Source organism: Babylonia areolata, chromosome 24 (assembly GCF_041734735.1).
Source record: "Babylonia areolata isolate BAREFJ2019XMU chromosome 24, ASM4173473v1, whole genome shotgun sequence".
NCBI lineage: Eukaryota > Metazoa > Mollusca > Gastropoda > Neogastropoda > Buccinidae > Babylonia > Babylonia areolata.
The window spans coordinates 25,006,549-25,078,637 of record NC_134899.1 but is presented as its reverse complement, the minus strand read 5'-3'; the positions used below and the strand labels follow the sequence as shown (position 1 = coordinate 25,078,637).

Here is a 72,089-nt window from a genome sequence, read left to right as displayed (position 1 = left end):
AAAAAAAGTGACCAAGTGGTACCAAAAATCACAAATCTGTGCACTCTTTGAACCAAGTGTGGCTGAAGATAACATTACCATTGTCAGCTCTCCGTTTGTGGACCAGAGTGATCAGGCCTGAGGCAATAAGCTTCTGGCTTAAAACTAAATGTCAGGTGAACACTGGTAAGTCAATCTATGATCAGTTCCCAGACCTTCTGTCTTAGACCCCCGGACTCAGAAATAATGACCCCAGCTTCAGTGGAGAGTCCATGCGTTGATGCACTGAACAAGAACATCCGTTGAAGAACTGTGTACTGTCTTCCTGACAGAATCCAGTGAAAACTGTGTGTGTGTCTCTTCTACCCCTTGATAGGAAGAGTCCAATTATTAGCTTTTCACACACACTTTTAGCTGTTACTGTTTACCTGTTGCTTGATGATGATGTTCATCCTTCAGATTCCAACATGACCATGGCTTCAAATATCAGATGGAAGATAAGTGGCTGTGGGTCCGAAAGTGACTTGCCCACATGTGGGACACAAGTGAGTGGGTGCTGTCGTGGCAGTGGATGCTGCTCGGGCCTTGTGCACAGTACGTTTTCATTGCGCCTCGGTGATGCACCTGGCTTCAGCTGCACAGGCTCTTGTGGAGATCTTGCTGCGCCAAGCTGAATGGTCAAGAGCAAGCATCTCTCATGTGCTGATGTTTCTGCCCTGTTGCTTACAATGTATAGGTGTAGACATGCAAGAGATGTTTGACCTTCCCCACTACTTCAAGGTGCAAACATACTTATGACAGTCTTCTTTGTCTTTTTCAGGTGTGCTGATGTGGGAGGTATTCACCTGTGGTCAGATGCCGTATCATAACAAACGTAATGTGGATGTGGTGGACTATGTGGTCACACAGAACCGAAGGTTGGAGAGGCCAACCAACACTCCAGGGGTTATCTATCAGATCATGTTGCGATGCTGGGATAAGGTACCTACTACTTCGTTTTGTTTATTGTGCATGTGCAATCTGTATGTGTGTGTGTGTTTGTGTGTGTCAGGGGGTGTAGGGAGGGGGTGTGGGGAGGGGGGGGGGGTGTTGGGGGGGAGGGGAGTGGATGGATGGATGGATGTTTATATGTTTGTGTAAAATGGTGTGCGACATTCTAATCCTCCATCCCTGAAATCACAACACAACTCAAACAGACGAACAGGAAATGTGTAAAAATACTGCAGCTGGATGTGAAGTCAAGTATAGCATAGCACTGTATTGTACTGTATTATTCTTTGTCACAACAGATTTCACTGTGACCATGTCACTCCAGTGCAGCACCACCCCCTTCATTTTTTTCTTCTTTTCTGCCTGCAAGTGTATTTGTTTTGCTGTCAGAGGATTTTTCTACATTGCCAGAGACAAACCTTTTGTTGCTGTGTGTTCTTTTACATGCACCAAGTGCATGCTACACACAGGAGCTCAGTTTATCATCTCATACAAATGACTAGCATCCAGACCACCACTCAAGGTCTAGTGGAGGAGGACAAAATACAGGTGAGGATGGGATTCAGTTCCATATGCTCATATTCTCTCGCTTCCTAGACAGACGCGTTAACACCAGGCCAACACTCCACCTTACGCACACAAGTGTGTAAAAAGGAGAACACACACTTGCCACAAAGACACTCCAAAGTTCACAGATGTGGACGAAAATTGTCCATCCTATTGGTGGATGAAGATAGGATGGTTAGCTGGATGGAAGGACTGATTGGATCAGCTGATTGATACACCTCAAAAAAAGAAACATGTCTGCCTGTATGGCCAGGTAAAACTGGTCATGCATGTAAAAGCTCACTGGTACTTGTGTACGAGTGAACGTGGTAGTCACAAAGAAGAAGAGATGGATTGATATTTCAGGGATTTATTTTTATTATATTTATTTATATATTTTGTTTACTTGATTGAGTGAGTATGAAAGAGTCAGTTTTGTGAGCAAGCAAATGAGCAAGTGACTGAGTGAGTGATCGACGGGCGCAATAGCCGAATGGTTAAAGCGTTGGATTTTCAGTCTGAGGGTCCCGGGTTCGAATCACGGTGACGGCGCTTGGTGGGTAAAGGGTGGGGATTTTTACGATCTCCCAGGTCAACATATGTGCAGACCTGCCAGTGCCTGAACCCCCTTTGTGTGTATATGCAAGCAGAAGATCAAATACACACATTAAAGATCCTGTAATCCATGTCAGCGTTCGGTGGGCTTATAGAAACAAGAACACACCCAGCATGCACACCCCGAAAGTGGAGTATGGCTGCCTACAAGGCGGGTTAAAAAAGTTCATACACATAAAAGCCCACTCGCGTATATACGAGTGAACGTGGGAGTTGCAGCCCACGAACGCAGAAGAAGAAGAAGAAGAAGAGTGAGTGATCAACTGAGTTCAGTTCCTTGTTTTTTCCCCACTCAGGAAGCGGACCTGAGGCCGAGTTTCAAGGACCTGTGTTCTCAACTCCTTGTCTTCAACCAGACTGGCAATTACAGCTAGGGATCACGGGCATCCCAGTTGTGACTCTTTTCCTCCCCTTGTCACCTGTCCGCCATGTCGTTACAGGTGTTGTGTTTGGCCAGAAGCACCTGTCTGTGCTAATTACCAAGGACATGATGTGAACGAACCAAATTGAGAGGGACGGTTTATCATTCTGACAGGCAAGTTCTTTACTACAATGAAGTTGACAACCATTGTGATGATTATTTTATCGTGCTGTATTACTCTTTCGTCACAACAGATTTCTTTTGTTTTCAGGCTGTTCTCCCCAAGGAGAGAGCATTGTTAAAGTGCAGGGCTAATCTTTTTTTCCCCTTTTTTGTTTGTTTTTTTGTTCTGCATCCAAGTATATATGTTATCAAAGCAGATTTTTTTCTACATAATTTTGCCAGGGACAACCATTATGTTGCCATGGGTCCTTTCATGTGCACAAAGTGCGTGCTACACGTGACCAGGTTTTTCATCTCATCCAAATGACTAGCGTCCAGACCACCACTCAAGATCTAGAGGAGGGGGAGAAAATTCTGAAGCATGTGGGATTCGATCCTATGTGCTTCAGATTCCCTTGCTTCCTGGGCAGGTATATTACCACTTGGCCACCACTGCATTATGACCATGAACAAACCGGTGTTGATAAAACTGGTATTGGTTTCATTTCTTTTTTTGTTTAATCTTTCTTGAATAGAATAGAATAGAACATGTCTTTATTACCAGGTGTATCGAGGTCACAAGGAATATTGAGGGATTAGTACATAAAAGGTACAAACATAAATTAAAAAATATACACAGACAATAGTTTGTTGTTTGATTTTGTCGTTCTTTTATTTGACTTGGTATGTTCTAACACAAGTTCATTTTTCATTGTCTGTGAGAATTGTTGAATTGTCTTTGGTATTTGTTTGTTTTAGGTTTTCTCCCCACTTCTTTTGGTCTGGGGAAAGAAATGCTTTAAAAAGAATGTAATATCATGTGTAACAATAATGACAACATACTTTTATTCAGTTTTTACATGTCTTTTTTTTTTTTTTTTTTTTCATCTTCGCATGTATGCATAGATGGGATTTTCACAAAGTAACTATACTTTAAGCTGGTTTTGGAATTGCAATAATAGTATTGTGTTAGCAATTTTTACCCGCAAAGCAACGTGCCCAGTACAGACATAAAGGAAATGCACTAAATATTCAACATGATTTCCATAACATTGTTTGCAGTATGGATTGGCCTTTATTTTGTTGTTGTTGTTGTTGTTGTTGTTGTTGTTGTGTGTGTGTAGAGGTAACACTTTCTTGCAAACCAGTGCAAAGATGTCACCATAGTTTGAATTAACAGATAATGAATTTTGAAATGTATTGAATGATGAATTGTTGTGGTCTTAAACTGGGTTCAAGATAAGAAAATAAATCCTTCTTTTTTTTTTCTCTCCTTTTCTTCATTTCTCAAAATACACTGCAATTTGCAGCCTATAAGAGACAGAACTTATTATTACCCAAACTTCAGTTGTGCGGGCAACTGACTGGAAGCAAAACATCCAAGTGTGAAAACGCAGTTGCAATTAACTATGTGATACCATGTCACTTGCTAATATGCCCAACATTTACTCTGTTCTGTAAAAATATAAATAAAACAAGAAAGGCAAGGCCTTCAAGACTCACTTGTGATATACACTGAAACAAAAAAGAAAAAAAAAAAAACTAAAAAGAATTAGTTTGTTGAAATGTGTTCTCTATTCATTATTATAATTATATAAAGCTTTGCGTTTAAAAAAGACAAAAAAACAACCAAACAAACAAAAAAACCAACAACTTCAAAGCAGATTTGAACCAAGGATGTTCTGGTCAAGAACGTGTGGTTTTATGCACTAATGCAGCATTCAATGAAATGTTCAAAAATTATTATTTAAGCATATTCGTTTAGCGGAATAAATCGAGAACGGTAATCAAAGTGAAAACGCCATTTAAATCATGTCCTTTTGGTATATTGGCCATTTAAGAATTTCTTTCAAGTCCGAGGTAAAGGAGATGTTCCCATGGCCTGAAACACACTGCAATGTGTGTCCGATATTTATATATCTGCAGAAATCCGTGTTTGACAAGCATCAAAAGTACAACACTGTCCATTCAATTTCTCTTTTCTTTTCATTCTAGTTAATTCAGTATCCACTTTAAAACATTCATATGCAGTAAAAATGTCAATGATTATTTAAGAAATCCTTTAAATTCGGCGATACGAGAGACAATGCCATCGCGTCGGGAGACGTACAACGCATTATTGGTATGACTGTGAAGATTATTTTTTCCTGCAATGTTTAAGCCAAATTTGGTATTGGCAGACAAAGTATTTCCAGAGAAAATGGCAATGTTAAAGTTTACCTCGGACACACACACACACACACACACACAAAGTGAGCCAAAAATTAAAAAAAAATTGTACAGCTTTATTTATTGTTCTATAACTGTGGTACATTTAGCCTGAGATTTGTGTGCAAACAATTCAACTTGTTCTATCGTTGTATTTATGAGGCACCGTGACGTGTTGACCCACTGTCCATTGTTTAGAGTTCGGCATGGTTTTGTGTCCTTGAGAAAGGTGCGCTACTCCATTTTTCAACACTCTATCTAGCTGCAAATATGTACATCAGTCAGAGAAGTTGTTCTACATGCAGCTGAGACACTTTTCCATGTTTTAAGGACAATCAAAGGTGTATCTTGTATCTTGTTGTATCTTGGAATCTTAGGACAGGGTGGGATTGTGCCATTCACACAGTGAGATAAACAGCCTTTTAAGGCTGTGGAACCTTCAACCAATTTTTTTCTTTTTTTGTGTGTCTTATCAGGCATTAGATGTAATTCTGCACCATGAAAACGTCTTTGTGTACTGAGATGTTGAAGCAGCTGCTGCTGAGTTTTTGTTGAAAAAGAGGAAACAGACACACACACACACTCACATACATACACACACACACACACATATATATATATATATATATATGCATGATATGAGCACACACACCCACCACCACCACATTTTTTGGAAAAAAAAATCATGCAGTTGCAATAGACTGCTGAAAAACCGTTATCACTGTAGATCATTTCAGGTCAGGGATGTGGGACTTTAACATGTGGCAAATTAGTATGTGATCAACTGTTAATGTTCTTTGAGCAACATGTGGCTGTGTGTGCAAAGGTTAGCGCATTGCTCTGGCTTCAAACTCTGGTTTGGACAGTTTAGCCTGAAATAAAGTGAATTGTAGCTCTGCTTTCCAGTCTTCCATTGTAAGCCTAAGTTACAATGAACTGTAGCATTGCTTCTTTGTCTTCCAATATAAACCAAAGATACAACTTTTAAAAGAAAATTTTTCACTTTACTTGTTTGATGGAAGAAAGGTCTTGCACTCACTTGTGTGGGACATTCTGCTCCTGGAGGGGAGATTCCCGCAATGAAACATGACAAAAGGGACTCGACCAACCTTTCAGTTTTTATGTTGCTAAAGTCTCCTGATGGCAAGCAAGTGGAATGACCAGGGTGGTACGGTTTTCTGTCCTGTCTTGTCAAGTGCACTGCACTAACCAGTGGTCTGACGGTTCGTTTCCCTGCTCCTGACATTCCGTCTTTTATCCACAGCTGATCATCGCTGAGGATGTGGAGTACTCCTTGTCCACACTGGGTTTCCCCTGTTACCCTCAGTAACGTTCAGTCAAGTGGATCAGAATAAACCGTTTATATGGTATCGCAAAAACAAAAACAAAACAAAAAATTCAGCTTTAGTGTTGTTCACTTGCAGTCTGAAAGAAATTTAAACACTAATTGTGTACGATTATGAAGAAAACCAACAACTAAGATTAGCGCAATACATCCGTGTGTTGTTGCTTTTCCTTTTAGGATGCTTGCTGTTTCCCTGTCCATACCCATTGCATTTTCTCGTGTCTGTCTGTCTCTCCCTCTTACTTTCTTTCATGCATCCATTGTTATTCAACCACTCTTTATTAGTGATTTTGTCTTCCACATTCCAGCTGAAAAGCTTTTGATTGTTTATACTGGTTAACTTCACATGAAGTATATACTGGTTAACCTTAAATGAATATATAATCTAAGAAAGCCATGCACATAAATATATATACATATACATACATTACATACATATATACATATGTATGTATGTGTGTGTGTGTGTGTGTGTGTGTTTATATGCTATGTAAGTGATTTGAGTGTGTGTGCACATTTGTGTGAAAGTGTGTGTGTTAATTTGTTTTTTAGTTGTTGTTGTTTTTGGGGTTTTTTTGTGCTGAAAGTGAAGCTAATAAAGATGTAAAAGAGAAGCAAGAAGAAGAAGAAAAAAACAAGAGAGAAAGAGTGCAGGGTTTACAGAATGATGAAAGAAGGAATAAAGAGAGAGGAATGAGACAGAAAAGTATGCAAAATGTGTCACCAATTTTATTACCAACATCAGTTATATAGGGAACAAGTCAAAGCTGTTTAATTTACAGCGCTTTTTTTTTCTGTCTGTTTTTTAAATGCTATTAAAAAAAAACAACACAACTTATAATACACGTTTTCAACAACTGTTCACACAAAAAAAGTTGCCAACTGCTTGTTTTATTTTATTTTATTTTATTATTTTATAATTTTGTTTACCAAGCACCAAAGGTTAACAATGAATGAGTACATTTCTTGGCTGCACAGTACATATTGTTATGGAAACGATTTGAAACTAAATTATATTTTTAGTGACAAATATCCAATTTGAGGCTTTTGAATGTATGGTAACAAGAAAAGCTGCTGAATTTTTTGTCTCATGGCTATTTTGCACGTTTCAGTTCAAATTGTGGAATTTATGGGATTATCACATTTGTAAGGGAAATGTTTATAGTCTATTTTTATCAATTAAAAAAAAGAAAGAAAGAAAGAAAATAAGGTGTGACACTTCTTATCGTTGGAAATGTAGATCTTTATAGATACAGTTGCTGTCATAAGGGTGCATGTTTTCTATTTGCTGTGAACATAAAAATGATTCTGTAAAGATAACTTTTGTTAAAATGAAATATTTGTTTCAAGCAGCCATTGACTTTTGTTTGTTTGTTGTCGTTTTGACTTCTATGTTGGATTTCATTGCAGATGTGTTTGTTTTGTGGAGGGGATGGGAGAGGGGGATTGTTATAGGGGACTTGTTATATATTATTATTTATTTATTTATTTATTTAAGCTTATCTATTATTTATTCACCTTTTTTTTTTCTCTCAAGGCCTGACTAAGCGTGTTGGGTTACGCTGCTGGTCAGGCATCTGCTTGGCAGATGTGGTTTGGCGTATATGGTTTTGTCCGAACGCAGCGATGCCTCCTTGAGCTACTGAAACTGAAACTGTTATATCTCATGTTGGATTTCACTACTAAACTACATTATGGCAATGGCATTTCTCTCAAATCAATTGATGGTTTTGGTGACATGAACTCATCACTGAAAAGAATGTGTGTGAAGCTCCTCTTGTCTTTTAATATATCTGAACTGAGCTTAGTTTACACACTGGTTCTTTTTCTTCTTGATGAAAATACATGTCAAACATTAAAAATGCCGGCAAGGAACATTTAGTATGATGTTTTCAGTCATATCAATGTAACATTTACAGGATCTTTGGAACTGTGAGATATAAAGCTGACGTTCTTAACAAACATTCACAGAGAAGCCATATCTTGCTCGATTGTGCTTTTGCACTGAAGTGTTTAATTTTGTGACATACTTACTGACAAAGCATTAATTTCCATTTTTGTTGAATATTCCATTTTGTTGTGTATTTTTTAGTTTTTCACAATAGATACATTTACATGTCTGGAAAATGCTTCTAATTGGTTACCTGATTCCTGCTTACCTTGACCCAATACATTCCTTTTTAAACTCAGCTTGTATTTCATTGTGAACAGAATATTGACTGCACTTCCCACTCAAAATGAGTATTAACAGAGAGTTAACGATTGTACTTGAACAAAAAGAGAAAGTGAACTTTAGCTGCTTTTTGTTTAATAGTTTTTTTGTTTTTTTTTAAACAATCACCTGTTGTTTATTCCACTAAAACAAAAATCTTAACTTTTATGTACCAATAATTATTTTGTAGTTTTGGATTGGTTAGTTTTTTTGTTTGTTTCTTTTTTCTTTCATTTTTTGCTGAACTGCAGTTTAGAGACAGGTATATTTTTACTTTTTCTTTTAGATTATACTTGTTTGTAACATGTGTGACTGAAATAAAATTTATGAAATATGTCAGCAAGTCTTTTTGTCTGTCTCTGTTCTTTGTGTCTGCAAACCACCTTCACTGTTATGCCCACACACCCTGTATCTCTCAGTCTTTCACTCTCTCCACCTTGTGGAGGTATCTTCAATTATAAATAGGAAGTTATGTGCCTAAATTTACTCTTTTCTATTACGTACATGCTAGTTTGCCATAAAATCAGTAAATCAAGATTGAGTATTACTAGGAAAACAAACATAATGTTTAAGCATATACCTTTATTCAGTATAAGCACACTATTCTCTATGTAATAAAACAACTGTTACAAAAACACAAAGTTTAAGTAAAAACCTTTGTAAACCTATAAAAATCAAACAAAGCAAATATATTCAACATTAACTGGGCTATAGTTCTGAATGTACAAGGTGCAACTTGTTTAAATGATGATGGATCAAACAGCTAAGGCATTAGAATCACCCATGAAAATGGAAAATATTTAAAAATAAGGGTCTCTCTGGGTTTTTTTTCTCTCCTGGAATGCCACAGTAGCATTTCATGTTCCTCCAGTAAATGGAATATTCACAAATGTTCCTCCAGTAAATGGAATATTCACAAATGGTCAAATGTTCATAACATGAAGACAGGGACTTATAATGTGCATTCCAAGAGAAGGCAACAAAGAAGATTTAATAAAAGCTGTCAGCTTATTACTTTATTGATAACATACATCATATAAAAAATCCTAAGCATGTATAGCACATTAATTACAATTTTTTGATTTGTTAGAATGGGTGATCCATGTTCACTTTGTACACATGTGCAGAAAATACTGGCATTTTAACAAGACACATCAAAACCATTAACTGCAGAAAATATTTGAAGCCCTTATATTGCAACACATGTTTAACTGTGAATCATTTCAAATTTATACAATGCTTGAACTATTTTTTCCACATTATTTGGTCTAAAAATGAATTAACACATGTCATAGGTGATTTGGACAGGGGATATGGAAGAATCAGATATATGTCAGAATTATCATTCTAGTGGAATCCAAGGGTTTTCACAGTGCTTGTCGTCAAGTTTTCAAAATATCTAGGTTGATGATAACATCAGCCTTAATCAGGAACGCTAAACATCAATTGTTTGCAAATATCCTGGTCAAAGAAGGAAACCCTTAGTAGAATTACAATCATCAAAACATTATCTCCAAACTACAATAAAGAGAAGTAACTCACTTCATCAAAAGGTAAGTTATTCCGTATCAAGAAAGCCCACAGCGTCTGCCTAGGAAGCGAGAGAATATAAGCGCATTGGTTCGAATCTCGGCACAGTCGCCAGTATTTTCTTCCCCTCCACTAGACCTTGAGTGGTGGTCTTGACTCTAGTCATTCGGATAAAACAATAAACTGAGGTCCCGTGTGCAGTATACATTTAGCACACGTAAAGAACCCGCGGCAACAAAAGGGTTGTCCCTGGCAACATTCTGTAGAAAAATCCACTTTGACAGGAAACAAAAGGAAGTGTCTGTGTATTTTTCCAATACACCTGTGTGCTTGCTGAATCAGTAGCATAAGCAACACTGACTTGAAGCTGTGTACCTTGTAAATGTAGAGTAGCTTCTCTTTATTGATGTCTGTTAGTGATTTAGCAGATCCACTGACATCCTTTGTAGGTTAGTTGAGTGTGTGAGGTTCTAATATTTGTTACATATTAATCTATTTGGGATGACGAAAATAGCAAATTGATGAAAGGTTAAGTTTGTGGTCATACAAAAGGGGTGGTCTCAAAATGATGAAAATAAACTCAATTCTGTTTGAAATGACAATCAACAATAACAGGCTAAAAAGGCTTTATATATATATATATATATGCACCTCAAAGTCGCTGCTGAAAATAATTATGTTATTTTCTCAAGTTTCAATAAGCTTGCGCTTTTAAACTTGAAGCAAAAATTCATGGGTAACTCTGCAAACTTTTCAGAATATGGTGAAATACTAGCAGCACCTAGAAATTACAAACCCAGGTCTTGGCAAAAATTCAATCAAAGAACTGGAACAACCAATGAATTCTTTAAAGTCTGGCTACTATCAAAACTGGGGGGAGGTGGAGGGGGTGGGGGGTGCCAGTCACAGCAAAGACACTCCATGCGCAAGGAAATGAGAGCAAACATACTCTGGTGTCTGTAAGGTCTGGAGGAACATATTTCTTTAACATTTTTTAATCAATTAATTGGCATGCCAAACACAGGTACTAAACATTAGAAACAATGGAATGTTAACATGACCAATAAAAAAAAGTCCAGAAGCAGTAAAAACAAAATGTAACATCTGCGTGGAAAAAGTGTAACAGTTAAGGCATCAAACATTAAAAACATAATTATGAATGTTGATATGCCCCATAACAAAGTCTAAGAAAGTCACAAATTGTAACACACACACACACACACACACACACACATATATATATATATATATATATATATATATATATACACACACACACACACACATATAGTGATGGCCTAGATGTAACGCATCTGCCTAGGAAGCAAGAGAATCTGAGCGTGCTGGTTTGAATCAAGGCTCAGCCGCCTATATTTTCTCCCCCTCCACTAGACCTTGAGTGATGGTCTGGATGCTAGTCATTCGGATGAGATGATAAACCGAGGTCCCGTGTGCAGTGTGCACTTTCTGCACATAAAAGAACCTATGGCAACAAAAGGGTTGTTCTTGGCAAAATTCTGTAGAAAAATCGATGGAAACAGTATAAAGGGTTGTTCTTGGCAAAATTCTGTAGAAAAATCGATGGAAACAGTATAAAAGGTAAGGCCCCAAACATCAAAACAAGGAATGTCACAAGCGTTGTCACCAGCAAAAGCAGGATCAGTGTATGTATTTCTCAGGACGACATCACATACATGTGTAACAGGAGATCAAGGAATGTATTCCTCAAGGACAGAGGGCTCAACATGTGGCTGGTTTTTCATCACTTTGCCATATACACAACCATACTTTGAAAATATTCCTCTTTTATCTTCCAGGCGAGTGAAGGCTGTTGTGCTGGGTGCTGCCTTGACCGTGTCCAGTTCTCACACACATCTTCATCACAGCAGGACAGTTCGAAAACAGACAGGTCCAGCAGCTCCCATCCCAGAAGTTAACAACAAGGTGAAGACAATACTGGCCGATGAAAACAAATTCTGAGACCAGAGTAGTAAAACCCTCTCGGAACAAAACCTCCAAACTCATAAGATCAATACTGACAGGATGAAATAACTCCCAACCAGGGAAAGATAACACCGATTAAGAAAAAAAACGAAACCACCCACACACACACAATTTTTGTTTTTGTGTGTGTGTATTTCATGGGTGGAAATGGTACTAAAATAGAAAATGTAATAGACACAACAACCATGTGCAATAATGCTGTTTCCTCCATTATCATAAACACTCACATACACCCCCCCCTCCCGCCCCACACACACACCCAGAATCACACAATATTACAACATAAAAACTCACTGTAAATAATATGTCAGCTTGAAGCTTTCATCTGGAAGCTTTCATCTGGAGGGTTGCATAGTAAATGAAAACCCAAAAATGAAGGTTTCAAGCTAAACAATTGGGTTTTCTCTATACCAACTACCTGACAATGTACTTTGTAATCATCACCAAGATAACCAGAATCATTTTAGTTGATCAACAACAATACTATTTAAGTTTTCTTGTGCATTATTGTAATAGCTATTGTTGATGTTGTGTGGAAAATCAAACAAAATTCTAGCCAACTCCCCTGTATTGTACACAGGGGCAGACATGTTGACATACTCAACAACTGTTCACTTTACAAAATGCCAAAAATGCATCAAAATCAAGTAAAAACCTGCAAAGATGTTGTTTTGAACACAGATCATGGCAATCCCCATTTGCAAAGGTAGTAAATGCACTCATGTGACCGGCTGGACTGTTGATAATGCAGCTATGCCTAAAGCGCAGATAAAATTATATCTGTGTTTGGAAGTGAAAGGCTTTACTGATGTCATTTTGCTTTTGTAGAGTACGGAAGATTTGCAAATGGGGGCCATGGAGGAGAAACAATGAGCTAGTTTTACAAAAGGGGTTTTGTAACAACCAATCAGTATGTACACAGAGACATGTTCATTCCTCTTTGCCAGTAAAGTTCAGACATGAAAACAATGCTGAAAAACAAACAGTCGCTGGGATATAACAGGATTGACAGTGTTCAGTTTTAAGAGTTCTCCAGTGAACAAGCCAAACAATGACAAAACATCACTAATCTTAGCAAAAATATAGATCTAACCCTTTGCTTGCCAACTAAAAGTAGGGCACAGTAATGCATTTTTCAGTTACAGGTAATAATTCAATAAAAAAAAAATCTAGTCCTGAAATTACTCACTGTAGATTTGTAAAACCTAAGAAATGTGAAGTAAACTGAATGGAGAATTCATATAAGATACTTCAAATGTGTGTGATCAATCTTTACACTCAAGTTGTGATGACAAAATGATGTAAACAAAAAAAACAAAACAAAAAAAACAAACAAACAAACCATCTTGGAAGCCATTTGTTATAAAATAATAGAGTATTTGACTTCTTTGAGCATAGGATTTATATATAGACTGAAAATAATGAAAGCACACAAATACTTTTGTCTTCTTTTGAATGTCTGTCAGTTTCATTCAGTTACTCAATATCTGCACACTATGTTAATATATACATCACTTACATGTACATCACACACTTAACACCAACTTTTACCAGTCAGCACTCAAAAGATCAAGATTAAATCCACAAAATTAATAGCAAACATTTTTTTAAATATTTTTTTCATATACAAAAGACAGTGCATTGATTATTGTGAATATTGTTGACAAATCATGATGCTGAAATAAATGTTTTCATATTGGAAATGTTAGTCAACAATAAACAAAACAAAACACTGACATTGCAGTAACACAGTGAAAACAGAAAAAAAAACCCAGCTCACAACTATGTGGGAGAATTGCAAATCAGTATACACATGCACAAAATTAGTACTTTGTTAGTGCAAGTTAATAAAGAGCAAAAGAAAATTCATTAACTTGTCTTTGAAGCTGCTGATGAAAGCACACACATGCATATATCAGAAGTACTCCAAGTTGTCAGTGATCCTTCAGGCAGTGGTAGCATTAACAACTGGATTCAAGGCACAGACCTGGATCTGACAGTGTTTACACCGGGAAAATGTGTTTCGCTGTCACTGTTTTCTCTCTTCCTTTCACCTGATAATTGTTCTGTAATGTCATTATCAACATGATCAACAGACCCACGTGTATCCTTACTGTCATAAGATTGATATTGCACAGCCTCCTGCGCCAATGGTTCTATCTCAGAACCACCTGTACGGTCAACATCAGATATATCTGACAATAAATCGTTGCCTGTCATTCACAACACAACTGCATCTTTATCAGCAACCATTTTCACTGCTTGTACAGTGACAAGTTTGTCTTAATTTTTCTTTCTTTTTTAGCACTAGACTGTGCTTCATCAATGAGCATCACCACAATGAATTGCCAGTTCTTTGTTTCATTGTCAGACTGGAGTGTTCCAGTAGTGCGACTTACACTGCAGTATTATTGTATTGATTCTCTTTCAATTCTTTAATTATTGCTATAATTCAGTATTTGCAGGATGTTGATAGCACTGTTCTTATCAAACAATATGTCACCTTTGTCAGTAAATGTGTCAAGATTTCTCTTTTAGAAAATAATTTCTCATTTAAAAACAATAAAGTATTCTTGTATCTGGTATTTTGTTCCTATGAAGAGCAAGAATATTTCTAGAACTGTGCAAATCAGTCTTTATTGACTGAATTGTGACTTACCAATGATGCAGGGTAGTTTCCTTGTCATAAAAGAAAGAACATACACATGGCTCCGATGAGTGATATTCATTGCGAATTTTGTTCCAGGCATGCATGATTCAAAAATATACAGCAGAAATACAGCAGACATCATATCACGCAAAAGAACAATGATCCAAACACTGCTCACTTGACATCACATGATGTCTTGTCAAAAGGCAAAGAGTTAAATTCCTTGAATATTCCACTTTGAATAACACTGCAGCTATACACAGATCTTCTCTGGGTAAGCAGCAAGCATGTGTGCATATACTGGTAAAATACTAAAGCAATCTGAGAGAATGCCAAAATGATCAATCAGATTTCTCAAAAGAACAAATAAGTATGTAAGCATGTCTACAAATATACTTGGTGTGCCAGAACAACTTGCTCTTCAATAAGCATATCATTACTATTCATGATTAAGAACAGAAAACAAACTTAAATAACTGAGCAACTGTCTGGGCAGGTCCAACATAGACATAACATCATCATCATTTAGTTTGTTGTCAAGAAATGGTTGTGAGGCGAATATATGAATCTGGATAAAGTAGCTGCACAGAAATATGAAACAGAACAAAGAAACCGATGTACAGAGCACTTTCCTTATCATGACACTCAATTCTTTCATGACATTTGAAGTTATCCACTTCATTAGTTCCCTCACTGTCCTACTAACCACTCGTCATGTTTCCATGCAAATGGTTTGTGCACGCACCAGGGTCAGTCACATATGCAGCACAATTTTTTTTTTTTAACTTAATTAAAAGCTATGGGGTGGTGGTCTTTCCAGTCAACATGGTTGAACTTGTGGTGGATTTGATACTGTTTGTGACATCAAATCAAATACTCACTCCAGCTCACTCACACAAACAATAAAAAAACAAAAACAATAATAATACTAAAAGAAAAAAACCCAACCAAGGTGAAATGGCCAAACAGCTGGGAGGAAACTGACCTGTGCATACAGCAACAGCAGCAGAAGATGCGTTCTACCATTAAACATTTTATTCAAAACATAGTCATTTTGGTCTTGGACTTGTGACACACAAACAAAATGTAGCTGTGTACCGACTGATTTTAAGGGTACGGACGGTACAAAAGAACTAACTAAATGATGATTTACTGAATAAAAGGATACACAAAAATTCCTGCGCACAGGCCAGGAACATATATAGGCCAGTCACAAATGGGTTTTTCCATTGTTTTATTTACAATAGTTATAAGAACATTAGAAAAGAAGATAAAAACTAAAGGAGAAGAACAGAAGATATAAAAAGAGAAGACTAAGAAGAGACATAAAAAGAGAATGTAAGAAGAGAAGACAGCGTCTGGAATGACACAAGCAAATGTCATTAGCACAACATGTCTGCACAAGTGAACAGTAAAGCACATGTATACATATTACATGGAAAGATTACCACTTGGTATTGCATATGTGTGAAGACCAAACACTGACATCAAATGACATTTCTAATACATTTAAATAGTGCAGTTAAAGTGATTGAAGCTATGCTGATTTAGTGAAAGTACACTGACAGTATAGATTAGGTAAAGCTTATACTGTGTCAAAGTGACTCAAATGAATCAGTTTATCATGTTGCACTATACTGGTGTAAGCCGTATAGGAGAGAGCATGATAACTAAATCACAATTAACAGACCGATACATACCAGGTGGTTTTAACCAGTAGCTGATATTAATCCAACACTATCTTGTAATCACAGCAGCAGAATACTACACACATCTTAGAGTACTGAGAATCAGTGAAACACTAACCTTCATCAGTGACAGCAAATGAGAAAGATCGCGTCATATGCACTCACTAGAATGTTCTGGAACAAACTATCTGTGTCCTGAGACGTCAATGACTGTGACGTTAAGAAGAATCAAATGGAACACTGCTCCAAGCATATGACGACATGATGTCAGCCGTCGTGAGAACACACACGACACACACTCACACTGCCCGCGTTCAGCAAGAGAGACAGAGAGAGAGAGAGAGAGAGCAGCTCTGGTCAGATGACTAACCAGGTATGAAATGACCACTCATCACTCACTGTGCCAATTTATGCAAGTTAAGCGGACTGCAAAGACAGTCACGTGTGCTGCGAGCAGATCGTCTCTAATCAGGCCAAATCTGACAACAACTGTGTTTGTGACAAGGTGTTCAGTGACAGATTTCTAAATGATTCCTGAACGTCGGATAAGCTGCAAAAGAGCTCAACACCTACTTTATAATGAGTATAAAATGAAGTGTTGATTATTTAAGATGAATTTATAATCTTAATTTAAGTCACCTGAACAGTGTCAGTTTTAACTAGCTCATTGCTGAAAATTACAAACTGCGTTAAATCAGTTTAACGTAGGCACACACAAATGGAATAGACTTAAAGATGGAATTCCGACGATTCTGCCCGTATAAAATACTTGTAGTTTACTGATCTGACAAAAGAGTTATTAATTAATTACGGTGGAACAGAAACACAAGTTTTCGCTCAGCCAAAGACGTACCGCGATGCGACACTGGTCGGGCCGTGAGTAGGTTGTCTGGCGAAGAGGAGAAAATGATGTAAGCGGAGTGACGTCACACATTCTGCGCGTGGGTTAGTTGCGAAAACTGTCGTCTGATGTAGCTCGTATGTGAGCAGTTTTGGAGCAAGCATAGCGCGCTTAGTCACAAAAACAAACATACATATTGTCTTCATGCCCCGCGTTATAAAACAAAATCTTAACAAAGCTTGGAGCAAACTCCTCCCCCCCAAAAAAGTAACAACAAAAAACAAAATAAAAAAACACACCGATGCTCCTAGTCTTGGTTAAGATTTCTTTTTATACCCAGCTTTGCTGAAGCATCTGCAATGCTTCAAATATTCTCTGGAAACAGCCTTTGCTAATAAACAAAACTTTTTTTATGGGATGGATGAATAAAAAATATAATGCTGAATCAATATGTGATAACATATGACAGCGACCTTTTACATCACATTTGGCCACAACTGTCATGTTCTTTCAGAAACAAAAATATATTTTGTTTCTAAATTTCAAGTAGCTTTATAAAGAAATATTACAACAAAACCACCACCACCACCAACAACAAAAAAAGAATAGTTTTAATAAAAATGCACATTTTATGCAATTACATCACAGCTGATTTTAAACTGTTGTAAGAAAACAGCTTGCTTCTGTCAGAATAAGCTGCCCACTTCACCATTATAATGGCCACAGTTCGCATTATGCCAAAGGTTCCCTGAAAACTGATGTTGACAGGTGCGCTGGTCTGACAGTACACCAGAAGGGGGAACGGAGCCAGCCAAGAGAGCATCACAACAACTGCTTGCAGGATCTCTAGCTGTAGATGTCCTTCAAGTCACCCGAGTTGTCACGCAGAACTTTGAGGTCTTGATACAGCTCTCGGAACTTTGGCCTCGTTTCAGGTTCCTTAGAGAGAACAAAGTCACCACCATGCTTCTTAACAACTTGACAATGTTCAAACGTAAAATCTTATCAACAGAATTTGTCTTATCAAGCCAACGACAACTACACTAAGGAAAATTTACACGGTGTGCACAAATAACTCTCACTGTAGTGTTTGTTTACTTGAACAGAAAAAAAGGGCAATTTTGCCAATCTTCGATGTTGATTAAAATTTTGCTTTCCAAACAATGCTCTGTTGTTTAGAGTTAAGATTTCAAGGAACACTGCAGCCACTTCGAGACCATGAGCCAGAAATCATGTAATTTTCTTCTGCTCCAATCAAAATGGCAGCAAGAGTTTAAGAAGTGCAACACTAACCAACAACAATAACAACAAAATAAGGTTCAAATGCAGTTTAATGAACCCAAATGCAATGCAACTTATTCCATTGGTTAAACTGTATGCTACTTAAACTGAATTTCTTTATTTGTGTGATTTCTTTATCTGCAGACACATCTTGAGGCTGCAGAAGTGCAAGCTGGTTGAGTCTAAGGACCTACTGGCAGATGCCTTAAAGTCAGGTTGTTCAGGGCGAAGGTCACGCCACATAAAAGGTGGTGTGGGTCAAGGGCCTGGGTTCTGCAGAGAGGCCCCTGTTGATGAGGTGTGGGGTTGACAATGAGGACTGTGTTGATGAGGTGCTGACACTGAGGAATGTGGCTATTGATGAGGTGTGGGGTTGACACTGAGGACTATGCATGCAGATGAGGTGTGAGGTTGAAAATGGCTACGGCTGTTGATGAGATGTGAGGTTGACAATGGCTATGACTGTTGGTGAGGTGTGGGGATGACAATGAGGACTATGGCTGTTGATGAGGTGTGGGGATGACAATGAGGACTATGACTGTTGATGAGGTGTGGGGTTGACAATGAGGACTATGACTGTTGATGAGGTGTGGGGATGACAATGAGGACTATGACTGTTGATGAGGTGTGGGGATGACAATGACTATGGCTGTTGATGAGGTGTGGGGATGACAATGACTATGGCTGTTGATGAGGTGTGGGGATGACAATGAGGACTATGGCTGTTGATCAGGTGTGGGGATGACAATGAGGACTATGACTGTTGATGAGGTGTGGGGTTGACAATGAGGACTATGACTGTTGATGAGGTGTGGGGATGACAATGAGGACTATGACTGTTGATGAGGTGTGGGGATGACAATGAGGACTATCGCTGTTGATCAGGTGTGGGGATGACAATGAGGACTATGGCTGTTGATGAGGTGTGGGGTTGACAATGAGGACTATGGGTGTTGGTGAGGTGTGGGGATGACAATGAGGACTATGGCTGTTGATGAGGTGTGGAGGTGACAATGAGGACTATGGCTGTTGATGAGGTGTGGGGGTGACAATGAGGACTATGGCTGTTGATGAGGTGTGGAGATGACAATGAGGACTATGGGTGTTGGTGAGGTGTGGGGATGACAATGAGGACTATGGGTGTTGGTGAGGTGTGGGGATGACAATGAGGACTATGGCTGTTGATGAGGTGTGGAGGTGACAATGAGGACTATGGCTGTTGATGAGGTGTGGAGGTGACAATGAAGACTATGGCTGTTGATGAGGTGTGGAGGTGACAATGAGGACTATGGCTGTTGATGAGGTGTGGAGGTGACAATGAGGACTATGGCTGTTGATGAGGTGTGGAGGTGACAATGAGGACTATGGCTGTTGATGAGGTGTGGAGGTGACAATGAGGACTATGGCTGTTGATGTGGTGTGGGGTTGACCATGAGGACTATGGCTGTTGATGAGGTGTGGAGGTGACAATGAGGACTATGGCTGTTGATGAGGTGTGGAGGTGACAATGAGGACTATGGCTGTTGATGAGGTGTGGAGGTGACAATGAGGACTATGGCTGTTGATGAGGTGTGGAGGTGACAATGAGGACTATGGCTGTTGATGAGGTGTGGGGTTGACAATGAGGACTATGGCTGTTGATGAGGTGTGGAGGTGACAATGAGGACTATGGCTGTTGATGAGGTGTGGAGGTGACAATGAGGACTATGGCTGTTGATGAGGTGTGGAGGTGACAATGAAGACTATGGCTGTTGATGAGGTGTGGAGATGACAATGAGGACTATGGGTGTTGGTGAGGTGTGGGGTTGACAATGAGGACTATGGCTGTTGATGTGGGGTGTGGATGACAATGAGGACTATGGCTGTTGATGAGGTGTGGAGGTGACAGTGAGGACTATGGCTGTTGATGTGGACTGGGGGCTAAACACGAGGATTGTAGGTAAGCATGGGGAAAAAGAAACACACCAAGCAAAGCCAGAAAAAAAAGGACAGATTAATAATGAATAAATAAGTAAATAAACCAAAGAAATAATGACAAACCAAAATACAAACTGAATACTACCTTGTGCCAACACTTCTTCATGATTGTGTACACATCGTCTGGTGCATTGGACGGCTGCTCCAGCCGACCGTCCAGATGGATCACGTAGTTCACCACCTCTTGATTGCGTTTCTTCCCATATGGCATCTGGCCGCAGGTGAAGATCTCCCACATCAGTATACCTGAACAACCCAATCAAGGCCAGGTGAGTTCGCTAGTTAGTTCAGTTACTCAAGGAGGCATCAGTGCTTTCGGGGCAAATCCATACACACTACACCACATCTGCTAAGCAGATGCCTGACCAGCAGCATAACCCGACATGCTTAGTCAGGCCTCGAGGAATAAAAATTGTCAGACCCCTGCCGGAGTCTGCACTAGTGGGTCACGGTTAAGTATGTGTAATTAAAAAGAAAAGAATAAAGTGCATGAACAAGTAAAAGGATACATCATTAAAATCAGTGACTAAATTAATCAATCAATAAATAAACAAACAAATGAATAAATAAATGAATAGCAAAAAAAAGGAAGCAGATAGATAATGAAATAAAACACAATCTGGGGGAAAAAAAAAAGAAAAAAAAAGAAGAAAGAAAATAAAAAGACAATACTGGTAATAAATAAACAAATAAGCCAGGTGAACATAACCAACATCTGGGTGGTCCTGCAACCCTGCAGTTCTCTCAACTTACAAAACCTGTTGATACTGATATCCCTAAAGCTCCCTCTCTGTAAGTGTGCGAGTGCATGCGGTCTGAGCATGTGCATGTTTGTGTGTGTGTGTGTGTGTGTGCATGCGTGCGTGCATGTGTGTGCGTGTGAGTGAGTCTGTTATTGCATGCATGAAAGAACACAAATGGTCATGTTCATAAAGATGTTTGATGCATATATAAATTTAATAACTTCTTCAATGCCATGTGACCATTCCAGCTTGGAAGTCTAGTTATATGATACAGAATTCATAACAGCTATAAGAAAGTTCAATTATATAATCAAATATGCATATAATTTACAATCAATGCAGATTCATTAATTGACTATCACTTTTATCATCATAGAAAAGTCTGCCTTTCATTTCATTAAGTCTATCACCATCATAATATTGACAGTAACAATGACAGTACATTTGTAATGCATTTTCATGCAACTCAAAATGCTTTACAATGCTATGTGAGTAAGACACTAACCACTCAAGAAAATGCACACACACACACACATGCATGCATGCACGTATATCCCCCACCCCTCCCATGCATGTGCACACGCTTCTAAGTGTGCTGACGCAAGGCACAGACACACACACACACTGACACACACACACGTTTCCTTATTTCTAAGCATCATGACACAAGGTACTGACCAACACACACACACACATAACACTTCCTTATTTCTAAGCATTCAGACACAAGGTACAGACTAACACACAACACACACTTCATTCTTTCAAAGCATGTTGACACAATGTACAGACCAATACACACACACACACACTTCATATTTCTGAGCATATTGACACAAGGTACAGACCGAAGGACCAGACGTCAGACTTGATGGAGAAGCGAAGCAGCTCAAACACTTCGGGTGGAGTCCATCTAACGGGAAACTTGGTGGACATAGAGCCCTGAATCGTCCCGGCTGACGCATGCCTGACATGACAGTACACAACGCACAGTGTACGACATGGAGTGCACAACACAGAGTATACGACAGAGTACACAACACAGAGTGTACGACACAGAGTATACAATACAGAGTGTACGACACAGAGTACACAAAACAGAGTGTACGACACACAGAGTGCAAAACACAGAGTGTACAACAGAGTACACAACACAGAGTGTATACAATACAGTGTGTACGACACAGAGTACACAACACAAAGTTCACAACACAATATAACACAACACAGACCTATATACACAAAGTGCATAACAAAGGGTGCATGACACAGATAACACGACACACTGTGTACAATACAGAGTATACAACACAGACTACAATACACAGAGTGTACAAAACAGGGTGCATGACACAGAGTATACAACACAGATAATGCAAAAGTTACTACAATACATAGAGTGTACAACACTGGGTGTACAACACAAAGTAGACAACACAATGTGTACGACACAGATTACACAACACAGGGTGTACAACACAGATTACACAACACAGGGTGTGCAACACAGATAACGCAATATAGGGTGTACAACACAGTACACAACACAGACTACAATACATTGTACAACACAGGGTATGCGACACAGAGTACACAACACAGGGTATGCGACACAGATAGCACAACAATTACTACAATACACAGAGTGCACAACACTGGGTGTACGGCACAAAGTAGACAACACAGTGTGTACAACACAGAGTACACAACACTGGGTGTACGACACAGTGTAGACAACACAATGTGTGCGACACAGAATGCACAACATAGGGTGTACAACACAGAGTACACAACACAGGGTGTATGACACAGAGTACACAAAAACAGGGTCTATGACACAGAACACAACACTACAATACAGTGTACAACACAGGGTGTGTGAGTACACAACATAGACTACAACACATAGTGTGCACAACACAGAGTACACATCATAAAAGAACTCAACACAGAATGTGCAACACAAAGCGTATGACACAGAGTGAACAACACAGAGTACACAACTGAGAGTATAAAATGGAATATACAACAGACTACATAACAGAAAATATCATGAAAGTATACCAGTGCTATCATAAACATAGTACAATTCTTTCGCTTAAATTATGGTTGGCGGATTGGACATATATTTTCCTACACAGGCCTACAGATCTAGATCAATGGCCTAATGCATGCAGAACAATTCCAATAGTGATAAACTTACTGGCAAGATGGCTGCCTTCAATGGTGCCTTTGACTACAAATTTCATTATGTCCATTCTAGTTAAAACAGTACCCTCTTTAAAATATCTTTATGCAGTAAACAAGTTATGGTGTAGTTTGTATCAATCTGTGCATTCTGTCAAGAATTTTTTTTCTTTTGTTTTAAGTGTGGATGAGTAGCAGAATGTCAGGTGATCTTTTAACCAAACATTCCAGCAATGAAACAGAAATGACCTTGTCACATCTTGTGGATATGGATGAGAAACAAAATAAACCACTGAAGACTAAACAAAATGAAACTTTCACAATCCGGAATACTGGATGATCTGGTACGAATTATAACCTAAAAGGTATGACTGAAAGAAATTCATTTCTTAGAATTTAATCCAAATTTGGTACTGACAGACAAAGCAATTCCAGAGAAAATGAATTTGTTAACGATTACCATGGACACACACATATTCACACACATGGACACACAGACAACAAAAACACCAGGTTATTACACAGACTCATGTTCACATTGTGTGTAAATACACACATGAGTTGAAAGTGAAGAAGCTGAGAGAAGTTAAAAATGCAAAAGAAAAAAAAGCACAAAAAAGCCACACACTCTCCCCCTTCTCTAGTCCCTCTCCCTGTCTCCCTCCCCCCAACCCCACTCTCTCTTTCAATTTCCCTCCTGTTAAAAATTCTGTCAAAGAGAAATACATATATATTGAATAATCATCTCTCTCAAAATCACCCACAATTCACTTTTGACTGAAATAACACGATGAATTACTACATGCATATAATCATTCACATGCACACAAATCCCTCTGGTCTGTATTCAGGCCATGCACTGGCTTCATCAATGAAGGTTCAGGCAGGTGGTTGTCACTGTCTGCTGCATGTTTGCTGCTGGCTGTTAAGTCTAATGCGGGACAGACTGGCCTGGCTTCAGGGGCTGTAAGGCCAAGTCAGTTCTGGGTTTGATGCTGCAGTGTCACAGTTCTTCCCCCTTCTCCTGGTGAAAGATGTGGGTACGCCCTTTGAATCTGCACACCGAAGTTTTCAGGTACGCTGCACTGTGCGCAGCACCAACTCCATCCTTCACACCAGGGGTTCATCCATCAGCAAGCTGGGACAGTGGCTATAAGATCCCTGGGTTGTCCATGTAACACTGGAGTTTCTTCTCCCAGATGATGTCCCAACAAGGCCAACATGCTCACTGTCTGGGTTTGTAGTCAGAGTTTTCCTCCTCTTTCGCTGGCTGCCACCCAAGGCTAACAAGCCCAACCTGCCTACACACATGCAAAAGACGCACACAGAGAGCTCACCTGGACAGTCCAAAGTCAGCCACCTTGACCAAATTGTTCTTTCCCAGCAGACAGTTGCGGGCGGCCAGATCACGGTGGATGAAGTTCCGGTTCTCCAAGTACAACATGCCCTGACACACCTGAAGGCAGAAGTCGATCAGGCGTGGTGTCTGATCTTTTAACAGTTCCGCATGGCGCTGCAGGTAGAGATTTAAGGCACCTGGACAAACAGGTCAAACAGACAGGTAGAGATTCAAGCCATTTGTACAAACAGGTCAAACAGACAGGTAGAGATTCAAGTCATTTGGACATTCAGGTCAAACAGACAGGTAGAGATTCAAGGCACCTGAACTAGGCTGCATAAGTGATCTTTGATTGAAGTTTGATTTGTGTTAAGAATTAGACTTTGGAAAATTCTCAACCATCAGGAACAGACCATAAAAGGTGGTACTTCACATATTCCTAACTGGAACACAGGAGTAAATAGGCAAATGCTTAATGCATTTTTTTCTTTGGCTATGCAGGTAAACATTACATTCTAACTCAATCCTCTCCGAAATAAGGCAAACACATCTGAACTCCTGATCAGCTGGATTCACAATACATACATCTGATGAGAATAGGATACTACAGTGTCAGCTGACAACATGTTTAATACTGAAAATCTCTGAAAAAGCCCATAACCCAAATAGAAAATAACTAACTGGGGCAAGCTGACAGCTGTGTCTGTATCTAATACTTGCCTAGTAATGAAGCATTATCAAAGGAGTGTGTTTATGTGTATGCATGTATGTGTGTGTGTGTGTGTGCATGAGCATGCGTGCGTGTATATGTGAGACTGCAAGTGTATGTGCATGTGCATGTGTGTGTGTGTATGTGCACGTGTATATGTGAGACTGCAGGTGTGTGCGTGTGTGTGTGTGTGTGTGTGCGTGCATGTGTATGTGTGTGTGTGTTTATGTGCACACACACATATTTGTGGAATGTAAGAGCATACACCTGCATGCACATGCTTCAGAGTTCAAGCTCTCTCACCATTTCTCATCAGCTCTGTAACAATGCGCATGGGACGCTCCTTTGTTACCACACCATACAGCTGCACCAGGTTTTTGTGACAGAATTGCCTGAACAAGGGCAGCAAAACAACAACAAAGAAATCAATTCACAAATAACGGATATAATTTTCTATATCACACACACATATGCAAGCACAAATACACACACACACAGATAAGGATATCATAATTTCAAAATCTGTTTTATCATGGCATCCTGTGATCTTGAACTCTGACCTCTAACCTCAACCCTCTGTGGAATATTTGTTCCATCCATGTACAACCAATGTACCACTTTCTGAGAAAGACTGGGTGCAAAATTTTCAGAGAGGCTGGATGCAAAAACTTCTCTTTCTTCACTCTTGCACCTACAAATTAAAAAAAAAAAAATCCCCACCCCCCATAAATATCCCCCCCCTCCCCCTATAAATATACCTTGCCCTGTGTCCCCTGACTGAATTTCAACACACATCATGCTGCAGCAATCAATGGCCAGTCTGACAAAAAAAAAAAGGACATGAAATACAAGCTCTATCAATGTTTTTTTCTGCCTAGCAAAGTGATGACCATGATGACAGAAAATGTCTGGCAGTGAACAGTACCTTGACCAAAAAACGGACTGGTCAGAATCTTTAAAAACCAAGTGCATGACTTTGACACAAAAGGGTCACTGTCTTTGAAGCCATACCACTGTGAACTGACTGGTGCTCTGGAAACAATGACCACAGCATTTTTCACATAGACTGTTTCTTGTGCTGACTGTAATATCAGTGCTTTCTTTAACAGGTCCTTAACTTCTTGTTAGTTGTGTACTTATATCAGTGACGCTGATCTTCATACTAATGGTTCTTAAAACATCACAAGAAAGAAATAAAGGAAAAAAAACAGTAAGAAAGAGGAAAAAAAGGGAAGAATACAGACCGGAAGAAAAAAAAAGAAAAATTCCAAGAAGGGGAAAAAAAGACAAGAAAGAAAGAAAAACTGCTAAAAGAAAGAAAGGACAATCTTCAGTACATTTTGAAAACCATTTCATATTATGCCAAATGTTTGTGAAAAGTCTAATTTCAGGTATCTGACAAGTTAGTTTCTAAGGAAAAAAAACCCCCCAAAAACAAGAACTTGGATTTCTACATTATCAACACACTATCTCAAAGAATCTTACGTCATGATCTTGGCTTCCTCAAGGAACTCTTTCTCTTCCATCGCATTTCCCTTTATCTGTTTGATAGCCACGCATGTCCCCCTGAAGGTTCCTGTGTGTACTGTCTGCAAACACACACACACACACAAACAGGAGTACAGGCCATGAACGCTGCTATGAACAATCGAAAACAGAGTATGACTGCCAACATGGCAGGGGTAAAAACAGTCAAACACATATAAACCCACTCATGTATATGAGTGAATGCAGGAGTCGCAGCCCACGAACGAACAGCCCACGTTGCCTCTCATTATTATCACTGTCGCTTATAGCCCAGGTGACAGTACAGGCCCAGATCTGGGCTGGAAAGGAAGAAGTCACATTCATGCACATAAATCTAAGACATGCCTCTGACACTGACCTTTCCATTCAGGACCTTTCCTCATTAGAGGATCATTAAAAAGAACCTGAACACTAAAACAATTTTTCATAATACACAAGAAACACACCAAAAAACAATACATACATATACATATATGTATACCTATATCTACATACATATATATGATATCTAAACAGGCATATTAAAAAAAGCCTGTGGGTAACTCACACTTACCAGGCACAAAAAAAAACCCACATAACGGTGCCCAATTACATACAAAAAAGACAAAAAAAACCCAAACCCAGTGGTGAATGGACCAGCAAGGCGTAAGTTAAGAAAGGAAATGATGACAAAAAGAAAATATAAAATGCCAGAAACAAAGACAGTGACAGAAAAGAAGTCAGCTCAGAATTTCCAGATGACAGGGACAATATTTTTAAATGGGAGAGCCCTTGGCATCTCCACAGGGAATGTTATCAATTCTAACAGGCTGAACTGAACCACTCAGCACAGTATCACCCTCTTTGTGGATGAAGGTTTTCCAGATAATGCACAAATTTCCTAACCAACATTGATTGTGTTGGTGAATTTCTCAGGCCATGTTAACACTGTGGTATATTATGAATGGAAGTGCTGAGTACAGCAGTGGTGTAGTCTAGTCTCAAACCTATATGCATCTCCAACCCACCAAGTTGTCAACTGTATCTGACCAGTGCAACAGCTGAGCGGTTAAAGCACTAGACTTTCAATCTGAGGGTCCAGGGTTTGAATCCAAGACAAGGCGCCTGGTGGGTAAAAGGTGGAGGTTTTTCCGATCTCCCAGGTCAACACATGTGCAGACCTGTTAGTCCCTGCACCTCCTTCGTGTGTATATGCATGCACAAGATCAAATAGGCATGTTAAAGATCCCATAATCCATGTCAGCATTTGGTGGGTTATGGAAACAAGAACATACCCAGCATGCACACCCCCAAAAACAGAGTATTGTTGCCTATACAGCGTAAAAACGGTCATACACATAAAAGCCCACTCGTGAATGTGGGAAACACAACCCCAAAACAAAAAATCCTTGTCAAATACAAACTCTTCTCTCTCTCTCAGCTGAATGTATGTGGTGGAGTACTTTAACTAGCAAACTAACATTTTATTTTACAAGAAACAATTTGTCAGTATAAAATTTACTTATAACAATGACTGTTCCAAGTATCTCTTACCGAATAAATTATTGTTTGGGGACAAAGGGTGGTAACTGTGAAAGAACAGAGATTGGTGAACATAATGCTAAGAAGTGAACACAAAAGCCAGTAACTGACTATGTCTGTCAGACACTATATCATTTCACTCACCCCAGAAGCACCTGAACCCAGCTCTTCACCAACTTCTAAAACCTCTGGATCTATTTCAAACAGACCTGTAAAAACAAACATTGCACATCAACAATAACAACACAAACAAACAAATACAATTCTCTTCATATTGAAATAGTTATATCTGGTTATTAGGTAGAAATATGAACTGGACATCTAAGAAGTGTCATGTTGAAAAGGAAAAATGAAAGGAAGAAAAAAAAGATTGCAAAAACAAATTTCATCGAGTAAAAAAAAAAAAAAAAAAAAAAGCTCCAAAAATTACTTTAAAAAAAAATTTTACCCTCAAACCAGAACAAACCACTTACTGACATCTATTTCTAAGCACTGGTAATTAAGTTAATGGTATCAGCCAACAACATACTAAGTACTGCAACATTCATACACATGTGGATACTCATTTTACTCTTACGCTCTTAACAGAACACCCATCAAATGGAAAGACTGCTCAACAGAACATAAAATCATAGGGAAAAAGACAATAATACAAAAGGGTTGTTCCTGGCAAAATTCTGTAGAAAAATCCACTTCGATAGGAAAAACAAATAAAACTGCATGCAGGAAAAATATCAAAAAAATGGGTGGCGCTGTAGTATAGCGACACACTCTCCCTGGGGAGAGCAGCCTGAATTTCACACAGAGAATTCTGTTGTGATAAAAAGAAATACAAAACACAAATAATACTTTTGTGTTTGTAGGCTGCAATGCTCATGTTCAATTCTATCTATGAGTGGAGCTTTTTACATGTATGAACATTTTTAACTCACTATGTAGGCAGCCATACTCTGTTTTCATATGTTTACATGCTGGGTACCTTTCTATTTCCACATCCCACCTAACGCTGACATGAATTACAGGATAAAAAATCCAGAAAGTGCATATTTGTCTGCATGTTTTGTCATGGGCGATCGGAAAATTCTCCACTACTAATCCACAGGTGCCAATAGTGGGATCAAATTCAGGATCCTCAGATTGATAATCCAATGCTCTAACCATCTGGCTACTGAGCCCATCATCACTAAAGCTAAACTGAATTATCTTCATGAAAGACAAAGAATTATGAGGTACTGCAGCATCAAAACGAGACAACCAACCATGAGGAAAATGTGGATACCAGATCATTTTAAAAAGCTGCTGGGTTAACTTAGTTTAACGCCAATGAAGAGGAAAATCTTTCATCATGCTCTTCATCTTCCTTTCCTGCTGAAGAGGAAACCTGGACTTGGTTGCATAAGTGATCTTTGCTCAGTATTTAGAATTTTCCCGAGTCTACTGAATTCCAGGCATTAAGGAAAATGCCTGACACTACGCAAATTTAGTGCCACCAAGATCCTTTATGGTACCAAAACCCATTTCACAGGGAGAAATTAGCCACTTACTGTGTCCAAATCCAGCTGTTGTGGGTTTGACGTTTCTGCTAGGAGCACAGGTTAACAAAGTCACCAAATCTGAAACAGGCATGTGTCTGTTTATATTCAAATGAAAATAAGAACTGAAATACTAAAAAGCTAAATATATAATGTTAACCATTAACCATTCAACCCTAAGAAGGTTGCGGCCTAACCAGGCTTCTGTATCATATTGATGAGGAAAAATGCAGAAAACATACTGAAATTTGCTGGGTTTTTTCCTCCAAACTGATATATGTGAACACAACCAGGAATACTGTATAGTTAGTTCCTTTTGCTTGCAGCAAATGCATATGGAAACTATTTTAATGAAACTAATTTAGAAACAATACTCGGGCAAACAGTCCCATGAGTTAAAATTTAAAAAATCAAACAATAAATTAAGCATCTGTTTCGAACAATCAAATTCAACTTAAAAAGCCTTATTCAAAGGAATGACATCATCAATGAAAGAGGTCAGAAAGAGAGCTCTTCTCATGCCATGCCACTTGTGCTCAAAATTCCCTCATCATTCTAGAGGACAACATCCTACATAGGGAGTACAGACATTCATCAGATGAACTGCTTATCCTTAACACTAACATGCACACTTGTGCATGCTGGAGTGCATATAATGAGGGATTACCAAATACTGTTATTTAATACAAAGCCATTTTTTCTTTTCCAAAAACCATATGCACATAAGAATAAGAATAAGAATAACTTAAGTATCTCCAACTGGAGAAATTTGGTCAGGTGCATTATCACAACATAGACAAGTAAACAACATGGGGACCATAACTGTAAAAGTCAACAACAGCTTTTACCAATATTACAAAGACAAAAATGTAAAAAATATCACATACAACGTTTCATACATACATCCACACATTGCAGGTAATAACTAGTATTCTTAATGTAAACTAGCATTCTTAATGTAAAAACAGAAAGAATTAAGAAACATTATTGTGAATATAATTATAAGCATAGCCTACTATATTGCACACTGATTATAATAGACAGATACGATAAGAATAAAGATAAATTGCGGAAAACCACAACCAGATAATCAGCACGCACCTACACCCACCCACCCCACACACGTGGATTACTTGATTAAACAGGAGTAATAAACATATGTTCTCAAATAAAAGCATTTCACATATTCGCTTTTAAAACATTGCAATTAATTATTACATCGTAATTATTAACAGAAATATATTTAGAATATGGACGTTAGCATTAGACACATTCCATTCTACATTCATCCTGCATATTGCACATTATTCATCCTACATACTGCACATTCATAATAACCAAATGTCATGTTTTTAAGGTCAGTAAACACACACACACACACACAACTAGAACAAGGTACAACCTATCATGCACAGACTTTCACACGTCTCACATGAGAGTGTGCGCGCATGGATCTTCTTTGTCTCTTTTTTCTTCATTTAGTTACCTAAATACTTTGAAACTAAACAAAAAACAACAACAACAACAAAATAAAAACTATGGGGAAAAAGGCAGAACAACTATATAAAATGCATGCAGGCAAGCATACAACTCATGTAAGTATGCACTCACACTCACACCACTTACCTTCATCATTGTTTTTATAATAGTTGATCATCTCAGGTATGTTGGGAAATTTACGTTCATGAATCTTCAACATGCCGTCCGTGTCAGTTAAGATGAGATAGCGCCACACATTATCATTCTCTGAGCTGTAAAATGCAAAACACACTGCATTTTTTCTGTCCCTGGCTTACCATCTAGACACAGCCTTCACCCAACGCATGTAGGACACTCATTCACAAAGTAGAAAAAAGTACCAAAAATGAATCAAATCTGGAGGTCTAAAAAAGATGTACCACTGACTGGTAATATCCATTGAAACCTTAAGACTGTGTATCCAATAGGCATGTGTTTTTTCTATTGGTCAATGTGTCAAAGATGGCGACAGTAACACAACAGAAAAACAGAATATACTGTACAGTTAAGACCGAAAGAAATCTCTGGCAAAGTCTGCTTCAGTAACCCTCCATCTCAGGGCTTCCGTTATCATACACATGCGCATCCCTGGATTTCTTAAACAAGACAGAATGTTTTTCAGTTTTGGTTCGAGTGCCAATGGGACACACTTTAAACTGGTGCCAATGGGACACACTTTAAACTGGTGCCAATGGGACACACTTTAAGCTGGTGTCAATGGACACATGAAAGAAATCAAACAAACAACTGTTTTATGTTTTTAATTATCATTCTCAACTGTTCTGTGTATCAATCTATTACACCTGACTGTTCTGTATTGTAATTTATCATATATAACTGTTCTTAGTTGTAATTTACTACATATACTTAACTATTATGTGTTGTAAATTATCATAAAATACTTATGCTTCTAATCTGTATATATTACAGACTTCATCTTGCTTAATTTCTCTAGCTGAGGTAATAAGGTCATTCTGATTCTAAGTTTTAGGTGATGCCAATCTAATCTCATGTGATCTCTATAGATATTCAAACAAGTATATGTCTTAAGCGTTAATAGATAGTGTTCTTAATACACAGACTTCACACACACACACACACACACCCCTTCTTTTTCAGCGTGAAAACAGACAAGGTGTATCGTGACTGGAATTTCTCAGATGGGCGCACCAGGAAACAGCCTTCCCTTTTGTTCTGCTTCAGCAAATCATCTGCCTGCTTCCGTGTCAAATCCTTGTAGTACCAGCTGTGACAAATGTTAAACAAATCAAACTAATTTTCAGCATGGACTTAACAACTTCAAATTATTATCCCCATAAAGTGCACAGTGTCCTGCACTGCACGAACTGAATTAGAATTTTTTTTGGGGTCACGGTTAAGTATGTTTAATTAAATTAGAATTAAGCCTTGTGACTGGGAAGGTAACCTGGTGTAAGTGGTAGTTTTACAAGGTGAGAGTATGGTTCAATAATCTGTTTTGCTTTTACTCACTCCCTGTTACATACCGCAATTCAAGTGCCAGGCTGCAGAACACTTTCCTACTATATACCACCTCAAGGTTATGACCTTAAAAAATGTCCACACCTTAAATAGATGGGAATGGACCATGCTGAATGAGTCTCCTGTCTTGCCTTATTAATACAGCTTAGCTTCAGACCACTAGTGTCAGCCAAACTTTCTTTATCACTGATGTTTCAAGCTATTTTTATACCAACATTGACTGACTGATTGCACTTGTGGCAATGGCATCTCAGACACAAACAGGTTATTCTTGAAAGAGAAGGGAAGTCATGTTTTCAGCCTATGTGATTCAAACGGATGGTTCTGACTTGGAAGGGGATATATGAGTATTATTTCAGTCATCAGTTGATGCGAATTGTGGGGGAAGGGAGAGGGGCAGTATGTGTGACAAGTGACAAAGGCAGTGGGAATGGAGAGTGACTCTGGTAAACATGCAAACAAATCACTGGCAGTTCAAATCAAGGAAGAGTCTGTTTGACTGAAGTTTCTTTTCTGACATTTCTACCATGCACAGAGCAAGACACACAAATAAAAGTTACAATGCGTGACAGACCACACCCACTTCAGTTGATGTAAGTTTACTTTTGGTTTGTAGAGGCTCCCGTTCATTTATCATTCACACTATAATGGGATTCTCAAAGGAATTTTTGTGGAAAACAATCTTTTTCATTAACATAGTAGATTTAATCTATTCATTTTATACCGCCTGATCTCTATACATTTTCTACATGTCATATCTTACTTCATGAAAATGTCTTTTTTTTCTTCTTTTTTTTTCTTTACTTCTTTCTGCAAAGAAAGTATTACAGATGTCAGAGCTTTGAAGGACTGTGCTGTGCCTACTCAGTGCCTGTTTTGTCCTTGTTATATCTTTTTAACCTATACAAATGCCCAGTTAACAGAAGAATGCATGTTTACAAACTGCGCAGAAGGGAGTGGGTTAAAACAGTTCTTTTAATATGACAATTATTCACCAGCATTGTAAAAGGGCAAACTGGAGTGAATGAGCGAGAACATATTTTTATTTTTTCCTTGAAAACTGAATAAACTTTCTTTTTGATTTCTAAATTTGACAGCTGCTTCACTTCTATTTTATTGTTTTTCTGTATGTACTTTTTTCTTCCTATCAAGTTTCATTTTAGGGGGATTAGGGGTGTGGGGGTGGGGGTGGGGGGTCAGGAAGTGTGTGTTTGTGTATGTGTGTGTTGTGTGAGTTGTGTGGTGTGGTGTGTGTGTGTGTACGTGTACACAGGGGTGGGGTGTGGGGGTGTGGGGGGCATTCTGGAGAGTGGAGGAAGGAGAGGAAAGGGGTGTTGCTGGCTAATGTTCCACACTGGCATTATTCTCATGCCTTTTTTCTGTATTTTCTATAAAAAGGATTTTGGATTTTGCCACTGTGCCCTTCTCCACAGTTCCTTTCATGATGTGTCTCAGTCTGGTCCGAGAGACAGAGACACCTGCAGTGTATGTCAGGAAATCTGACCAACACTCCTAGCGACTATCTGTAAAGTGGATGACTCTGCCATGTGGTCCGAGTCTTCCTGTTTGAGCCCACAGTCCAATCAACCCAGGGGAGGATCTGGCCACTGGCAAAAACATCCCACAATGATATGCTTTTGACAGGGTTCGAAACACACATTTTCCCATTTCTCAGTGTTTGCATGCTGCTAATCACTTCACCAAATCGGCAGGTACAACACATAAGTACCGTAAAGTTCGGTCTATAAGCCGCGACTTTTTACCCCAGCTTCAACCTCTGCGGCTTATACAATGATGCGGATTATTTGCGGATTTTAACAATCCCGGGAGCGTCACGTTCTCGTCTTTTCTTAGCTGCCCTTCAACTCACCAAAATCATGATTTCTGTCCATGAATTTTTGGATGAGCTTCACGATAGTGTACTAACTGTTCACGTTTTATAAATCAAATCCGCACACATTAAAGCCTTCAGATCAGCATTCAGTTCTACTCTGCTCAAGCATACACCCTCATCATGCCTATGATGCAGCCTTCAAATTGAAGGCAATCGACCTAGCAGACGACAGTGCAAGCGACGAACCAGCAGCGATCTCCACCTTCATGTTCATGAAGTGAAAGCGAGGCTGAAGTCAGTGACAAGATGGCGGAGGAAGCTGTGCTGGTTCGTTTCAACTCGGACACTGAAGACGATGATTTTAGTGCATTCAGTGAGCAGGATGACGTTGAATAAATGTGACTATCCCTAAATTATGGATCTTATTTTCGTTGTGTTTATTTATTATTTTTTTGCGGCACTAGCACTATTTTTGCTTGCTTTTCTTTGTGTTGTTCATGCTTGTGTTTATTTCATAACCTACATTATCAACAGCTTTTCTGTAGTATCAGTATGTGTTCCGCTACCAGAAATAAGTGCGGCTTATAAACCGGTGCGGCTTATGTATGTATAAAGTTCAATTTTTTACAAAATTTAGTGGGTGCGGCTTATATACCAGTGCGCTCAATAGACCGAACTTTATGGTAGTTCAGTCTTCAGGTGTCTGGGGAAGATAGGTAGGTTGGGAGGGGTGGGGGCAGAGATATGGGGGGAGGGGTTAGAAGGGGGGTGAAGAAAGGCGGACATAAAGGACTGGATTGGTACCTCCTCTTGAGGGACAGAGACAGAGAAATACAGGTAAAAAAGGTAAAAAAGAAGAAAAGAAAAAAATCTATTAAAAAAATCACACATTAAAAAACACTGTGCTATATTTCATGGAACAATGTTACATAGCACATCATCAAAAAAAAAAAAATTTAAATAAAAATACTCACTCATAAATTTCTAGATCAGACTTATTCTTCACATAGTTGGAAGGAATGTATCCCTGTTTCCTGCAAACAGAGAAGCACAATGTGACAATTGTGAACCAGCCTCCCACCTGAACATTCTTTATTCTGTCCAGAACCATGCTTTATCACCCCTCCTGTGTGTTAACACCCCCCCCCCCCGCCCCCTCCAGCCTCACCTTCCCTAACCCCACTCTCTCAAATAAAAAAAGAACTGTGATGGGTTCTGTACAGAAGGCCTAAAGTGATAAACAAGATAATAGTAGTTCGTTTTTTTCTCTCTCTGAAATCATCGATATGCACAAAAGGAAGAAAAGTGCCTTGATTCTGACAATCATACTAAAATGTTTAGCTGCATAATAGGAAGCTGTCCGTGTGTGTGTGTGTGTGTGTGTGTGTGTGTGTGTGTGTGTGTGTGTGTGTGTGTGTGTGTGTGTGACTGTGCACATGCTTGTGTCTGTTTCCATCTTAATAAGATCTTTTGAATCATGTGACAATGTATCCATTCATACCACAACAACAAACACTTACCCATTTTTATTTTTGGCCAGCCACCAATTTTCTTTTTTATAATCCAAAATCTCAAACTCTTCACCCTGAAAACATCACACACAATTCTGCTCTTACTACAAATCCTCATTTGCTGTCACAGAAAACAACACTCACCACACATTACACCTCAATTCAACCTTGCTGGGATGCATAAACCATGTAAGCAGTGATAAGTTCTCTTAGCATTAAGAATTTTCTCAAGCCATGGAATTAGCAAAGATAGTGCAGATTTAGGAAATCCTTAGTTAACACTGAACTAACTTAGCACCGCTGAGATCACTTATGCAACCCAGCCCCTGATTCTCAAGGTAATTCAACATGTCTGCAATCACTCGTTTTCAGAATACTGCGGTGGGGGGGTGGGGGGTGGGGGAATTGTTTTAGGTCTAATCTCTTGCTTGTCCTTCTTGGCTCATATATTGAATGAGTGAGACAGTCTGTCAGCTAAATGTTTCATTTGCAACAATACCTGTATAAATGTCAAGAAAATAATGAGCATCCTTTACATCTTTCTCCAATGGTATCACGCAGTACAGTTCATTCTGGATTCTTGAACATGAGGCAACCAGCCACGGAGATGCTCACTCCTGATTCAAAAGATATAATAATAATAATAATGGATACTTATATAGCACACAATCCAGAAATCTGCTCTAGGTGCTTTACAAAAACACTACATAACACATTACATCAATGTTACATACACACACCAAAATGTGACTAAACACACACACACACACACACTTTGCATACATACATTTTAACATACATGTGTACCTAACAGCTACCCTCAACACATACACACACATAGGCACGCGCAAACATACATAAATACATGTGCGCGCGTGAACACACACACACACACACACTACACATTCATATACATGCATGTAGTTATGCAAACATACATATGTATACACACATAGTCAAGCACAGCTAACGCAAAGGAAGTGGACCTGCCACAACTGAACTTACTGCTGAGGGAAAAGGTGAGTTTTGAGACGAGATTTAAAAGATGCAAGGGAATCAGAATGGCAGAGGTTATCAGGGAGCTTGTTCCATGTCTTTGGCAATTGAAAAGAAAATGATCTGTGTATATAGGTCTTACTTCTGACGCTAGGCATCCTGAGAAGTTGAGTATCAGAGGAAGAACGGAGCTGGTGAGACAGAGTATGGGTATGGAGGAGTTCAGAAAGATACTTATGGCAAGATCTGTTAACTGCAGAAAAGGTCAGAGCGGATAGCTTACAGTCTATTCGATCAGAAACAGGCAACCAGTGGAGAGACTGAAGGAAAGGAAAAACATGGTCAAATTAAGAAGCTATGCAAATGAGTCTGGCAGTGTTATTCTGATTTTGTTGGAGTCTGTCTAATGGATATTTGGGAAGGCTGGCCAAAAGAGAGTTGCAGTAATCCAATTCTGAGAGAACCAGAGAGCATACAAGTGTCTTGGTTGCATCGGTTGAGAGATCATGGCGGATAGAACTGATTCTATGCAGTTCCAAATAGGCAACCTTACAGATATTCGAAATGTGCTGTTGAAAGGAAAAAGACTGCGAACAGGAGGAGGAAGTGAAACAGGTGTGCTATTGATCAGAACAAAGTCAGGTAAGGAAGGATGCTGATAAAACTTCTTTGGACAAGCTATCATAAATTCAGTCTTATCATCATTTTGTGTGTGTGTGTGTGTGTGTGTGTGTGTGCGCACGCGTGCGCCTAGAGTTGACTTAATCAATATTTTGCGCCTCATAATTATTATTATTAGTAGTAGTATTTTTATGTATTTATCTATTTATCTATTTTATTTTACTTTTTATTTAATGTTATTTATTTATTTGTTTATTTATTCTAATTTTCTTTTTCTTTTTTTAAAATTTAATTTTATTTTAATTTATTAATTTTTTTCTTTTTTCTTTTTTTTCTCTCAAGGCCTGACGAAGCAAGTTGGGTTACACTGCTGGTCAGGCATCTGCTTGACAGATGTGGTGTAGTGTATATGGATTTGACTGAACGCAGTGATGCCTCCTTGAGCTACTGATACTGATACTGAGAGTCATCCAGTCCTTTAGGCCAGCAATGCACTCCCGTATGACAGATATGAGATAGAAAAGGAACTTCCTGGTGACAGAAACTCTCTTAGATGGGGGCAACAGCTGAATGGCTAAAGTGTTGTAATTTTAAATCTGAGAGTACTGAGTTCACTGCTGGTATTGGTGACTGGTGGATTACAGGTGGGGATCATTCACATCTTCAATGTCAACACTGTGCAGAACTGTTCTTTAAAATACTGTGTGTGCATATTCATGCAAAAAAATGATAAAACACGCACGTTAAAGATCCCATAATCCAGGTAAGTGGTCAGTGAGTTATGGAAACAAGTATATACCAAGCATGCACATCCCTGATAAAACAGAATAGGGCTGCCTACATGGCAGGGTAAAAGCACCTCATAAATCTATGTGTTTGAACACGGGCGTTGCAGTGTATAAATGCAGATGGAAAAGAAACTCCCTGTAGCTACACGGGCTCCAGTTCCAGATCACGCTGATGAAGACTGAAAACGGAGTTCTGCATCAGAGCACTGACAGGCACCAAAGAACACCGGACGTATTGGCTCCTATGCAAGTATGCTCATATACATGTATTCTCTCATACATGTATGCTCATATAGTAGTATAACCAACAGCACCAATATACCAGTTCTTTCTTTCTCTTGTCTGTGGCTGGATTTATTCTTGTCCCCCACCCCCATCACCTACCCCCACTTCTGTATAGGATAAAATCAAATTAAATCAAATCAAGTGCAGATGCGTGTGAGACTGAACTTTCATTACATGCTGAAGACTATATTTGCAGTTAAACCTTAGCATGTATTTATATAACATAGTTTCCAGCATATCAGGCAATACAACACACAATGCACAACCCCTGAAATAAAATAAAAGTTATTTTGAATGCATGTAAGGCACACACATTCATGCGGTGAGTCTTGGGCAGAAAAGCATGGCGGAGCCCATCCCTCTCCATGCTAGACTGGTCTAGAAAGAATAATGACTGACGCACTGGAAGAGCATGTAGGAACAGTCAGCATAGGCGGCAGAACAATCACAAACCTACGTTTTGCCGACGACATTGATGGACTGGCTGGAAAAGAAGAAGAACTGGCAAGCCTGGTCAAACATCTAGACAAAGCCTCCACATCGTATGGAATGCAAATCAGTGCGGAGAGAACCAAACTGATGACTAACAACACCAACGGCATCAGCATTGACATCAAAGTCAACGACGAAAAGCTTAAAACAGTCCACAGCTTCAAATATCTGGGAGCAATCGTGTCAGATGAAGGATCTAAACCAGAAGTACTCTCGAGAATTGCCCAAACAACAATGGCACTCAACAAAGCTGAACACCATCTGGAACAACAAAAACATCGCTCTCAGCTCAAAAATCAGACTGATGCATTCCCTGGTTATATCAATATTGCTCTACGCCTGCGAGACTTGGACCCTGACTGCAGACATCGAGAGAAGAATCCAAGCTGTCGAGATGAGATGCTTTCGTAGACTACTTGGCATCTCCTACAGAGACCACATCACTAACACGGAAGTGAAGAACAGAATCAAGCAAAGTATTGGACCCTACGAAGACCTTCTGTCCATAGTGAAAAAACGCAAACTTAGGTGGTATGGACACATCTCCCGATCATCTGGTCTTGCCAAAACGTTCCTGCAAGGCACCGTACAAGGAGGCAGAAGGAGAGCACGGCAGAAGAAGAGATGGGAAGACAACATCCGGGGGTGGACAGGCTTGACGCTCGGTGACGCCCTGAGGAAATCAGAAAACCGTGAAGAGTGGAGAGGGGTGGTGGCCAGGTCAGCAGCGGTGCCCCAACGGTCTGAACCCAGACTACGGGAGAGGTGAAGGTGAAGGTGAAGGCACACACATCCAATGAGCCAAAAAGTGAAAGACCTATACATTGTCTGGTGCAGAATGGCTCTGTTGACCCCTAATGCTATTTTGGGTAGTGACGTCATCTTCAGAAACTAGACTGGAACACAACATGTTTTTTGTCTGCTTGTTGACATGGCTTGATTACTCCATTCGTCTGCTCTGTTATCAACCTTTCTTTGATTTCAATATTTTCACTTCTGAAGCCTCTAGTTCAATGTACACTGTTCTCAAGCCTCTGTTCATTGACTTTGTCCACTGAAATCCAGTTTGCTAGCCCTGCTTTCTGTCCCACCCCCACATTTTGCTTTGCATGTTGGAAAAGACTGGAAGGTGATCAGTTCACTTTTCTGATTTCTCTATTTTCATATCATAAATTTATACCCAACTCTGATACTGATCTTTTTTTTTTTCATGCCCAAAATGTGAACTGCAATCATCTTCACTTTACAGGTCACACAAACAAGTACCAACAGTCCTACCTTGCAAAGCTGAAGGTCGCCTTCCTCAGCTGGCTCAAAATCGTACACAGCCACATAAAGGAGCTTCTCTTGTTCCTTAACAGGGTCCCGTACTGGCACTGGTGGAGGCGGGGGTGGAGGTGGGTGTGATAATGAAGGTACAGATGGGAGTCGGGGCGGACGTGCTGATTGGGGTCGGGGTGGTCGTGTTGACGGGGGTGGAGGTGGATGTAATGACTTGGGGCGGGATGGCATAGGTATAGGGGTTTCATCTGCTTCTTCATATATTTCATCTGCGGTTTCATACATATCAAGATCCTCGTAACATGCACTCTCCACACGTTCAGTCTTCTCAGTCGTCAGCCTTACTGACTGCTGAAAGTGCTCTGGAAGAAAAGAAGACCCAGACAAATCAACTTCATCTCCCACAATCTACAGACAGGAATTTAAATAAATCATTTGGAAAAAAAAAAAAAAAAAAAAAAAAACAGAAACAAAAAAAAAATCATTAAAAATCTATGAACATCACAATTACCACATGCACGATACTGAGATCCATATGCACACTCAGACATACAAAAATATACATACACATATATACCAACAAACACACACACTTTATCTAATTTTCTGATAAAAGTATCATCACAGAACGTTAAAAATGTTAGCTCTCTTTCCCTCTTTCTGTATGTGTGTGGGTTCACTGGAAGTCTTGGCCACAAACCTGCACACAGGCAGTTCAGGTCATAGTCGTTCTTCGTTGAAAGAAGTGGCAGTTGAATTTGGCAGTCCTGAAGAGGATTACACTGCTTACCTCCCTGGCATGAGGAAGGGGCTGTACAAGAAACTGTGCCAAGTGAGGACCTTGACCATTAACCTTTCACCCTACATCATCGTAAAGTGGATGACCTACAAGGTCTTGTTCAGAACTACTGTTTAGTTTTCTATATCACTTTAACTTGCTGAAAAGAAAAAAAAAAATCAACATTAGAGTTTACCATGAAATTACAAACAACACACCCACATTCACAAACACCCACACCCACAGATAAACACACACACACACACACACAAGGCAGAGTGGTCAATTTGACTAATTTTTCTCCTGCAAAAGAACTCAAAAACATTTAAACAAGACAAGAAAGAACTTACCCACAAAGTCGCCCAAGGCGCTCTGTCTTTCCGTGGTGCAGAAAACACAACCCCCATCAGGGCTAGGGTCCTCCTGCTTACAGCAGGTGAAGTGACCAAGCGCCTTGGTCCACACACCACGATGGTACTTGGCAAAGAAGAGAGCTTCTTGCTGCATTGCCTCTGACCACCACAGAACAGAAACAGCATACACTGATCATCGCCATGGCAAACGGAAAATTACTATTTCAGTTATAAAGCGAACACTTATCATCGCCATGGCAAACGGAAAATTACTATTTCAGTTATGAGTAGCAACACTCTTCAATATATATATATATATTTTTTTTTTTGAAGTGTTAATATAATATATATATATATATATATTGTGTTATACATGTAAATTTGTTGCAGACCTTGCAGGTTTTATCTTTCATGCCAGTTCTGATCGCAGTACTCAGAACACCATTTCCGACATTCATTTACAAATCAGAATGCACTCTGTCTTTTTCCTATATTTTCACCGACAGAAAACTCACTTCATTTTGCTTTTTTTGTAGATGTGTTTGTGTGCGTGTATGTGTCTGTTATTGTTTTTTTTAATGCTTTGTGTGTGTGTGTCTGAGTTGTTGTTTTTTACAGTGTAAACACTGTATATATATATATATATATATATTCTGTTTTTACTGATTATTCAAATTAAATTAATCAGTTATCTATTCATTATTTCAATGACATACACTTATTTGTTTAGGTATCTTATTTTACTATGTATCATTTTTTTTCATTATTAAAAAAAAACAACAAAAAAACAAAAAAACAAACAAACAAACAAACCAAAAAAAAAACCAACAACAAAACCTCAAGGCCTAAGTTCATTGGGTTAGGGTGCCAGTCAGACATCTGCTTAGCAGATGTGGTGTAGCACATAAGGATTTGTCCATGGTAGCGTATATGGATTTGTCAAATCCTCAGAATTCACAATGAACATCAAGTGACCAACAAAAGGGGATGGAGGGGTTGGCAGGAGAGTTATGTGCACAGGCAAGCATTACTGAGCGTGTACACAAGTGATTTTTTTTTCCTTTCTAAGTGGGATGGGGGATTCTTTTTTTTCTCTTTTAACATTTTAAAGATTACATGAATATAATTAATTTACTGGGGTGATGTGTGTGTAATGTGTGTGTGTGTGTGTGTGTGTGTGTGTGTGTGTGTGTGTGTGTGTGTGTGTGTGTGTGCGTGTGTGTATTACTGATATATATGGATTTAGTTGTTGATGTTTTTGTTTGTACAATTTGATATTCAACAATTTATTGTCATAACTTTCTTTCCATTGTGCACATACGGTTTCATCATGCCCTCTATAAATTGCAATACCAAAACTGAGTTTGAAAACTGGAAAACATTTATCACATAATCACTAATCCAGCAACAACCTGACACTTTTGAAAACCAGATTTCCAGGATATTAAGACAACTGCAGTAAGCTTAGTGATCAAATATCACAGGGAATGACACTTCAGAGAATGGAGAATGACAACCCTTTGGAAGTACATTTTGTTTGGCTGAAGTTACATATGTCAACCCTGACTGACCGTTTCGAATGGCTCTCACCCACTGGACTCGCTCTGTGGAACTGGAGGCCACCAAATAAAGAGTAAAGAATTCAGACCCTTCCACGTATGCCACCTGTTTCAAGACACAAACACACATTTCATTACATGAAATTTCACGCAAGAGTTAACCCATTCACTGCCAGGAAAATAAGATTTAAGTGAAATCTGTTTGCCAGGGTTTTTTTCACCAAAAATGGGTATAAATTTTCAAAAAATTCTGTCCACTTTGTTATTGGAGAAAGACCCATAAAAGTATATATTTTCTGAAAGGTAAATGAATAAAGAATACAAAACACATGCTGTTTTCCCATTTTATATATTTTTAGTGACATGCTGTTGCTTTGAAATCAGTGTTTTCTTTTTTGTCACATTTTCAACTTGTTCATTACAAACATTAGTCAGGTAATTTGCACTAAAATAGCATATTTTCTGGACAAATGGATATCTGCAAACACAAAATCATACTAGAACAACCACAATAACTTTTTTTTTTAAGAGATAGATACACAATGCATTGTGACTTCTCCAAGTGATAATATAGATGTGAGGCCACACCCCTCAGTCTCCAACCACCTCCTCTTCACCCCTCTCACACGGTCACTTTATCCAGTTCTCATCAGACCACGCTGGCTGAGTGCCAAGAATATTGCTCACACTGTGTCCTGCTAATAATTCGGTCACGTTCTGTCATCTGTTAACATCTGTACAGCCAGCATCACTCAATGATAGTCATATCTTGGCCACTCTCTTGATTGCTCCCTTTATTTTCTATCAAATTGTCCAATAAATGTTTATCACTGTCTTCTCCTTTGAATTTATGCTTCAATTCTTTCTGAGCATCAGCTAAAGAAAGTAATCTTGGTTGATTTAGTTCATCACAATCGTATGTCTTGAGCATGGCGTCAGTCCGACATTTTGTTGAGCAAGTGAGGAGAGGAGCCAGGCAAACACTGGGACAGTAACCCAACCAAAACATTCAAATAAAGGACTGCCTCATGACATAGATGGTGTTTCTAGCTATGAATAGAATCTAGAAAGATTCCCCAGGCTAAAGCTATCACTATTTTTGTCAACGAACTGAATGCAAACCAGGGAAAAGTCAGAATATTTCGATGACAAGGTATCTTGTCATTGTGGCAGCAAAGCGTACATGCTTGCGATAACAAGTTATCTCGTCATGTAGGCAGCCTAGGGGTTAAAATTGTGTGTGTGTGTGTGTGTGTGTGTGTGTGTGTGTGTGTGTGTGTGTGTGATGTGTATGAATATATATATATATATATATATATATATATATATATATATATATATATATATATTTCACACAGACAGAGAAAAAACTAGGGCATGTGTGCAAGCGTACCCATGAAAGCAAATGCATTTGCTTACCACAACCTAAATACCCCAGGTTTTTTGGGTTTTTCTTTTCTCTCTATTGAGCTTTACCCATAATGTCTGTTCAACTGTTTGAATGTATATCATGATTTTTTAAGTTATTACAAGAAAACCTCATTTTAAGCACACATTTAAAAGACTACAAGAATTTTGCCCAAGAGTTTAAATTGCTCTGCATGTGTGTGAATGTGTATGTGCGTGTGTGTGCCTGTGTGTGATGTACATGGATACATGTAATCTTATTTAGACTGAGAAAAAGCTGAAAGGTGTGTGTATCTATGCATGCATGAAATGTGCTTACAAGTACATAATCTGAATCTACAAGTACTGAGATTTCCACATTAAGTCTGTTCACATGTTTGAATGCGTGATTAAAAAATAAAAACAAACTTATAACAAAGCCATAAAAGTATGTGGGAGCATGCACACACACATACACCCACACTTAGCCATTTTCTCCATCTGTCCTAGAGATGTATCCATGCATATAACTATGCGCATGTGGCTGGCTTTAAGTTTAATGTGAGCACAGGTACTTGCAGGTGTTTGACTGCATGTTTAAAAAAAAAAAAGAGTTTTTGAAATCATCATCATGAATATCACAGAATTTACGTCACTAGCAGTAGAGAAGCACACACAGATGCACTCACACAGAGTTGACTATCGATGAGATAAGAAAAAATGACAAACCTGAAAAGCATTGATTTTACCATCCAGCGAACCATCTTCCACATTTTCCACTGCTTTAATCATTCGTAATGGAATCTCTCCTCTTTTTTTGCCAGGTTTCTGCAACCAAGTGAGTAACAAATATTGCAAAAATGTAACAACTGAATGAAGCTCAATTAAAAAGTTTGATCCATGTATATAAAACCTTTCACTTCTGACCACGGATATATCAGTGTTTTAGGTGTAACTGCATTATCAACAGTCCAGCCAATCATTTGAATACGCTTACTTCCTGGCAAATGGCAACTGTCTTGATGCATGTTCAAAGCAATATCTGCGAGTTTTGACTCGATTTTGGTGTGGTATTTTGCATTTTGTAATGCAAGAAGTTGTTGAGTGTGTCAACATGGCTGCCATGATTTTCGGTACAAATGAGCTGGTTAAAATTTTGTTTAATTTTCCGCACAATCTCAACAGCAGCAATGAAAATGTAATAGAAAATGAAAGTACTGTTGCTGTTGATCAACTGAAATGATTCTGGTTAGTCTGAAGATGATTACATGCTACAAGGTGCATCAACAGAAAGGGGGCAGGGTTGTGTAAGAAGTGGGTATAGAAAAAATCAAATATTTTAGCTTGACGCCCTCCATTGGGGGTTTTCATTTAACTTTGAAACTATCTAGAAGAAAGCTTCAAGCCAAAATATTGTTTACAGTGAGCTTTTGTGTTGACATATAGTGTGATTATTTTTGTGGGTGTTTGGGTGGGAAGGTGTGTGTGGGGTGTGTAAGTATTTTTGTATAGTGTTTATATTTAAAACAACATGTTAGTGGATGAAACCAATATTATAGAAAATGGTTGTTGTGTCTAACACACTTGCTAATATTTCTGCACCATTTCTACCCATATAATTTTTTTTCTTTTTTTTTTTCAAAATGTTTTGTTTTCTAAAAATCTGAGTTATCTTCCCGATATTGGGGGTTATCTCATCCTGTCAACACTGAACTTTTTATAATAATATTCTACATTCATTTCCCTAAAGAAAACATATTTTTACACATTTTTGAGCATACTGTAATTTTTGTTTGAAAGGTTGGTGATTCTTTTGCAAAATCACAAATAGTTCCTTGAATAAAAGGGTTCAGATCTTCTTCTTCTGGTTGTCTTTTCAATATTTCAAAGGCACTTTTATAAACACACACACAGACACCCGCACACGCGCGCACGTGCGCAATACACCATGACCTTTCAATCTTCAGAAGTGCAAACAAAAAGCAGGGCTGCTGTTCACAGTGCATACCCTCGCAGCAGTTCACTTTTGCTTTATCAGGAGTAAAGTACAAAGTGAGTAGATGGCACACTGTGGATCTGATTTTAATTTGCTAGTTAAAAACTATGCTATCACTTTGACATACGCTTTCTGATTCATACAGCGATTAGCTACACCGATTAGCTACACTGTCATTCAACCAATATTAAACTTTCTGAACCCCCCCCCCCCCCCTTTTCTTCTTATTTTGTTCTAAATCAATGGTCACGCTCATCAAAACACCTCACACACACACCGTCACACTCACCAACAGCAACCCACTTTCACACCCTCCCAACTCCACCCACCATTCACAGTAACACTACCACAAACATCCCCAAATACACTCACATTCAAATGACCATTCACACACATACACACACCTTCCACATTGACTCAACCAACCACCCTCATCCATCAACACACACCACCACACAGTCACAACCACTCAACCACACACACACACACAGAGTTCAGGGTTCTTCCAGGTTTTTAATTTGAAATAAAAAATAAAAAAATTGAAAAAGCTTCAAACCACCAATGGCAAAAAAACCCACCAAAAACAAAAAACCAAAAAACCCCCAAAACAAAAAAACTACTGCATAGGGAGCCAATATGAAATACATAGTACTTTGAGTGCCCACATTTGCTCCTTGTATGAATCATCATTTGCTATATATTTGAGAACAGCTATTCCTGCCTGGAAAAATCCTTTCGGGTTCAAGTATTCATATATAATTATATGTGTATATTTTGTATTTGTATTTCTTTTCATCACAACAGATTTCTCTGTGTGAAATTCGGGCTGCTCTCCTCTGGGAGAGCGCTTCACTACACTACAGCGCCACCCTTTTTTTTTCGTATTTTTTCCTGCATGCAGTTTTATTTGTTTTTCCTATCAATGTGTATTTTTCTACAGAATTTTGCCAGGAACAACCCTTTTGTTGCCGTGGGTTCTTTTACATGTGCTAAGTGCATGCTGCACACGGGACCTCGGTTTATCGTCTCATCCGAATGACTAGCGTCCAGACCACCACTCAAGGTCTAGTGCAGGTGGAGAAAATATCGGCGGCTGAACTGTGATTCGAACCAGCGCGCTCAGATTCTCTCACTTCCTAGGCGGACGCATTACCTCTAGGCCATCACTCCATATATCTTCTTTTACTTTTAATTCGGGCAGAACATTTCGCTGCTGGGCATTTTCACTGACTGAAACACTGTATAATAATTTTTTGAAACATAAGAGAGCCAAATATTAAAATCTTTGAGTATTTTTAAAGACTTTTTTTTTCTGCCTCATCATCTGCACCATTTCTGGAGCATCACTCCATTGCCGCTCCTTCCACTCCACCCCACCCCCCTCACCCCCAACCCCTCCACAGCCACACCCGGGGGTTCATCTGTTGTAGTCCCAGTATCAGCAGTCCACAGGAACCATCAATTAGGTCACCAGGAGGCCACACAAAAGAGGAGACCTTACACTGCAGCTGAGTCACTTCAGTGTTTAGTTGTGCCTGTTCTGATTTTACATATCCAGGACACCACCTTTACATCTTAGTTGTGGAGCCAGACTAAGTGAGCATTCCCTCCAGAGGGGAGACTTTTCTTTTCTTTTAAAGACTTAACCAAAAAACCAAATACACATACCCTCCATCCCCCCTTCATACCCACCCCACATGCATTCTCCCAACAACACACTCACATTCCTCTCACCCCCACATAAATGCACTCACACCACACTTCTCATTCTTTCATTAATTTATATTCCATCCCCTGCATCACATTATATTCAATGACACCTACACAATGTATATGCATGAGGCTGGTTTCATAGTATTTGGATCAGAGATAACTCTTGATTTATGCAGCATTAATTTTGTGAGTTTCTGTCAAATTTACGTTTATTTTGCAATTTATATCTAAAAATGTGAATAAATAGACAGAAATTTCTTCCAGGTATAGTGTTTTATTTGTGTGTGATGCGATGGTGTGTATCTGGTCACGAGAACAGAGAAGGACATTTCCCTGTACAAACTCAAGCATAAAACTGAAGTCAAATGATTTCTTGCATTTATGCCACACACACATTTTGATAAAAACACACATTTCTTGATAGAATAAACATTTTGTCCTGCACCCTCTGCTCCAAACTGTATGTGGGGGAGACCTACCATTCTTTGGGCGAGCGCTTCTCCGAACGAACACCTGAGGTCGATGAAGCTAGGCTACAACAATGCTGTTGGCCAGCATTTTGCTGGCCCATACCACAGCTTCACCCATGCAAGAATCTCAGCTGTGTGGCAGAACCCCAGTGACAGCACATACAGAAAGTACATGGAGAGCCGCATCATTGACCGCTTGGGGACCACACAGCCAAATGGATTGAACGTCAGAGTCACTGACGTCTAGCGCCTGGGCCCTTCTGCCTTGATCTCTCTGTCCTTATTTTTTCTTTACCTCCTATCCCTCTTTTCAGAAGCAATATATATGTGTATGCATTTGTGTGTATATGTATATGCATGTGTATATATATGTATGTATATGTGTGTGTATGCATATGTATGCGTGAGTGGTATGTGCATGTATGTGTGTATGTATATGTGTATGTATATAAATATATATGTGTGTGTGCGAGTGTGTGTGTGTATGTGTATGGATGTATGTATATGTGTGTATATACATGTGTATGTATATGGATAGGTATATATATGTATATATATATATATTTATATATATGTATATGTACATATGTATATGTATATATATATATATATATATATTTGTGTGTGTGTGTGTGTGTGTGTGTGAGTGTGAGTATGTATTGCACTGAATGGTGATCAGCAAGTGTTTTAGTGTGCATGGCCCATCAAAACAGAAAGTAGTGAGCTGTCATCACCCTTTCCTCACATAGGCTTTCCTATTCACACTGTCCTCTTCTCATCAATTGACAATGGGCCTGTGGTTTGAAATGTCGTATCTCACTAAGCACAGAGGATTCATCCACCACCAAAAAGGTTTTCATAAACTTTAGTTTTTTGTCTAATTTTTTAACATCATTAAATTTTGTAGACCTAGGTTAGCAGTGTGTGTAACTGTAAGACAGTTTCCTCTCGCATGAACATGCTTGGTTCAAACCTGCTTTATGGTTGTTTTTTTAACCCGAAGCTTTGTAATATCAAATAAAGAACACATTATAACGATTACAACAACAACAAAAAAATCCACTCCATATTTTTCATTCATCTTTTACTTTTTAAACTTGTGTGTATCACAAGCGAGTCTTGAAGGCCTTGTCTCTCTTGTTCAATAATGAAGTGTCTGCTATCCCTTGCAATACTCTAATCATATCATTATCATATTCATATATATCCAAGATAAGAATAAAGTCCAAGAAAAGCGCGGTTCCAGCATTTATTTTTTGTGATAAGGCAGTCTGAATATGCACTCACGCACACACACACACACAGAAAAAGAGAGACAGAGAGAGAGAGAATACATGTATACAAACATTTATGTGTACATACAATATGTGCCCACCTTTGCTGAACCATCAAAGTACATCAGACTGGCTTTAGTAAGAATGAAGAATCGTTCCCGGTAGGTTTCTGAGCTAAAAAATCCTTTGTTCTGTGGTTTCTTCAACAAGCAGCCAGACAAGACGATGAAATCTGGATTCGCCATAATTCAGGTCGTCTGTTTGCTAATGCTTCTGTATCCTGTCACCATACAAATGAAAAAAAAGAAAAAGAAAAAAAAGGAATAACTGTAATAATAAAAAACAACATGAACATTACAATGACAAAACTTTAAATCATTAATACACATTGACTATTAAGCTAAAATCAAACTGACAATGATCTTCATCATAAATGATCATGTGAACTGATAATTCTGATTATGATTTCTTTATTTCTCTGTGTATGCATGTGTGAGACCATGCAAGCACATATGTATATGTATGAATGTGTTCATATACATAAATCATTTAACGGTAAGTGTACATATAATGATATATCATTACATACATATACATGTATACATATGTATCTATGTATGTATGCATATATCATACACACACACACATATATATATATATATATATTAATGGTTTCTCCATTGCAATTGGAAATCATTTACAATTTTGTCTTTTGTGAAATACAATGACTCTCAAACTAGGTGGCAAAATAGCACTGGCTCTAAGTGTTGCAGCCTTGGGGAACAGTTGGCCTTTGGGAACCATCCCAATGCCGACTGTCCAAAAACACTCTTGGCCAAGCGAGTGGTGATGTAACTTCAGCAAGACACTCTCAACTAAAATAAAATTCTAGCCCAGATAGTTGGGACAGCAGTTAGACAAATATATATAATTCATATATATCATATTATATATATATATATATGTGTGTGTGTGTGTGTGTGTGTGTGTGTGTGTGTGTGTGTGTGTGCATGCATGAGCATTCATGAATGTGTATGTATAGGAATGTGTGTATTTGAGCAAATCAAATAGGAATGTGTGTATTTATTTGCGCAAATCAAATAGGAATGTGTGTATTTGAGCAAATCAACTTTACAGATAAATATACTATGTGTACAGACAGACAGATATGCTTGTATAATGTGTGTATACATACTGCATACATGTGTGTGTGAGCTTGCACACCACATACCACTTTCCCAGACCCTGCATTCAGGTCTACCATGGTAAGCGAACAAATCAAATTCATAACAAAATCTATCTTCTGCCTGCACTTACAGCTGGCAAAGGCCATAAACAATACATACATGTAAAAAACATACTTAAAATCTCCACTTTGCATGCTCAAGATGCCTTCGTAATACCATGAATTGCATACCTTTTTAGTGACATCATTAATGACATTTGTAATCATGTGTGGTAGGGCAAAATGGATATTTTAAGGAGACGTTGGGAAATGCCCAAAAGTTTTTATCTGCAAGAAGAGGGGCAAGAGGCTTATGTCAAAGTTTCCTGCCCTTACTGGTTCCGAAGACAGTATTACCCCCAACCTCCCCCCTCCACCAAAAGTTGCGCCACAAGTACTTCCTCATCGCATGTTTTATCCAAAACCTATCATTCACTGGAAGAATCTGTATCTCACACTCTAAAATGCCTGACGAAAACGTAACCGAATACTTTTTTGACTGTGACCGATATGGCAATCTAGCCATTTACGAGATTTAGGTCAAACTTCAAACTTACAGCAACTCAAAAAGAAACCCTCCCAACTTACCACACCACTGGTTTATCGTCGGGTTATTGTCGAGTCTGAAGTTTCCGAGTCAAGCTGACACTTCGGATACTGGTTTTCAAAGTCGTTCGACTTTCATCTTCACTTTAATGCTTCGCATACTTCTGTCGTACTTTCATCTCGTTCCAGACTGGTGGATAAGCTTCATGTTCTCTCGTGGCAACCGACAAGGACAGCCATCTTGAAATAAGCGCAGGCGCACTTGTATCCGTGAGGCGCACTGCTGGCTGTGACATTTGCTGACATGGATTTCCCGAAAATTCCGGCGGGATGTGGGTGCGGGAACATTTAGGGTAGGTTGCGAACGATTCTGTCAAAGCGACCGGCGCATTTCAGTTCAGTTACTCAAGGAGGCGTCACTGCGTTCGGATAAATCCATATACGCTACACCACATCTTCCTAGAAGATGCCTGACCAGCAGCGTAACCCAACACGCTCAGTCAGGCCTTGAGGCAAAAAATAGGTAAGCAGATAGATAATGAAATAAAATACAATGCGGAAAAAAACAAAAACAGATAAATAAGTAAATAAATATAAGAAAAAGAAGATATAATGATAATGATAATAATGACAATTCACACACCCACACACACACTTTGACACACACACACACACACACACGTCCATAACCCCCCCCCCCCACACCAACCCTCCCTCCCCTCTGTTACCCCCTCCTTGCTCCCCTCCACACACACACACAAACACACACACACAGATATGCATGTAAGCCTATACACACATGCATATTCCAATATTCTGTAACTCCCACAAAACAGACATGTACACACACCCCATCCTCTACACACACACACACACAGAAATGTTGTAACCCCCATGACGCAACCCCCACCCCACCTCCACCCTACCCCCTGACACATGCACACACATATGCAAATACACACATGCCATGTATGCGCTAGTCAGGCTCACACATGCACAGAGTTCTCCTCACACATTCGTACATTACACACACACTCGTGCACGCACACACACACACACTATGACTAACGCTAACACTAGCACATATCTAAACATACACACACACACACACACACACACACACACAGAAGAAGGGTATTGTCCATAGAGAGACAGAGAGAGAGAGAGGGAGGGGGATAAGTAGAAAGACAACAGACAGAAGATGGGTGTAATTCACAGAGAGAGAGAGACAGAGACAGACAGAAACCTGATTGAATAACACAGGAAACAAAATAATGATGTGTGCCCAATGGCAGCTATTAGTCAGATCTACCCATTGTAGAAGGCAGCCTGTTGTGCAAATGACTGTGTTTGCAAAGTGCCCAGAGCTTGGTCTCTGAACAAGGATAGGAGTTATACAAGTATCCACATCATCATCGTCATCTGCGTTTTGTCATCGGCAGAAAGTAATAACTGGTATCATTCACAGACTTGGGAGAGGACTTTTAATTACCTGTAGTGCCACCATTATGGGCAGCACGGAAGCTGTTTGTTGGTGTTGCTGTGACAGTTGTCTCTTTGTTCTATTCTACCATTGTACGTGGGGAGAATGAGAACTTGGACAGTTGGACTCCTCTGTGAAACTTTGGCTGTTGTTTCTTGGCATAATTGTCACACGATATTGCGGATAGTTGTGTCTATGACCATCTGGACTGTAGAGGATGCAACTGCTGTCCCCAGTTTTCTGGATTGGAATCTGCTTACAGTGGAGTGTGTATTGCCCAATCACACCCCCCCACTCTCTTGGCAAAGAGTTTTAGGACAGTGGGCGTCAGGATTGTTCCCAAAGGGCTAAAAGCCTCCAGGGCTGCAGTGCTAAGAGGCAGTCTTGCCTTTCTAAGCCTCCTGGTTTGAGAGTCATAATCCTGCGCAAAAGACTATGCTGTAAATGAGTTTCCATTGCAGCGGACAAACAATTGATTGTATGGTTCTCACTTTACTGTTGGCTCAGCTGTAAGCTTTTGTCAGTCTTTGACATGAGCAGTGTTGATACCAGTTGTAGAGATTTCTGCTGGGGTTTGATTCGCCTCTTTTGAGTTGTTGGCTGTCAGAGAAAATGACCTGGCAATATTGCTGGATGTGTTCTCTCTCTTTTGTTCTCATTTCAAATGCTGCTGCACCCACCTTTTCTGCTGTGATGGAAATCATGTTGGTGACACATCATGAGGAACATCCTTTGTTACTCTGGTTGATAAAGCAAGTCATCCACCACTGTATCTAGCTTATCAACATCTGCTGGTAGGGATCCCACATGACTTCATTGTACTGGCAATGAGATATATGTACAAATATACTTTCTGGTGGATGGCAGTGCAGCTTGTAGTGCAAGAAGTCGATGGCGGAGCTAGTTTTCTTTGTGATGTTCTTCGTGTGTGCTGCCCACTATAGCTCTTCTGAAAGGACCATCTGATAGGCTGTTACTGCCGGCAAATCCTGTCATGGGTTTGGTGGTGGTGGTGGTAGAGAAGAGCAGAGACAAAAGAGAAGGTAAAGTGACAGAAAAAAACAATAAAAATTACCTCCCTCATCCCCCCAAAAACAAACCCAGTTTGGTATATTGAGAGAGACAGGGAGGGAAGGGGGTGTGGCTGGGGGTTGAGGGGTGGGGAGAGAGAGCATGCAGAAAGACAGTCACAGAAATGATGTGTCCTCTTATCACCTGGGTTTTGGTCTGTGTGCAAGCCAGACTGAAGAGCTTCCCATCTCACCTGGTGTACAAGTACATGTCTGAGAACTGAAAGCATACTTCAGAAGGGAAAGGATCCTAGAGGTGGTGCCTGAACACAGCCTTGTCCGATGCCCAAGGTAATGGAGGACTCTGTCCCCTCTCCTGTGCAACTGTGCCTTTCGTGTTCTCATAGGTCTTCATAATTTAGTTTCAGAGGGCAACCAATCTTCAAAGTAAGTCAGAGAAGTCAGTCAAAGGTTTTAGCCGGTCAATGACAGCCAGGCACAGAGGTCCTCATGATTTCTGCACTTCTGCTGAAGCTGTCATACTCAGAACATCCTCTTCAAAGTTGATCTATTCTTTTTGAAGCTGTGCAGGGACAAAGGGCAAACTCATGCAGATGTTTGGAGTCTGGTGAGCATGGTCCTAGTATGCACAGACGCATGGATGTACCCATGGATACAAACACATGCACACACACAAACACACATACACCCATGCAAATGCACAAACATAAAGCGCTTTTTTTCACCTCATGTTTTTTTGTTTTTTTTCTCCTTCTTAAAAAAAGCACGTCACAACAGTTTCACTGCATGTTTGGGGATCCAGGACCCTAGGAAAATGGAAAATGAAACTACTACAATGATTGCAAAAGTGATTTGTTAGATTCAGCAAAAAACAATCCTTTTATAGCATTCATCATGCCTGCCATTGACATTTCAGAACATATTTCAAACTGTTCTATTGACATCCAGATTCTTTTCATCGACTGCTTTTGCTTATTCCTTTTTTCTTTTTCTTTGTGTGTGTGTGTGTGTGTGTGTGTGTGTGTGTGTGTCCCCATGTTGTATATTGTGATTATCTGCAACGATAAATAGAAAGCAATACCTCTTTAAACTTTCCTTCCTCCATGTTTTTGTTGTTGGATGTGTGTGTGTGTGTGTGTGTGTGTGTGTGTGTGGTTTAATATTCTATTAGCCAATGCTAACTTTTCATCAACAACTTATGAGATTTAAATAAACAAAAATCAAAATAATCCTTTAGGACAACAGTTTTCCACATACAACAGTCATCAACCTCACATACATCCCAGTCATTATTAATTACAGACATTCAGTTAACATGTGTACGAGCATACAACAACATCTTTAGCTCCAATGCCCATATTGCCTCATTATACACGCACACTCAGATTCTCCCATGTTCACATAAGCAATTCCAGTCTGTCACCTATTAGGGTAGCAAACAGACATCCTCACTGCCACATGTGCAGAAAGAATCACATCAGAAAGGTAGCGAAAACAATGGGGTTCTCTCAAACTATCAAACCAACCAATCATATGAAGGCAATGGGACAGACAATGCATGACAAGACATTCACAATACATAGTGATGGGACACTGCTTATTCACCGTATCTGTAATATAAAATACACAGAAATCTGATCATTTTGCATCAACTGTGATTGCTCAACAACAAGAAAATGCAACTTGCCAGTGTATGCGAGTGCAAATGTGTACCACACTGCTTCCAGGGTCCTTGAACACAAAACCCTTCAGTAAATGAAAGGATAGCTGGCAGAATGAGGGGAGGGGGAAGGGCTGGAGAGAGGGTGGTAGGGAAGAGGATTTAGCTGGCTATGTGGAGAGGGAGTATTGGGAGCTGGGGTGGGAAAGGGGAGGAGGTGAGACTGAAAGGGGCAGCCAGGTAGGAGAGGGGAGAGGGGCATTGTGTGAAAGTGTGGGCAAGGGCAGGTTGGAAAGCACACACATTCAGTCCGACAGATGGACTAAAGCACAAAGAAATGAGTAAAATAAAAGATCAAAACGAAATATTTCTTGATAAATGATGATGTACAAATGTTTTTCCCTCCTACAATCCAGGTATTCCTGCACAGTCAAAAATCACCTGAACTCAATAAACACATCTACTGACACACCTCCACTTCACTTTTTTGTTGTTGTCATAACATAATTTTAAAAATTTAAATCCAGCTTCTTCAGTTCCTCTCTATTTTCACTTTGTCAGTCACATTAAAAAGAAATCATGATCTCACATCTGCTTCACATTTTAGTCAGCACACTTGAGCAGAAGTGGGATCAATGAAAATGTTCAATCACCCAACGAAACCAACAGATCAAAATTACAACACAACCAGTCAAACAAGAAAGGCAAGGCAGTCAAACCTCACTTGTGATATACACTTGATCCAACAAAGGAATCATGTGAAAAAACATCAAAACAACACTGCAAAATAGGTAATCTGACATAGTCACACACACTGATGTGAACTTGACCTCTAAATTCAAACAAATCACTGACGCTCTGGCCCGAACGAATCTCTACCTTGTATTCCATGTTTAATGAAAACTGGATGAAAAACCCAAGTTCTATCATGCTTTTACATTTTCCCAATATGCCATGTTATGACCTTGATCTTTGACTTCTCACCTTGTTTCTTTACACAGCTGTTTTATTCTTTTGTTTGGCTTTGTTGTCTTAGTATCTTATTATAATAATAACATCAGCACACACTCCTTCACACTTCAATACAAAAGACATAGAAGGCTACAACAAATCTTTGTTTTGAAAGGAACCCCCCCCCCCCAATCCTAGGCAGACACAGTCAAAAGCTCAGATAATGAAAAGACCCAACTTAACAGAACAAACATATTATGCTAAAAAGCAACAACATCAGTCATCTCTCATGCTTCTGGCAAAACTATGTTCATTGAAAATCTAAGTAAAGTCAAGATCACCCAATCTTCAGATTTCACTTCCGAAATCAACTGAAATATGATTTACAAGTAACAAAGATAAACTTGTCCCCAAACGCACATACACAAACACCAGCGAACTAAGCGCCCAATACTGTTGCATATCTTCAAACAGGGATGCATACACTGAAGTTGGACAGTACAGCACACTTAACTGCTGTCTGTATACTGTTGTCCAGTGAGTATGTTTTTTGTTGTTTTTCCAGTGCAGTTAAGTTTTTGTTATCTTGGACCTTCTGTGTCTGAATCAGAGACATTCATCTTGTGGTGTCAATTATTAAACTGAAATGAGTGATTTCGCACACTTCTGCCAGCTGTGCACATCGCCAGCAATCAGTTTCGGTTCTGACTTAGTGTTAAGATGACAACCTGACTGTGTACATCTTCTGCCCTGAAACACTGCATTCCTTCCCTTCACTGTCTGGAACTTGGTAATTTTCTGAATCCCCCATTTGATCAATGAGAGAAAAAAATGAAAAAAGTGAGAAAAAAAGATTTAAACATTTACTTGCTTCACTTTTACATTCAGGACAGTGGTTAAAAACGAGAAGAGCGATGCACCATGGGTCGAGGCTTCAAGTGGGCAATAGCACACAGTGCTGGTTTCTTTAGATCTAGTCAGTCTGTGTATAATTCTGTTGAAAGGAATTTTTAGCACACAGTGCTCGTTTCTTTAGATCTAGTCAGTCTGTGTATAATTCTGTTGAAAGGAAATTTTTTTTTGCTAAAATTACGTTTATCTAACATACTTACGGGGACCCACTAGTGCAGACTCCGGCAAGAAGTCTGATTCCTGTCCTGTGCAAACTACTATCTGCCTATGCGGAGAAAACGAAAGTAGTTATGGCTGATAACCTCCCGGAAGTAGGTTACCTCCCCTCTGTATCCCTGACTAGCTTCCTCTTTTTCCAGCAGCCATCTTGACTCCTGATCCTGTGCTCTTCATACGGCTAAGTTTTTTCGTATTTCTGTCTGTCTGTCGATTCTTTGACACTTGTGTTTTGTGTCTGACGAAGATTTGTAACAGGTCACAAACTTACTTTGTGGGCAATCAAGCTAAAATTATGGTGCAATTGCAATCATAAGGGCCCTCTACCTCGGGTTCTCTCAACAACAGGTATAGTATTTGGGGCAGAAATTAAACCTTGCGGCCTTTCCACGCCTCCTCCACTCCCTCCGGTTGACCCCAGACCGCTACCACCTCCTACACCTCCTTTGGTGTCATCTCTGGGTTTGTTTACCTACACAAAGGTCAAGATAAAATCCAAACCTCAGTCTGCATCCACTGTGGTGGGGACACTCACTTAGTCTGGCTTTGCGAATAATTGATTATTGTTGTCAGTACGGGGAAAAGAAGGTGGTGTCCTGTATATGTTGAATCAAGACAGACGCTCGTAAATACCACCAAAGTGACTTTGCAGTGGTGCAGGGGTGTGGCCTCCGAGTAGTTTTACATTAATAGTTCCCTGTGGACTGCTGGTGATGGAACTGCAGCAGACGAACCCAGGTATGGCTATGTATGGGGGAATTAGAATGAGAGGCATGGGAGTAATGCGTCTGAAAGCATACAGATGACAGAGCATAAAAAAAACCCAAACAAACCCATAACCCATAAACAACAACAAAAACAACAACAACACAACACTGTTACTGAAATCCTGAGCCACAGTCAGGAAACAGTGGTGGCCTGCAGAACTGGATGCACAGAAGCATGGGTTTATCAGACTGGGACTGAGGAGCACACACGCAAAAAAAAAAAAAGCTACCCCCCCCCCACCCCCCAAAAAAGTGATGACCAAAAAATTTAGCTATCAACTGGTTATGCACAGGTGTGAATTCTGGATTAAATGATACAGTACCACCACAACGCCACTGCACATAGTAACATAGTAACTAATCTGACTCACTTGTAAAAATTTGCAAACAACAAAATAAGTTAATCTAACTTTAAACGTTTTACTGATAATATATTTTTGTAACTGATCTTCTGCAATCTAGACACATGTACATCTACATGACATACCAAAATCAAGGACAATCAGCCAATGCCTCCGAGTACTTAGGTGCAATAGCTGAATGGTTAGAACCCCAGATTCTCATGTGCGTTTACTGAGTTTGATCTCCAGCGTACCTGGTGGGTTAAGGGCAGAGATTTTTCCCTGTTTCCCAGGTGAACATACATACAGACCTGGTAGTGCCTGAACCCTCTTCATGTGTATATACACACAGAAGATAAAATATGCATTTTAAGGTCATGTAATCCATGTCAGCATTTGGTGGGTTATGGAAACAAGAACATGACCAGCAGGCACACCCCTGAAAATGAAGTATGGCGGCCTACATAGTGGAGTAATAAACCGTCATTCACGTAGAAAATTACTTGTCTGTGTGAGTGTGTTTGAAACCTGACTGAATCACAAAGGAAACAAATGATGAGCACCCAAAAGCAACTCTCAGTTGGTTCTATCCAGGTAGACAGCCTGTTGTGCAAATGACTCTGTGCTTGTGAAGCACTTTGAGCTTGGTCTCTGATAGAGGACAGGCGCTGTATAGGTATCCTTATCATCATCATCAGCATGATCAAGTACTCCACTTGTCACAAGTGAAACAGAATGGTGATGATAATAATGAACACTTACAAAGTGCTTTTTCTCTAGAGCTCAAAGCATTTGCATGTACACAAATGGACATGCAAGCAGACATCATGACATCACTCATCCACCTCACTTGAATACTCTCATACATGATGAATGTAAGATGACTGACGACACAAAAAACATACTCACTGACCAGCTGCAGTACATGCATTCACTAGACAACATCTATGACAAGTCATGATTGGTAAATGTCTGCGCAATATGGCACTCAACTAAAAACAACCAAAGGAAATATTTTTTCCATTATCATAATTCATTCTCTTGAATTGCCGCCTCTGACAAACAATCATTCTTCCAACGAGGAACTGAGAAATCACACTAAATATTACAATTGCTTTGAGAAGAAACAGAAACAAACATGACCCAAGCAAAGAAAAGAGACCCTCGTTCCTATATCAGAAAAAAAGTCCTTAATAACAAACTGATTCCCCAGACACACCGTAACAAAACCATCATCACACGTCAGCCTCAGGGAGGAAATGCACAGCAAGAGAGAAGAGGTCACTGAGGTCAAGTGCAGGAAAAGCCGCACACCGCAGGTGGTGTACCGCAGACACCGGGGCCAGCACAGTGTGCACACCATGTGGAGACAGTCACAAACACCGGGACACCAGCCATCACAACGCTTCCAGATCCACATGCCGCAGGCCTGGATACTTTTTCTGGGAACAGTAAAAACAAACAGTGTGACAGCACTGAAAAATAGCAGAACACTTATACATTGTTACAAAGCATGGCTCCTGTCCCTTTCATTCATTCTTTCTGAAAACAACAACAAGAACTGTACAGATACCATCCTAGCACCACACATACACACACACACAAACCAAACAAACCCAAAAACATACACATACACAGTGTATTTTTAGTTTTTTTAAAGTGTATTTTTGTTATACTGTCCTGTGATTTTTGAACAGAAGCTGCTGTCTTCCCACTTTCCTCAGCTGATGTAATCTGATATACCTTCAGACTGTTTACGGATATCACTTACCATGGGCTGCTTCCTGACTGAACACATCACCCAGGACCCACAGAAAATAAAGTCAGAATGTAGACCTCCATCCAAATTTTATCACATAGATCCACAGTGGTGTTGTGGGTCACTGGAGGATTAATTAACTCTGTTTTCTCTAATTTGGAAATTCGTCACTCCTTGTAACTTAGACTATAGCCTAGCCTGGGTGCCATACAGCATGTAAGCTTAATGGGAGGCTGATCCATACAGCATTTCTGATAGAGTAGTGAAGAAAACTTGGCCAAAGTGTACTTTCTGGCATTTCTACACTTCATGAAACAATTCATGTGTTCAGACACTGCTATTTATATCCTGGTTTCTCCATTGCAATGGGAAATCATTTACAGTTTAGTCCTTTTGTGAAGGACTGTGAATCTCAAACTAGGAGGCAACATTGCACTAGCTCTTAGTACTGCAGCATTGGGGGCTAATTGGCCTTTGGGAACCATCCCAATGCTGACTGTCCTAAAACCCTCTTGGCCGAGACAGTGGAGATGTAACTTTGGCAGGACTCTCTCCACTATATCTGTATTTGTATTTCTTTTTATCACAACAGATTTCTCTGTGTGAAATTTGGGCTGCTCTCCCCAGGGAGAGCGCGTTGCTACACTACAGAGCCACCCATTTTTTTTGTATTTTTCCTGTGTGCAGTTTTATTTGTTTTTCCTATCGAAGTGGATTTTTCTACAGAATTTTGCCAGGAACAACTCTTTCGTTGCCGTGGGTTCTTTTATGTGCGCTAAGTGCATGCTGCACAAGGGACCTCGGTTTATCGTCTCATCTGAATGACTAGCGTCCAGATCACCACTCAAGGTCTAGTGGAAAATATCGGCGGCTGAGCCGTGATTCGAACCAGCGTGCTCAGATTCTCTCGCTTCCTAGGCGGACGTGTTACCTCTAGGCCATCACTCCACCACTATAATCAGTTGCCTATCAGCAGTTGCCTCCTCTGCTGGCCTGATGGTCATAGTCAAACATCACACACATACACACACACATTCATATCCTGTGAAGAAAACTTGGTTCATGTGGACTTGGCATTTCTATACTTGATGTAATAATTTGTGTGTTTAGACACTGCTGTTCATATCCTGTTTTCATTCTCGTAGTTCTGAGAACAGACTGAAAATCTTTGTGCAAAATATCTTTGTGTGGCAACTCATGATGCCTACATATACTTTCTCAGTTTTCAAAAAGGATGTATTCTCTATTATTGCCACCATCATTACTGATACGACTCTTGCAAGATCTTGCACAGAACAAGTTCCTTTTTATTTGAAAGAATGGAGGCAAAGCATTGATGGCCCAAAGGTGATTCCTACAAATTCTCACCAAACCAGAAGCCATGTGAACATGAACTTCAGAATGATGTGCATGAGATCAAATAGCCTGACTTTAAGAAATCACAAAGTTAACTTTAACCCTTTGAGCCCTGAGTTCCTGAGCAATTTTAACCCTTCTGCCTGAGCTCCTGAGCCAAAATTTGCAAATAATTGGTATTTAATGTGTCACAGCAGATATAAAAAGAGTGCCCTGACTACCGCTTTACCGGCGGTAGAGAAAAATGACATAATGCCTAGCCACCAGTTGAGCCGTGCATAAACACTTGTGTCGTGTTTTGCTATTGGCTGACTTATATTGAAATCGATCTTTTTTATCCAAAGCACATGCACAAAACACAGTAAAAAGGCGCGGCCATGTTGGTACTACGTTTGCTGACGTCAGAATATTACGGTTTTTCTGATTGGCTCTTCAATGTAAGTCAACCAATAGCAAAACACGACATGAGTGTTTACGCACCGCTCAACCAGTGGCTAGGCATTATGTCATTTTTCTCTACCACGGGTAAAGCGGTGGTCAGGGCTCAAAGGGTTAAGCTGAGGACATACAAGCACACTGGGGAATCACCCCTGCCCTGTGACAGTGCTTACCTTCAGCAATTTCTCTATCCTGTCAACCTCCTCCCCCAGAGAGTCGATAATGCGTTCACCGTGGTTCAGCATGAAGGCTTCCACCTGCTCCGACGTCTGCAGTTCCTTCATTTCCTGCACACACCATGTAGGCCCTTGAAGAGAATCCAGGCTTTCAACACCTACCTCAGAAGAATTCTTCAGACTCACTGGCCAGACAGAATCACTAATGAACTGTGGGAACAAACAAGACAGAAGTCTGCAGAAGAAGAGATCCTCCATAAATGCTGGAGATGGACTTGTCACACACTCTGCAAGTCTGCATCTAGTGCCATATAGAAAGCCCTCACCTGGAACCTGCATGGTGAAAGGAAAAGAGGCCAGCTAGGAAATCTGTGGTGCCATGACCTGAAGGAAGACATGAAGAAGACAGGCCACACCTGGGAACAGCTAGAGCGACAGGCACAGGACCTATGTTCCAGGTGGGATAACAGGCATAGGTGAGAGTAAGGTGAGACCATGTGGGCATCAGCACTCATATACTTCTTCTCTGTCTTTCATAGATGTGTTTGTGTGTAAGTACAAAACAAAAACATGCATGCTTGATGTTAAGTGTGACTGTGCATATGCATGTTGATTGAAATGATGCTAGTGCACATACACATGTGAATATCCAAATTTGTGTCTGTCTTACACAAAAGACTCATAAACACGATTTTATAAAAAGAATCTTAATAGTGGAGGCATCCATTTATCTAGAATGTGTGCAAGTGAATGCGCATGTGCTTTTGTGTGCATGTTTGCATATGTATGTGCATATGCACATGTGTATTTGCATATGCATGTGTGTTGTGTGTGCATGGGTGCACATTTATGTTCCTTCACATGTATGTGCATGTGTGTGTGTGTGTGCACATGTGTTTGTGTATGCTGGGTACATGTGTCTTCATGTGCACAACATGTGTGTGTACATGTGTGTGTGCACTGAAAAAAAAAAAAAAAAAAAAGAACACTCACCATCAGGAGAAGGTCCAGGTCCTGTTTATAGAGGTAGGCTCGTGTGATCTCCCTGCCGTCAAAGTCCACCTCAGCCTTGAAGCGGATTTCTCCCCCCATGTGTGTGGCCTTCACGTCATGCAGAGATCTGCAAGTACCCAGTGTGTCATAAGATTTCTACCCCCGTGTGTGGCCTTCACGTCATGCAGAGATCTGCAAGTACCCAGTGTGTCATAAGATTTCTACCCCCGTGTGTGGCCTTCACGTCATGCAGAGATCTGCAAGTACCCAGTGTGTCATAAGATTTCTACCCCCGTGTGTGGCCTTCACGTCATGCAGAGATCTGCAAGTACCCAGTGTGTCATAACATTTCTACCCCCATGTGTGTGGCCTTCACGTCATGCAGAGATCTGCAAGTACCCAGTGTGTCATAAGATTTCTCCCCCCATGTGTGTGGCCTTCACGTCATGCAGAGATCTGCAAGTACCCAGTGTGTCACAACATTTCTACCCCCATGTGTGTGGCCTTCACATCATGCAGAGATCTACCAGTACACTGTTCATCATAAACTCCGGTCTTTCCTGACATTTTACAAGTAATGTTTCATGTGTGTTTCTGTCTAATTTGCTTTAGCATCCATTCACAAAAAAGAACACCCAAACAAACCTCCCAAGCATTAAAAAAAAAAAAAAAAAAACAACAACAAAAACCCAGGCCCCTCCCCCCTGCCTCCCCCCCCAAAAACAACAACAACAAAAAAAACAAAAAAAAAACCAACAACAAAAAAACCCAGCCACCCCCATGCACCCCAAAAAAGGAAAAAGAGAAAGAAAAACAACAAAAAAACAACAAACATACAAAAGAATACCAAACAATACATCATTACCTAACTGTCTAATGGAAGAAATGGTTTGAATATGAAAAAATAATAATTCATAATTGAACATCCTTGGAATTTAAAAAAAGTGTCACCTTTCTTTTCTTTTTTCTTTTTCTTTTTTTTTTTTTTACATAATCATGTCAAAAAATTAACATAGCTTACAGTACATTTATATACACACAGTTTCCTTTTCATCTTTTTACTTGCTAAAAACAATTTCTCGTTAAATCACTGATCTACATTTTGCAAGATACAGATACTTTACCAATGCAGGGATGAAGACTAGCTTTAAGGCAGACCTAGAAGCTTTTGTCTCTTGTATGTCAGTACCATAAATTTCACTGCTGCCACATGACTCACGGTCACTGACAATGCATGTGAAAATTTCTTTTATTTGTATGCCATTGTTGAAAACGAGTGCTCAGTACACTGTTTTGAAAGAGTAAACGGTGCTCAGAATTTCCCTCGATTAACCACGCGACTAGTAATGCAAAGCCTACACCGCCAATTCCTCTTCCTCCTTCCCCGAATTTGTTTCCAGTGTGTCATTAAAGTACATCATTATGAGTAGTATATTTAATGTAAATGTTTAAGTACAGTTCTTGTCCAGACAATAAGCCGGTATGTTGTGCTGTGTGTTTAAAAAAAAACCCAAATGAAAGTGAAAACATTCCTCACCTGATCATCCGATCCCCCTCCAGTTCCTCACTGATGCCTTGTCTCACTGGGAACGGAATGGACCTGTGACACACATGCTCATCTGTTACACTTATCAGCAATACAGTGGGTTTGTTTGTTGTTATTTTATGCTGCCCCATCATCAGCACTGTTTCTAGTGGCATTACTCCCAAGCTGCTCATTCCAAACCCTCCATACCCAGCTAACCCAGGTGTGAAACTGCATTGTATGGACAGAGAAGAACCAGAGATAAATACACAGACTAAATAATTAAAATTACAATCAGACAAATACCAACACCCTCACTGAGTAGATGGGAGGGGGGAGGAGGGGGGGTGCTCACTCAAGTCTGGCTCTGCGATTAAGCTAAAACTGCTGTCAGTTGGTGGCTTAGCAGGTGGTGTCATCATTATGTTCAATTAGTACAGACAAAACTGAACACCTCTTAAACTGACTCAACAGCAGTGCAGGGTATCCTCTGGTGTGTGGCCTCCTGGAGACCTGACATCAATAGTTACTTGTGGACTGCAAATACTGCGACTGTGACAGATGAACCCAGGTGATCAAATATGCACATTAAAGATCCTGTAGTCTATGTCAGCATTCCGTAGATTATGGAATTATGAAAATACCTAGCATGCACACCTCTGAAAACAGAGTATGGCTGCCTACATAGTAGGGGTAAAAAAAAAAAAGAAAGTCATACCAGTAAAAGCCACCAGTCCATAAGAGTGAATGTGGAAGTTGCAGCCCAGAAACAAAGAAAGAATAAGAACAAGAACAAGAAGAACAGAAACAAGAACAACAAGAAGAGCAATTGCAACAACAGCAACAACAACATTACTTTCTGACCAAGGTGCTGATGTTACAACAACAACAACAGCAACACAACCACTCTGCCACTCACTTTCAACAACAACTATCACCACCACCATCACCCTGCCACTCACTTTCAACAACAACTATCACCACCACCATCACCCTGCCACTCACTTTCAAGGTGCTGGTGTTACAACAGAAGAAGCAACATCAAAACCAATTACAAATGCCACCACCACCACTCAGCCACTCATTTTCTGACCAGGGTGCTGGTGTTACAGAAACAACAATCACCTCCACCACAACCACCACCACCCTGCCACTCACTGTCTGACCAGGGTGTTGGCGTTACAGCAACAACCTCCACCTCCACCACAACCACCACCACCCTGCCACTCACTTTCTGACCAGGGTGCTGGTGTTACAGCAACAACAAGAGCAACAGCAACCACCACCACCACCACCACCCTGCCACTCACTTTTTGACCTGGGTGCTCGTGTTACGGCAACAACAAGAGCAACAGCAACCACCACCATCACCACCACCATCCCGCCACTCACTTTCCGACCAGGGTGCTGGTGTTGCTGTAAATGACGTAGCAGGCGACGCCGCCCAGGATGCTGCCGATGATGCAGGAGCCCAGCGCGTCAGGCAGGGTGGAGCCCAGGTACTGGGTGGCCGTCATGCACACCCCCGCCACCCCCACCCCCACCACGGCCGCCATGTCCTCCAGCAGCACCACGCTCACGTTGGGGTCCACGCCCTGTCGCACTGTCAGGGGACACACCGTCAAGTGGTTAAAGCGTTGGACTTTCAATCTGAGGGTCCCCGGTTCGAATCTCGGTAACCCTGCTGAAGGTTCTTTTTCAGTTCGTTTTTTTTAGTTAAATGTTTGATTTTGATGAGCAGAAACAGACAGAGCACGGAAAAAATAAAAACAAAAACAACAAGAAAGGAAGAAAGAAAGAAAGCAACCCCCCCCCCCCCCCCAAAAAAAAAAACCCAACCCAAAAAACAACAACAAACCCACTCCAAACAAAAAAACAACAACAAAGCAACAACCAAAAAACACATGCACAGAAAACAAAGGAAAACAGCAGGCTAATATCACACATATGTGCACTCACACACAAACACATGTACACAGACACAGCACCACACTGACTTTGGGGTCCGCGCCTTGCAGCACTGTCTGGAGCCAGGGGGGATGCAGGGTTTAGGGTGAATGGAAACAGAAAGAAATAAAAAAAATAAAAAAATAAAAAAGGAAAAGGAAAAGAAAGGAACTGAAAAATAAAAAGAATGATAAAAAAAAAGGAAGAAGAAAAACAAAGATGGTCTTGGTGAATGGAAACAGAGAAGAAAAAATAAGGAAAGGAAAAATGAAAGGAACTGAAAAAAACAAAAAACGACTGATAGGTAAGGAAGTAGAAGAAAACACAGATGGTGTTGGTGAATGGAAACAGAGAGAGGAAAGAAAAAACAGTAAATGGTAAAGAAAATAACAGGGGAAAAAGAAAAACAAACAAACAATAAACGGCGCGAAACATCATACTCACACAACACATATGCACATTCACACACATACACATACATATCGACACACAGAGATACACATATGCACACTCACAACACAAATGCACACCAAGGACACAAACACACGCACACACACACACACACACACACACTCACATAAGACACACAATGCACACGCACATACACACAGATCCCTGACCCCAAAACAAACACACGCACATGCACATACACAGACACACACAACACTCACCATATTCCCAGAAGGGGATGCCCATGGCCTTGGAGCTCTTCCTCACCTGGTTGATGGCGATGATCAGAGTGGCTGAAAGACAAGTTTCACTTTCACTTTCAAGGAGGCATCAAAGCATGATGACTGATCCATACACACTGCACCACATCTGATTAAAAAAAACAACAGGAGCGAGGAGTGGCTGGGAGGGGGGGGGGGGGGGGGGGGCAGGGAGGGGAAGCAGAGCCCTGAACAATGCTTAGACCCAATGCATTAGTCAGGTCTTCAAAGCCTATCAGATGCTGAAATAAATAACCAGATTCAGAAAGAAAAACAATGCAAAAACTGCATCCCCTCTGACACCTCCACACTGATCTCATGAACAAAACCACCGACAGTAACAGAAGAAAACAAAACAAAAAAAACAAAAAAAGATTTCAGATTTAAATTTGAGCCAGCATCTTTCACAGTACTTCATTTTCATATTTTAACCTTGTATCAGGTTACGCTAATGCCTTGACACAAGCCTGGAAAACACATCGAATCATTGTTACATGATACAGTGTTACTTGGGCCATTTCTTCCAGCCACAAAAGCCTCCCAGAGAAATATTGTCCTTCCTTGCACACTTGTATTGCTGTATACTATGGGTCCCCACGAAACGCCAACAGCAAAAAAAAAAAAAAAGAAAAAAAAAGAAAAGAAAAAGAGAATAACTATAAAAATTAGAACAAATAACAACAAAAATCAATAAAACCCCCACCATCTATCCCCTCTCGCTCTCGTCTCATTCCCCCATTCCTTTTGGATCCCCCCCATCCCCCCCTTCATTTTTTTTACCTATTCTTTTCCAATGATATATATTTTTTTTTATCACTTGAAATTATCTAATAATCCAAAAGAAAGAGGAATGTTTCCGAGCCTGACCAAAAAGAATTAAAAAAGAAAAAAAGAAAAGAAGGTTATATTGTTGTACAGAACCTCCAATGACACATGTATTGCTGAAAATAGAAGGAATCATACCTCCTTCTGACAGAAAAGCACCCACCAGTGTTGCAATGCCCTGAAACAAGAGAAAAAACCATCGATTACTTTTTCATTCATTTCTTGGAAGATGAGGAGGACAGATCGACGGAAAGGAGGGAGAGAAGATGGAAGCTGTTGAGAAGAAGCAGGAGGAAGAAAATGTTTGAAAAGGGAGAAGGGAATGTGATCAAAGAAGACAGGAAGAAACAAAAACAAAACAAAAACACAAAAAAAACACCAACCTGAGCAAGAAGGAAGGACAAACAAAAGGAAAGCAGTGCCCAACAAATGATATGTATTTTACTATTGTTTCATGATAACTTGACATAATTAATTAGTTAAAAGAAGAATTCTGTTTACTGTTATTAGAAAACATTCACCATATTTTAACTTGGTAGCAATGGGACAGTTGTAGCTCTATGATGTCTCCTGTGAACTCTGTTATCTGACTGTCAAATGTGTGCAGCTAGTTGGGAATCAGTGTGTCACATCGTAAGTGGATGTGTGTGTGTGTGTGAAAATACCGTTGCTAATTATTACCGTGCTTGTGTAATATGCAACTTGTCACAGGAAAAATGTCATGGTGATGATGTTGAAGAGAAAATATAACCTTCATTGCAAGGGGGAAAAAAAAAGAAAGTGGATGAAGACTTGTCAGTCATCTTCAGGCACGTGAACTTCTTGTGCAAACAGAAGGAATCTCTGTAGACATGTTCACTTACCATGTTTTTCAGTCCACAAAGCACTCAGGATTAAAAGGATGCTTCTCAGTGTAGGAACACTAAATTAACTGCTCAAAAATCGACACACCACAATAAGCTATCATGTGTTTATTACTCTTTATTTTCTGATCACTTAAATACTTTCCTTCTGTTGAAATGTTGTGTAACCATCTTGTGGCTTTGGTTGTGTGCATTGTCATAAAGATATTGATATGTTTGGAGAAGCATTCTCAACATCTTTAATCATGCAAAGTATGGGTGCCAATAGAGAAATTGGCATACTTAAAAGTTTACCTCTGACAAAATCACATGCACTGACAAACTCAATGACAGACAACTAAATCAGTGTGACTACAAAGACTTCAAGGGCCCAGAAAACTTACTAAGCCTTATCACACTATTTTACAGCACATTCTATACACTTCCAGAGCAGCCTCTTCCACCTCAATCATCAATAAAAAGAAGAAGAAAACAACAACAACAACAACAACAAAAACAACAACACACACACAAAAAACAGAAGAAAAGTCCCAAGTTCTGTGGTCTTTCATGCCCTGCTCTAATAATGACCTCAGTTTTTATCCCTCTTCACCGTCATGTTTGGAGTAAGTCCTGTCCAGGTTTTTAATATTTGGCAGATTCATGTGGGACTGTCACTGGACTTTTGGTCTCCACTCTGGGAGGAATGCTCACTCAGTCTGGCTCTGTGACTAAGCAATTATAGTCGTCAGTAGGGGGCCTAGTAGGTGGTGTCCTAAGTATGTTAAACAAGAACAGGCACTACTGAGCACCACCAAGGTGACTAAGCAGCAATGTAGGGTCTCCTCTGGTATGCGTGGCCTCCTGGCGACCAAACATCAACAGTTCCCTGTGGTCTGCTGACGATGTGACTGACCGACAACCTGGGTGTGGTCATTTATGGTGGACTCCGAAGGGGCTGTGCGGGAGAAATGCCACTGAATGGTGAGCAATACTAAAAGAAAAAAAAAGGCACACTGACCTGAACATCACTGAAACATGACACAATCCTAACCACACACACACACACAGCCAAGAGGAGTTACCCAGTTGAGGGAGGTGAGGGGTTCAGGGTGCATGAAGCCCTGAAATCCATGGTAAAAAGACAGTCCGGTGCCAAAGAAGAAAATGCCCACACCACTGATCAGTGAGGATATGTGGCGCAGATTGCTGTACCCGTACCTGATGTAAAACATGGCCATCCAGTGTCAACCACATCACAGAAAGAAAGGTACCATGCTGCACATTACTACACATCTTCTATCACTGTAATCCATTCTTCTCTATTACAATAAACTATTACAGATACACGGGCTTACCCACACAGTATCATGGGGGTGTTCTTTACAACATTTGACAAACAAATACCTCTCTTTCATTCTTGATTTCTCTCTCTCTCTCTCTCTCTCTCACACACACACACACACACACACACACACAGTGTGTGCTCATACACTATGCATGCATACAAACAACATACTAGAAATAATAAGCACACAAAACTCTCAAAATAAAACTGCTAACAAAATATGAACCAGCACATAGTAGCAAGCCGATTCTTCCAGGCTCATTCTAAATCATTGTGGAAGTGGAGGAAAAAAAAAGGGTGCACTGACAGAAAAGCTATGTCTCGCCCTCTCTGTTCTCCCCTTCTATGCCCACCCCTCTCCTAAACCACCCTACCTAATTAAAAAAAAAAAAAAAAAGGAAAAAAGAAATAAAAAGGAAAAGAAAAAGGACATATCACATGCCTATTTGATCTACTCACGGGTGATCAGGGTCAGGTTTTTTGATGGAGTGGTAGAGGCCAACACCAAGGATAATCTGTCACACAATAAAGGACACTTTATCTACGTCATTGATTGTACGCATGTCCATCAGCATCCTTTTCATTCCCATTAATTACACAATTCTGATTTACTACACACACACACATACATATACACACTCACTCATGCAGTCAAAGAATTTAATCACACACACACACACACACACACTCCATTTTCTTGCAGAAAAATCACTCACAGTGTAAAGAAATTTCACTG

At 39.7% G+C, this 72,089-nt stretch overlaps 3 protein-coding genes across 8 annotated transcripts in view; 1 reads left to right on the top strand and 2 right to left on the bottom strand.

Annotated features, from left to right (window-relative positions):
* Positions 1 to 3,276, top strand: part of LOC143298730 (tyrosine-protein kinase Btk-like) — a 44,590-nt gene extending 41,314 nt beyond the window's left edge. For all 4 annotated transcript variants that reach the window (XM_076611653.1, XM_076611654.1, XM_076611652.1 and 1 more), the window contains exons 17-18: positions 800 to 960; positions 2,427 to 3,276. In XM_076611653.1, coding sequence (XP_076467768.1) covers positions 800 to 960; positions 2,427 to 2,504 — 239 coding nt within the window. In that variant the 3' untranslated portion in view covers positions 2,505 to 3,276. The remainder of the gene's footprint in view (positions 1 to 799; positions 961 to 2,426) is intronic.
* Positions 3,277 to 12,279: 9,003 nt separating this feature from the next.
* LOC143298729 (tyrosine-protein kinase TXK-like) lies at positions 12,280 to 52,346 on the bottom strand. Its single transcript, XM_076611650.1, has 18 exons — positions 52,116 to 52,346; positions 50,404 to 50,582; positions 45,579 to 45,677; positions 43,476 to 43,569; positions 41,902 to 42,063; positions 40,771 to 41,135; positions 36,320 to 36,384; positions 35,774 to 35,833; positions 32,571 to 32,711; positions 31,574 to 31,698; positions 29,960 to 30,028; positions 28,560 to 28,624; positions 26,853 to 26,956; positions 25,671 to 25,759; positions 24,657 to 24,855; positions 21,981 to 22,099; positions 20,475 to 20,635; positions 12,280 to 18,070 (listed from the first exon to the last, which is right to left on the bottom strand). The coding sequence occupies exons 2-18, from the start codon at positions 50,545 to 50,547 to the stop codon at positions 17,978 to 17,980; spliced, it is 2,154 nt and encodes a 717-aa protein (XP_076467765.1). The 5' UTR covers positions 50,548 to 50,582; positions 52,116 to 52,346; the 3' UTR covers positions 12,280 to 17,977.
* A 6,998-nt stretch (positions 52,347 to 59,344) lies between these two features.
* Positions 59,345 to 72,089, bottom strand: part of LOC143298724 (proton-coupled zinc antiporter SLC30A9, mitochondrial-like) — a 25,047-nt gene continuing 12,302 nt past the window's right edge. For all 3 annotated transcript variants that reach the window (XM_076611644.1, XM_076611641.1, XM_076611642.1), the window contains exons 11-19: positions 71,813 to 71,868; positions 71,091 to 71,226; positions 69,302 to 69,341; positions 68,300 to 68,371; positions 67,074 to 67,284; positions 65,694 to 65,756; positions 64,157 to 64,283; positions 63,161 to 63,274; positions 59,345 to 60,876 (exon numbers count right to left, since the gene is read on the bottom strand). In XM_076611644.1, the coding sequence (XP_076467759.1) occupies positions 60,832 to 60,876; positions 63,161 to 63,274; positions 64,157 to 64,283; positions 65,694 to 65,756; positions 67,074 to 67,284; positions 68,300 to 68,371; positions 69,302 to 69,341; positions 71,091 to 71,226; positions 71,813 to 71,868 (864 nt within the window). In that variant the 3' untranslated portion in view covers positions 59,345 to 60,831. The remainder of the gene's footprint in view (positions 60,877 to 63,160; positions 63,275 to 64,156; positions 64,284 to 65,693; positions 65,757 to 67,073; positions 67,285 to 68,299; positions 68,372 to 69,301; positions 69,342 to 71,090; positions 71,227 to 71,812; positions 71,869 to 72,089) is intronic.

Bases quoted from the DNA above. Each gene is read 5' to 3' on its own strand.
- LOC143298729 (XM_076611650.1), bottom strand. From the start codon at position 50,547: ATGGCGAATCCAGATTTCATCGTCTTGTCTGGCTGCTTGTTGAAGAAA. The intron at 25,760-26,852 runs GTAAGATTCTTT...GCCCTTGTTCAG, and splicing joins GAGGAAGCCAAGATCATGAC to GCAATTCTGTCACAAAAACC. The intron at 18,071-20,474 runs GTAGTATTCAGT...GTTCTCTCTAAG, and splicing joins TGAAGAAGTGTTGGCACAAG to GAACCTGAAACGAGGCCAAA.